The sequence below is a fragment of the Colius striatus genome, chromosome 3, assembly GCF_028858725.1.
Source record: "Colius striatus isolate bColStr4 chromosome 3, bColStr4.1.hap1, whole genome shotgun sequence".
Classification (NCBI taxonomy): Eukaryota; Metazoa; Chordata; class Aves; order Coliiformes; family Coliidae; genus Colius; species Colius striatus.
Genome location: NC_084761.1, coordinates 14,720,570 through 14,788,483, shown reverse-complemented (window position 1 = coordinate 14,788,483; position 67,914 = coordinate 14,720,570). Strand labels below are relative to the sequence as shown.

The following is a 67,914-nucleotide window of genomic DNA, read 5'->3' as shown; positions in this document are numbered from 1 at the left end:
TCCACTCCATTGCCCCTTTCTCCTCCTACCCAGGATAACCTGCAAGTCCTCTCATTTTCAGCTAACTGCTCTCATCAAAGGAATAACAATGCTATGTTCCTACTGACACCATTTTACACTTCGAAAAGGATCTCTCTTTCCCCAGATTCCCCTTCAGTGGTGGAAAATATCCTTTCTTCTACTAGTTCCTGCTATTTCCCTTCTCCTTTGAAAACACTTTATTGAACAGTCTCCATTGCAACATATAGAGCTTATTTCTTACCATCCTGGATCCATCATGCCTGAGCAGGTCACAGGATACCACGGGCTGTTTCAAAGCCTTCCTGGCATCCTCACACACTCCCTCCAATGAAAAGCAAGAAAATTGATGCCAGAAAGGTCTGAATCCCCTCTGCCAGCACAACCCAGAGTGCAGGACTCCTGCAAATAAGAAGGATATGGGCTGATCCTGAGTTCTCTGAAACTAGGAGCCCCATAACATTAGCAAGAACAAAGAGGCACCACACAGGTACTTACGTCTGTCTGTCTGTCTTTCTATCTACCTGTCTCTTGAGAGCTCCTTTCCTGTTGATGCTAAAATGGCATTGCTGGCACCTGGGGAAGGATATCCTCAAGAGATGGGTTGATTGGTGGAATTATTCATGGCCAGTCAATGGATAAATCCTAATTGGTGGAAGAGGCTGAACAGGATAGTGTGTTGTTGGAGCAACTTCTCCAAGGCTGGGGGAGGGTGAAAGAAGCCAAGAACAAAGGATCTGTGCAGTGTCAGGCAGGACCTGGAATGGGAGGAATTTCTATTTCTCGTGTTCTTGGCTTATTTACAAAGATTCTCAAAGCTCCTGTAATGAATGTATGAGCAGATGAGCTTCATTCCCGGCCCCAGAGCGCAGTCCCAGCAGCAGAGAGAGGTTTGTTACAGTCGACAAAACCCAGCAGCATGTAGGAAATGGAGTTTTTCTGCTGCAGCTCCAAACATGAGCCTCCAGCTCTACCTTTGCAGTGACTCAAGCCAGAGTCTCAGCTTGGGGGAGGGTGGTAGTGTGAGGACCATAACTCAAGAACTCTGAATTCCTCTGACCCCTACCACTGGTGAAGCGGAAAAGACAGGCTGTGGTTGTAAGTCAGAGCTCCAGGAAAGAGCAGAGAGGAAAAATGTCCTTTCTACCCAGAAGCTTTTGGGCTCATGCCTGAATCATTTCTCCATCCAACAGAGCATCTCTCTGCTTCAAGACACTTTCAGTATCTCCCTCCGTCTTTTCCTGACTTTCTCAGCTTCCTTGGAGGTTGGAGGGTTCTGAGATGTCCTGGAGGTGAAAGAGGTGGCAGCCCCCACTTGAGATGGTAAGAAATGTTTTCCAGTCTCATCAATAGGCTCGTCCTGAGGAGAGGCTCATGAGCAGAGCAGACACCACGTGTCTGGGAGAGCTGTCAGTAGAATGAGAGGAGGGGAGAGAGGGAAGAGGCACATACTGTACCCACTGGTGCTGACTAAACCCTGAGGCTTTGTTTGCTTGGTCTCTCCAGTCCTCATAAAATTCAAATGAACTTTTTAGCTGAGAGCCTGTGAGGGAATGGAAAGGGCTAGGATAAGTGTGTTAGTGAGGGTCATCGCCTCCTGCCTCTGCCCATCTCAGGGGGCCAGGGAAGCCATTTCAAGTCCTTTGTTCTTACAGGAATCCTGGCCTGGAGTTCCTTCTCCTGCAAGTTTCTCCTTTGAGGAGAAATTGAATTTAAAAAGTGCCCAAAGGTAAATGTCACAAGAGGTTGCAGAGAGTGGCTTGAAGCTGAGCAGGGACCCAGGATGGACAAAGAGAGGAAGGCAGGCTCACCAACTCCTTCATCTCATCCTTTCCTCCCCACTGAGATGTGAGGCAGGACCAAAGGACTCCTCAAAACAAGGAGCATTTTGGAGTGAGGAGACAGAGAACACTAACACTCCCAAACCCATCCCTCCAGCCTGGGAACTTCCATGGCAGCAGCTGAAGCAGCAATTTCTCCTGTCAGCGGGAAGGGAAGGAGTGAGGAGTGCTTAGCGGGGAGGTGTAAAAGGAAATCCTATTTCACAAGGGCCCAGCCAGTCCTGCTTGTACCAAGTGACAGACCTGACAGGAGCATTTAGTGACAAAACAAAAACAGTGTCTGGCGGGTACAAAACAGCAGCAGGGACTCAGGGATCGACTCAGGGATCTCTGCCCCAGCGGGTATTTGGATGCTGAGAGACAGTTCCCAGGTAACACGTGGGGCTTTTTATTTGAAAACTGCTCCTTTTATTATTATCTTTCCTCCCACTGCAAAAGGCAAAGAGAAAAGAGACAGGGAGAGGGAGAGTCGTTTGACAAGCTGAAAACTTTTATGGGGGAAAAAAATGAGTAAGTGGGAAAAAAAAATGAATAAAGGTGGGGGGGAAGAATAAAAGTACAAGTCACTTTGTAAAGAAGGAAAAACAAAGTCAAAAGGCTCAAGGCTGAGTCAGTGTGTGCAGGGTTCGTGAGGCAGGCTCTGCCTTTTGGAAATCAGCAATCCAAAGGGCTCTGCGTGTGTGAGCAAAGCCGTTGACTGCCTGCATTACATCCACTTATCCCCCATTAAGCAGCAGGCTCCGGTTTGATCCCAAAGAGCAAGGAATTAGAGTAACTCTACCCATCGTTTCTCCAAAGGTTTCCATCTCTGAGGAATCCAAAGTGCTTCAGCAGCCCTCTGGGGAACGCGGGACTGACATCTGGCTGCTTCTGGAGGCTGCCAGTGGGACACGCTGCTGTGTACAGCGGGGATGGGAGGGAAGCCCTTGTACTTCTCTCAAAGTCTCTCTTACGCAAGCAGAGTAGAAAAGGGTTGGCTTCCAAGGACACAGAATATAATTAGCCTATCTCAGAACAAGCAGCAATTCCTCCCCTGCTAAGCTTCTCCCAGTTCAGCTACAAACAAACCATCTCTGCTCTGCTGCCTGTCCCAACACACAAGACCCGACAGCTCTGGCTGGGAGGGGTCTCTGGAAGGGACAAGTGGCTATAGGTCTCCTTATAGTTACAGAAGATGTTCACTGGTAGAGCTGACTTTAAAAGTTTTTGTTCCTTTCTGCCCCCACTTCAGTTTTCCACCCCCTCAGCTGTACTGATGCAACTGCTTGTGGATCTGTGGGCAAATCAGACCACAGAAACCATCTATTTCTTTTTTAAAAACCCTTCTTTATGGGTTTTTTTTCAGATGCATTCACTTGCATCACTTCAGCAGATCAGGTTCCTCACAGCTCCCAGTCTCAGAGCAGCACCAGGTTTGGTGAAGAGGTGGAAAGAAGCTCCCAGGGGTGAGAAGGAAAGCGAAGAGTGCCCCAGGGTCCCCCCTCCAGCTCCTGGTGCTGCATTGCCCTAGCGAGCCCCACAGCTCTGCCAAGCCAGCTCCAGCCAAATGTCCCTGCAGCTGGCATGGGCATGGGGGGAAACTTACACGCTCTTGTTTCAAAGATGCTTTGCTTTGTGTCTCTGGCCTCACTGCCCTGCCTCAGCTGACTTCCAGCACAGTAAAAACGCTTTGTAATGGATGCCACTGAGACTGTTGCTTCTCGTGGAGCTAAAGAAGAACTGGGAAGCTCTAAAAGAGGAGGAAACTGCAGCTTCCTCCAGGGGCAACTGAGTCAACCCAAAGTGCAGGGCTTCCAGGTCACCATGGACCTCTAGAGCAGAACTGGGGAAAGACCTTGAAGGAACAGATAAGCATTTAAGCCCTACTGTAATAGCAGCCATGGAAGTTTCAGCACCTGCACACTGTGCCTTAGCTGCCTCCTCTCACAATACAGCTGGGAAGCTTCACTTCTGCCACAGTATAGAGCAGTGGTACTCAACTATGCTGCCTCTGTCCTGTATCAGTCCCCAAGTTCTCCAGAAGAGATTGATGATGTTTGTTGCCTTGAAAATAGTTGGTGTCCCAATGCCAACTAGTCAAACAGGGAGCTGCCAACTTCCCTGTACACCCCTCTGCACTCTCCAGACAGTGCATCTGAGAGGCACCTTGTTTATGGGCTTGATGCTGGGTATGACTTAACCAGCTTTGACAGGGATGATCCTATTTATAGGAGGAAATCCTGATGCCTCTCATTCAATGTCATGTTTGGGGAAAAGTGAAAAATGAAACAGAAATGACCCCTGAGCTTCTACCTTCAGTAATGGAAATTTCAGCTGCTGACCTGGCCAGAATGGGCAGCATTGAGCCAATTTCCTCAAGGTCATCCAGAAGTTCACATCATAGTCCAACTTCCCCTTTTTGAATGTCCTTCTCATCTTGCCTTGGCACTCCTGATGCATTTTGAGTCTGAATCCCTTTTGGAGCCTCCCAGAAATTCAGCCCCAGCTCAGCTCATTCCATAAGTGAGGGTTGAAGGAGAGGTGCTATCATCATAGATGACACAAGAGTTGCACAAACGCCTTGTTAAACACCTCTGAACACAGGTCAAGCAAAGGAACATCCAATCAACTACCTTTATTCCTCCATACACACCAAAGACTCTGGCAGGCATCTGCAAACAAAGCTCTTATTATTTATTCCTTTTCCCTGTGTATTTTCCCAGCATCTCAGAGGATGGCTGATGCCACCCAGCTGGCCACCATGGCTAGCCCCTTCAAAGGCCAACTCCCACCTCACAGGGCAGTCTCCAGAAGCCCCCGAAGGTGCCTTGCTCTGTGCTAAGCCGTGCCAGGAGACAGCACGTGTGCAAGGCATCTTGAGCTCCAGGCGGCTAGGATGAGTCAGAGCCAGTCGCCTTTTTCCCTGCGGTGCAATTGTACCAGGCCCTGACAGCATCAGTTGGCTTTTATCACTGCTCCACATCAGAGCTGTCAGTCCTGAAGACAATGGAAGGTGTGTGGAGGGGGAGGAATTGAGCATCTCTGTGCTCTGTTGGCTTCTCAGAATGATGCCAAAGTGGCGAGCAAAGAGTTTTTGATGAGCAGCCTGCTGCCGCAGGAGGATTAGCGAGGACGTCAGTGACTGTGGCAGCACTGAAATTAAAAAGCAATACTTCTTGAGCTTCCTCCGCTTCTGTTTTGTGGGGAAGAGCTTGACTGACAATGCTGGGAGCTCTGGAGAGCAGGTAGCTGCTGGAAGTTTCACCCGTGCTTGTGGCCCCATGGATGGAGAGCACCTGCCTTCAGCTCACCTGGCTCCAGTGGGGTCTGCAAAGGATCCGAGTCACCTCCTCAGCGCAAACTTGCCTTCCCCTGCACGTAACTGCTCAAACTCAGGTGCTGCTGTGGCAGCGACAATGAAAGAGGAGGAGAAGAGCCTTGAAAAGCAAGGTCCAAGTGGCACACAGCGAACAGACGGAAAACCTCAAGCGAAGAAAAAGATCAAACCTTGCCAACTGAGTTCTCTGCCAAGGAGGGGGGCGTTTGTGCCTCCTGCAGGCATATCACGGAGTCTCCCGTCCCCCAAGCTTGCTGGGAAGAGCACCCACGTGGATTCTCAAGCTGCCCCTTGCGTGCGTGGTCCCGTTGTCCCGTTGTCCCGTGCCTCTCCCTCGCTCGGGGGCAGCTTCCTGCGAACGCTCACGCAGCCGTTGCTTCTCTCCACACAGCCCCAGGAGATGCCGAGGGAAAGGCTGGCAGCAGCCAGCCAGCTGGTGGGCAGTGCCCAGGGTCCCTTTGCCCGTCAGCTCTGCCTGGTTTCATCGCTTCTCAGCAGACTCACACCTGCCTGTTGTCCCTATCTTGCACTGAGGCACTGAAGTCCCTCCAGCACAGAAATCAGCTTCTTATTCTATTTATAAAGCACAGAACAGAAGGACTTTGATGCCATCTAGATACTATGTTTATCCTCCTAAAACCAGAGGTAGGGACTGTGTTATGTTGATCATTTTCCAGATACAGAGGTTAGGTTCAAGGCAGGGTAAGGGATTTGGTAAAGGTCTCTGGAAACCTGTGAACACTGTCAGAACAGGATCCATTTCTCCTGGATCTCAAATCAATACCTGAAGCACAAGTCCACCCTTCCCTCCAGAAAGGACTTAGAACAAGTCTGTTTCCGTAAAATGCTGAGGCATTATGTAAAATAAATTGCCTTGGTCTATGCAGGACCAGGTACAATGGGTTTCTAAATTAAACCCTTCTAAATGGAAATGGTAAGACAGGTGTGAGAGAAGATATCTACAGGCTGGAAAGCTTAATCAGAAATGAAAGTTGCTGAATGGGCCAGACATTTTATGCAAGAATTGTGAGGTATTGCTGAAAAATAGGAACAAAATGGCTGTTGTTTTAACAATCCCATGGAACCTGCTCTGCCCGTGCTACAGAGATACTCAGGCACCGTGTCACAATGTTCCTGAGAGCTGCTGCAGTAACTGAAGTCATCAGTTGTCCTAGGGTCCTGCATGGCCCCAGCCTACAACGTTCCATCCAGCCCCCACAGGTAAAACCCCCTGTGAGGGCCGAGTGGCATTTCGTCTCGACAGTATTCCTCTGGAAGTGACACACCGGGGAAAGAACACATTCAGCATCAGGACAAAAGCTACAAAATAAGCAGAAAGGGAGGAAGTTGAAAAATTAATCAGAGCTTAGAGTGCTGTTGACATGGCCATCACCAAAGATTAAACCTGATTGACTGACCAGGCTGCGGCAGAGCAGAAGTGATAATAACGCAGTTCTGCAGCAACCGGCACAGAGAGAGAAAAACCACAGCCCCCTGTGCTGTGCATATTCCTCACGTGCTGGGCTGGGACCAGGCTAGCTGAATGTAAGCTCTCAGCACAGGACAGTCAGAATACAGGTGTGAATCCCTTTGACAGGGCCACGCAAAGCCAGACCCCACCAGCTTTCAGAGCATGGCCTCAGACTCTCCTAGATGACAATTCTCTTTCTCCACCCTCCTCTCCTCCTCTGTAGCTCGTTCCTGTTCCATTGCTGTGAAAACTTTGGTTGTCTTCTCCTTTTTCTGGCTGAATCTTTCCACGGCAGTTAGCTGCCATGGTGATAGAAGTTACAGAAATTAGTAAGAAGAAGAGTCATAATTAACAATTGACTGACAGTCCCATCTGACCTGAGACAGTAGCTGAAAGCTACCTCCCACTTCAATCTGCTTGCCACAAAACAGCCAGGAACATGCAGATTTGCTAGCCAAGGTGGTTTGGCTATTTGGCTACATTCCTACAGTGGCTGTCCTCAGCTGATTTGGTGCTCAGAGCATCAGTGAGGATGTGTCACCATTGCCCTCTTCTGGATTGGCATCCAAGGCTGCTCCAAAGCTTGGGAGATGTCACCATCTAATGATGGCGACACGTGGGGACTCCAAGGGGACTGTTTGGCAGGTGATCACTGGTACCTCTTGCAGGTGCTTTGTGCTATTTCGTTCAAAGAGCTTCAAGTTCTTCTGCATTTCCCCCTCCAGCATGGTGACTACAGTGCAGTGCAGATCTACAGCAGAGTGTGGATCCAAATAGATGGAGAAAGTACAAAAACTTTACCACTAAATATATGGCTAACTCGAGATCTTTGTGAGTGTGTTCCACTGCTAGCTAAATGGTTGGTGGCTGAAATCCTCCTGGGAACAGAGAGATTTCAGGTTCAAATGAAAGGAGATGCATGGTTAGGCTGAGGAACTCCTTGCCATGGGACGTTGAAGAGTCTAAAATTGTACACGAATTTAAGGGGACTCTGGAAAAGTTTATGGAAGAGAAATCCATGGATGGTTCCTAATTACATAGAACTTCCAACCATTTATGTAAGATTTATTCCCAAATGAAATACATATTTATGGAGGAAAAGCTTTCCAAGTCCTTCTCGTGCACCCTCTTTGGGGCTAGACATAAAGACAGGACACCAAACCAGCCCTTCGCTGACCCAGTGCAAGCACACTTCTGTTGTTATGAATATGGAAAAGCACACAGACCTAACTAGGGGTCAGGTCTTCAGCTTCTGTCTCAAGGATTTATTCAGCTTGAGGCAGGCAGGGACTCGGTAATTGCTTAGAGACACTCTTGGGGCCTGGCCCACCATCAGGCTCTTGAGATCTGGTGCTTTTGTAGTGCACAAAAAATATGCAGAAACTGCACTGTTTTATATGGGGAAGAAAATTAGCTAGGCTCAACAAAGCACATTACTTATGGACTGAGCAAGGCAATTTTTCACACTCAGCTGGAAAGAATTTCTCCACTTGTCTGTCTGCTGGAGTACGTGCAATATGGCAACACAGAGCACCAAACCTAACTGACACTGGAAATTATGAGGCTGCTGTCAGCATCCAAGGACTGAAAATAGGCAGCAAATAGGAAACTGGTGGGGACTTTCAGCAGCTTGATCCAGCTCCATAATGGACTTTAGAGTCAAGAGCAGGTTGATGACAGCTCTTAATCCCTTCCAGCACAATCCAGCCTTCCTCTCAGCTCTGCCTGTGTTCACTACTGTCTGAATAAAGTAACTCCAAAACAGGGAAAAAAATGGGAGTGGGCATCTCCCTTTTCACCCAGTATGAGGAAAAGGAAAGATGAGCGAAAAATAAACCCCTGACAGCAGGGGAGAAAAAGGGAGAATGATGGCTGAGGGAGGCAGAGGGATGCATGAAGTGTCTGGCACATGAGAATGGTGGATCCTGGGTGAATGAAGACTAATGGGGACATAGGGGGGGAGTACTTATATCCTCAAGCCAAGGATAGAGGAGGAAGAAGGGCAAACAGACCTCTCGATTCAAGGCATGGATCAGAGGCATGCAGAGTGTCTCTGATACTGATCTGGCAGACTGGGACCATCCAGAAAAGTAAGAACGGAAAGCAAAGTATCCCTCATGGTCCAATGCAGTCAGTCACAGCCCAGCATGAAGCCCTAAGTCTGAACAGTGGGAGAGAAGGGGCAAACCTACAGCTATATCAACATCATCTCCATGAGGTCTCTGACAAATGAAGACCCAAGCACTGTACTGCACAGGTCTAGAGAAGAACCTGTGAGATGGAGCTTTCTCTGTCGTTTTTCAAGGGTGATAAATGGGACACAGTACAAGCAGTGCACAACATACACGAAAGATTCTCTTTAGGATCTGAATGACAGAGTGCCTGGCAGATAGATCAGGAACTAAAAGCCAGGATTCATGACCCCTGTTTAAACTTTGGCACTTGAAAATTTACACTGGACAAAAGAGACTCTCTGTACCATTTCCCTGCTTTCCGGTGAGAGTAACTGTCATTGCCTGCCCTAGCAAAACAGTCTTCTCCATTCATGTTTGGGAAGCTCCTGGATAGCAGGAACTGTGCAAGTGCAGAGCACTGTCTCCTCAGCACCCTGCAAGAGCATCCCAGCAGCATGTAACCCCCTCTCGAATCCGGTGGCAGGTCACAGCGATTGGCGGGTCTCGCATGTGTGTGACTGTGAGTCACCCAGTATTACTGATCTTCATATTAATCTATTGTTGTAAATGACTTGGAGCTGCCTACAGACGATCCTTCAGAAGACAGAACAATGGAGAACCTGCACATCTGAAGAAAGCCTCCTCTGCATGGCAACTTATTGCCATCGTAACCAGCATAAACAAGAGCAATTAAGACAATTTCAGAGCATCACCTCCTCCCTCTGGGGTCTTAATGAGAGCACGCTCAGAAGGGGGCTGGAGCAGAAGCAGGCAAGGGCTGGGAGTTAACTTGTGTGGGAAAAGAAGGGTAGGAGAGTTACAGATTCAGAGGATCCCTTCCTCTCCACCCCATAGCATAATGCAAAGGACAAGTAGGGGGGGGAGGGATCCATTCAGTGATAGAAAAGGCTTAGAAGAGCAGAGCTTTGCTGCTGTTGAAACCTCACACCAGGTGTCAGGACCCTGCAGGGGTTTTTGCTGACATATACGTGTAACTGGAAGTAGCTGGAATGGGTGAGTGCCACGGGCTCAGAAATATGACAGGGTTCAGAGCCATAGCTCTTGGTAGAAAGGAGGGTTGGATTGGACTGATGGCCTTTTAGAAGCAAGGTGTCAAGGAAGAGGCTCTTCTAAAGATGATGATTATCTATCCTAGAAGATAAAGACAAGGCTCAACACAGTACTGGTGGTTTAGTACATAGGTTGTCTGCGCATGCTCCTTAAAGCTTTGCTATATGCTAGTGATCTACGAGCATCCAGATGACTGAAAGGCTGTTTGTGGGTGGCTTTGCAGTGAGAAGGAAAATTCGGAAGCTTTCCTGTGAGGAAACTGCCGGGAGATGAGAGCTTACGCATTAGAGGGGCTGACCTGTATAAATACTCCAGGGAAGGAAGGGAGACAGCTCCTATCAGCTTGCTGATGACACCTCTTCTTTTGGCAATCTGTCCCTTTGCAACAGAAGCGAAATGGATGGGGCTATGGAGCAGGGCTTTTGATAAGGTTTTAATATGAACTAATACTGCAGGAATTATATGATTTTTCAATTGACTCTTGTCAGATTTAAGGCAGAAGTCAGAACCTAGGTTCCTGCCTTGTCACAGTGTATAAATAGCCCTGGTGGAAGCATAGCAGAAGCTCAGTTAGGTTTTATCCACTACAGCAAATGATATACCATAGATTCAAATATTTTGAGGCCAGACAGGACCACCCACCTGGTTTGATACCCTGTATATAAAAAGCCATAGGATTTTATCCAGCTACTCTTGCAACAAGCTCACTAGCTTCTGTTTCACGTGTGGAGAATGACAGCTACCCATGCCTCAGGTGGATCACAAAACTCACCCTAGGGCCAAAATGATTCTTTCCATTCTCTGCAGAGACAATCTTTTCCTTTTAACTTGAAATTTGCTTTCACAGATTTGATTGTCTGCTTAAAAAAAAAAAAAAACAAACCAGAGGAAAAGTGGCACATTAACTTGCAGAGAGAAGAGAGGAGCTAAATCTGAGACCTCTTATCTGAATCTTCTCGATGCCTAAGTGCTGGATAATTAGAGTTGCTGTCTGAGCCAAGAATGCTGTTTTGCTCAGATGTTGCTAACCTCATATAGTCTTCTCCTTTCTGCTTTTCTAGCACAGCAGAACCCTGGTTCTAGGATCTCAGAAGATACGTGAAATCTGACCTTCTAATGGAGAGAGATCCTACTGAAACGTCCAATAAACCAGCAGGAGATTTGTGCTTTTCCAAATGAGAAACTCACTCTCTCTGGATTCAAGAGCTGTTCAGAAGCAAGGTGTTACTCAGCCAAGCCACGCAGATCAACTCTCCCTTAGCTAAGACTTTTGACAACCATAATTCAAATCCTCCCAGCCAAAGGACTTGCTATAATCAGGTGGATCTTTAGGAGCGATGTGTGAAACAGCCACGTTGTTACTAGCAGTTGAGAGAACCAGGTCTATCTGCTGTGCTTGTCTTGTGCTGGCTCTGTGTACATCAGATTGGAGAGGTGGCAGAGCTGGAGTCCACCTGCAAAAACATATCCGAGTGCATAAAGAATAACTTGCTGATATTCAAGACTAGACAGCTCTCCCCATGGATATCTTGTTTAGGTACTGCCTGGAGGGGAATTAGTGAGGATTCAGCAATTCTGAACATCAGCTTACATATTTAGTAACCTCATGTCAAACACCTAAAAAATAGCAGAAAGGCCATTTGACAGAGAAAAATGGGGAGATGCGACCAGATGAATCTCTTCTCTACCACTGACTCACCAGGGGACAGGGAGAGAGTCGCCTTATTTCTCCATTATTCAAACATTCCCTTGGAAAATGAGGCCAAGAGAAAAGCAGGTTCAGCATTTTCTGTAGCGTCCTGCTTTGTACCTGCTGATGTGTGTGCCTGGGTGGGCTGCATTGTACAAGGGTACAGAAAAGAAGGCCTGTAGAGAGACTTTACTGTTGGTTAATTTCTGCTTAATTGCTTAACGTTCTGACATCTGGAAAGGCAGAGCAGAATCATTATTGTTAGAATGAGGGCCACTGTTCCCCTTATTAAGAGGAAATTAAAAATAGGAAGTGCTTGTAACTATCATTTTGGACACCATTCCAATGGCATCATCCTCAACATGCTGTCGGGATTAGAATGTAATAGCAAAGTGAATATCATCCTACAAGTCCTTTTTTCACTGCAGCACAACTGTGAGACACTAAGATCCCTGCTATCTCCTTCCCTGACACCCAGCCGTGCATTTCCCAATATGGCTGGCTCCCTCTTTCTGAGGTCCATTGTAACACTAACAAAGGCAGCCAAGTGGTATTGTTATCACCCAACCGATGGAAGGGGATGCAGAAAAAAAACCCCAAACAAACATTCAGCTTGCACCCTTCCAGAGGGGAAGAGAAGGATTTCCCAGATATTTATCACCATCCTTGTCTCCTGCTCCAAGGCAAAGCACTGTTGCACCTTCCAGGATCACCAGTTTTATTCTCTGCTCTACACAAGGATGAGAGAACCTGCCTTTGGAAACTGCTAACATTTTCCTGCCTGGAAAACCAAACAAATGCACTTTGTTTGGGAAAGGCTTACGCTGGGATTCATAATAAGCCATCGTTGACATGGCTGACCTTGTTATTGACTTGGAGCCAAATCTTGAGGTCCTTGCCTGAAGGATCAGAAGGATCTGACCCCAGGACTGTTATTAGCCTTGACATCACCAGCTCCTGACATGGGATAGTTTTCCAGTGAACTTGCTTGAGAATGTTTAGAAATGTCAAGTGGCCGAGCCACGAGGACACAAGAACGAGAAGGTGTCAGATTCGCCCAATTGAAGGGGAGAATTTCAGTCCTCCCCCTCGCTCTCGCTGGCGATGGCAGCACTGCTGACAAGGTATGTCAGGGTTACACCACGCTATCAGAACTCCTCTCTGCCCAGGCATCCGTGTGTGAGATTCCTGCTAAGCAAGAGCAATGGGGTCCCTACATGGGCTCAGAAACCCACAAGAGCACTTTTTCAGCATTAATTGCACCATGGTGGATGGAGCATGAACCAAACCTGTTTAAACAAGGGATGAATGCTGTGTAAGCTGCATGAGATCCTACGAGTTCTGGTTGTGGTGTGGCAGCATTTTGCCAAAGGATACCTGGTGTCGCGTCTCACTGACAGCTTTGAGAGTGGGGAAGGAGAAGGGTGGAAGAGACTAGAGAAGCCAGATAGCTGTAGGCACCAACGTACTGCTCTTGAGGTGCAGCAATCTCCATATGTTTACTCTTACTCTGCGTTTAAACTCTGGCAGAGGAAAGGCTGGGTGTTAAAACCTCTGATCAAACTCTTTCTCTATGCTGGGAACAGTTACTGCAATCTTAATACTTGCAGAACAATTCATATCACCATGGTTTAACCAAACTTCCCAACAACCTTTTTCCGTTCTCCATTGTCGTCACTGTGTTCAGTGCTGCCAACTTCCCTCGAGTACACCCACAGCCTGAATTATACAGTAGATCTTACTCCTGTGCTCATAGACTCAAGCCACCATTCTGGATGCTGACACTCATCAAGATCTAACGGGATCTACCACCCAAAAGACTTTTATACCATCACGATGCCACTATTGAGTGATGCTTCATGAAGCTAAAATCAGTTCCACTAACAAAATTGATGTGGGGTCAGGATCCGTATTGATCGTATGGATGGCATTCATCTTGCCATGTCCCCGTAACTTCCCAAATCCTTGAGAGCATCACTCATTAGTGTGCTTCAGGAACTCACCCAAAATGCTTTAAGACCCCTACATTAATCATGGACAATTTACCTTCCCTTCCACCAGGGAAAACAAAAGCTTGAAATTCCAGGGGAGGGCTGAAATGTCGCCAGCTGATTGGCTGGAGGATGCCTTCTCGCCCACAAATCCCACTCAGTAACATTTACAAATATTTTTGAGCAAGCTGAAAACAATTGTGTTGGAGGGGCAGAGAGGGGCTGCTAATACCCTATCGGTTTCACATTCTTAGGAGAGTTCCCAGCCCACCGATCTGCCGTCCTATATCAGGCAGCAAGCCTTCAGCTGGAAACTTTACCCTGGCTCTACCTATTGTCCAATGTTTTCCTTCCTGCCAGATGATTGGAATTGCACCAGTTGTTAATTTTACACCTGCTGTTTGCAAATATCCCTGGGTGACCTTTCCGGCAACAGCCAGCATGGGGGGATTTCTTGGTGGGGAGATGCAGATACATGCATGTGAGAAAGGGAACAGGAAGGGGCCTCCCGATGAATGATGAGGGATTAAAATAGCTCTTGCTGGGGCCACAGTGGGATATTGGACAGCAGGAATGATGAAGCGGATGTTCAAAACGGAGTGAAGTGTCGATCTAAGCATGGAGGGAAAATAGTGTTATCAGATCCCTTCCTCTTTCTAGCTCTCTCCTTGTGGCCAGTTGGCTGAGCAACACCACACTCCGAGCTTCCAAAACAAGAATGTCTCCCTGAGATGCTGAAGCCAAGGTCTGGAAAGTCTGAAAACTTTTTTCATTTGGGAATCCAAAAGGAATATCTGCCCTATGGCCCCGTTCATCTCTTTCTTACTTTGTTGGAACTGACCTTAATGCCATCACTGGAAGGTATTAATCGTCCCAAGGGCTGTGTCAGTACAGCATGAACAGGAAAAGCCGTTGGCTTTGCAGTCCTGAATTCTAGCTAGTCCGAGGAAGTCACAGGTGCTCGGATATCACTGGGACCAGCTTTAATACTCAGATTAAGTTAAACAGATCTAGCCCACGTTGGAAGTCCTACACTAAGCGCACTCTGGTTATTAAAAATTATTTATGGGGCCAGAGATGGATGAGAGGAGAAAGTGTCCATGGGCTGTAGCCAGGCCATCTTGACATTTCCTACTGCAAGCTGGTACTTGGCTGTAGAAAGTGGATCATACGTGCAGGAGTAAAAGATGATACATTTCCCTCTGAGGGAATACTGAATGTTGGATAAATATCTGAACACACTGGTGGATGTCTGCTGAGTGGCAGCAGATGTTTGAGGACAGGCAAGACTGACCCTTGCAGAGGAGAAATCATGGATGTGGATATCAACACGATGGTATGCATATGGTGCTCAGTCACAGGCCTCCATCCTTCCTGGCACAGAAGCCATCAGTGTGCCAAGCAATCTCTCTCCCAGCCACCTCAACTCAGCATAACACATTCTTTCAGTGGAGGATGGCTTTGGCTCAGGAACTGATTCTGTTCAGAGACGATGGGGCAAATCTCACCGTTTGCACAGCTACTTTGCCCTTTAACCTGGCCAAGGACAACTTAAATAGAAAAGCCTTCCCAAATCTGAGCTCCAGGTCCAGACCAACCTGGAAAGGCCTGGGGCAGCAGCCCCCAACTTCTGCAACTTGTCACTATAGGATGAGAGGGTTCTTTCTAGATGCCATCTTACAAGCGAGGCTCTCACCACAGCTAAGCTGATGATCAGTTCCCCTGGACCTTGTGCAAAACAGGAACTCTGAGAGCTGGCTACTTCCAAACTGAAGAGCAACATTCTGACAATCTAAACTCTCAACATGATTTTAACTCCCGAAGACATTGCTCACATCTTCTCCTGATCAAGTGTGGAAGACAGGACTGTTTCTGCAGAAAGCCTGTCTAAAGTGGCAGGTGAATAATCTCAACAGGCACATGACATGCCTCTCAAAAACAAAGGATGTCTCTGAGTAATCATTTTGCTATGGTATTCTTGTGATTCCTTCTTCTGAGACTTTCAGGCCAGCAAGCCACTACTTTCTAAATACTCTCAGCCAGAAACTCATACAAACGCCTGGACAGCTGCAAACAGTATGATGCACTACAGGCAGCATTAGAAGAGATCTCTGTTTCACGTATTTCCAAACCCTTGGAAACTAGGGGAGCCATAGCTGTTATCCCCTCAGCTAAGTGGAATCCATCTTTGAAGATCAGGGCTGGCAGATGAGCTTGTCTCTGCAGCCTCACCAACATGCTAAGAGCCATCTGCATCTCTGGATTCAGTCCTTGTCCTTGGCCAACTCAGTTTGGAAAAGGTTGTGTTTTTCTTGGGCTGGTTTTGTTTACAGCCGCTTGACCGAGGCAGAGAGTTCACCAGCAGCTGAATGCAACCCAGGCTCTCCCAAGTGTAAGTTCTCCAGTGAAACATCTGGCTACAAGGCAAGGTCAAATGGGCCTGAAACAGGAGAGGGCCACAGACTGTCCACAGAGATGCAGCCAGCTGGGAAAAGAACAGGCTTTTCTGGGTATGATTGAGTATTTGGCTGGGAAATGGAAAAAGAAGAAAGAGAGAAAGAGAGAAAGAAACAGATACTGGGGTGGGGGGGATGGGAGGGGGAAGCCAGGGATCGAGAGGCTGGCTCTTTCATTGGTTAAAAATCAAGACCACCCTAGTTGCCACATAAATTGCTAAGTCTTATTTAGCAGGAATTCCGGTTGTTCCCAAATAGAGGGTCTCTTCAAGTCCCTCGTTTGTACCCATTTTCCAGTGTATATGTATGAATTCCTCTATTCCCCACTACCCTGGAATTACCTCTGATACACAGCTCAGGCAGAAGAACACCTTCCCACTTTCTCCTTGACAGTATTTACTTCTCATAATTGCATTAGAGCTGGAAGGATGACGATGGACTTGATCTGGAGCACAAGTTCCTTTGGACAAGGACCACCTAGTTGCTCTGCGTTTGCACAGCACCTTGCACCACTGCTGCCCAAGTCAGCGTCTGGTTGCAATAAGGATACAAATAACAACATTGTTTGTGAACAGCAAGAGATGCTGAGAACCAAAGAAACCATTCATGAAGCCTAAAGAATGAATCCCTCCACACAGCCCCAGGGAGCACTCACAGCAATCTAACATTTACAATTTCCTTGTTTTTCAAAAAAGCCTCATTCCTCAGAGCAAGAATCAGGAAAACCCTCATGTGAACTGAGTGACCAACCAAGCACACAGAACACCTACCAAGACAGAAAGCTTATCACCGAGGCACAGTGGGAACTGCTTGGTGAACTGAGAGCGATTCATAGACTACAAAAAATAGTGAAAAAGACTAAATTCCCATTACATTGTCTCTATGGCATAAGCTGGCCGGTTGTCACAACACTAATTCTTGGTATGTGATTTCAGAGAGAAATGGGTGAAGAATAATTGCCTGAGCATGGGAACAAGCACTCTTTCTAAGCTCTGATGGTTCCTCCTTTAGGGACCTTCAATAAATCTTTCAACCTTTTTGTGCTTGAGCATCCTTCTCTAAAAGGGTAAGGACAACAGCAGCCACTCACCTACTTCACCGGGTAATGAATGATTCAGATAGCTCTCATCGACCTCTTCAAGTCCTACACACAACATCCGATGTGTCATGCAGCAGTTCGCATCAGCCAGGAAGATATTGTCTCTTAATGGGACTGAGTTTCAAGGGTGATGGACAGGGCAAAGCCTGTGGAAGGACTTGGCCACTGAAACTTTTTCCTCTGGCATCTCTGGGACTGGTTTGCAGAAGAATCCGCTGTCCCGTGGAGGGAGGAGGGGACAGCTTGTGCTGGGTGTGTGACTATCACTGCACCAGGTCATGCTGGAATCCGGATGTCAGGGGCAGAAGCATCTTTTGAGGCACAGCACATCAGCTGCTGTCTTCATGCACCAGAAATAAAGGACTCCAAATCCAAACCTGGAAGCCAACCAAAATACCAGGAGATCGTCACGGTTCGCATGTGCCTAATCTGGTGCCTAATTTGCATGCACCACTTGTGTATCTTAATCTCAGCTTTCCAGAGGATGCTGCCCCATCCCTGAGCCCATCAACAGATGGACTACGTCTGCCCAAATAAAAGTCACATTTTCACTCAGATTTTTCTTACCAAATTGCTGGATGCAGCTGTTACCCAGGCCCTTGCCCTATGCAGTCTTTGCTGCAAATGTGGAGATTCTCTCTCGTGAGCTTGTTAACACATCAGTCACCTCCAGGCTGCCTGGACATGAGCAAGCTCTGATCTGGTATCACTGTGCCCCAACAAACACAATCAGCTCACATAGCACTGGCTAGTGTTCGCCTGGCTTGGAGAACAGATCCTGTGCAAAAACCTGCATGGACTTGTGAGTTATTCATAACAGCCTATAAAGGGCGCATCTGAACTGGGACTTTACTCAGACATGCTTGGGAGTCCAAACACAGGCCACTCCTCACCTGGACACAAACCTCACCTTCAAAACCTTCTTTTCAAAAGGTCAATCGTGTGCCTTTGCAAATTTCTTCACCCCTCATCCAGCAGATAGGATCCAATGAAAAGAGATGTTTGCTCTGACCCTCTGGCATCTGTACATAGTATTGGAGGGGTAACTGGTCCCTTGCTTTTCCCAGAAAGTCTGGGGGATAAGCCAAGACACCATCCCCTAAATAACAAGCAATAACAAGAACACAGAAAATCACACCCTTATTCCTGAATTCGTGCCTCCCAAAACTGAGTCAGTGGCATTAGGAAAAGGAGTATTTACAAGTCCACAGACTTAGAAGTGCTAGAAGAAACTGAATAATTTAGGGTAGGTAAACCGAATTTAAAGTGCTAAGTATGCACATGTTGGAACCCACTGTAGAAGCTGGGCTTGAGAAGCAACATAGTAAAATGTTTAATCTCATCCTTTTCTGTCTTTTCACTCACAATGGGGAGAGTCTCTCTAGAAAATCTCATCTTGTGTCTTTCAGTTGTGATAAAATAACCTTCCAGCTGCCTAACCCAAACCTACCTGGGTATGCACTAAGAGCGAAGTTTTGTCATGATGTAACAAGTCAAATAGTTCCCCTCTCCTTTTACAAATACATCCCATGGTAGGTGGATTCAGGTCAGTCCCCATCCTCTCCTGGACAAAAGGACTTTTTTGCTTGTTGAAGTTGTACCAAAGTAGTCAGTAAAGTTTGGTGAAGCGTCCCCTCTATCTGCTGCCAGCGGGGAGTGAACCACACTGACAGAGAAACTTTTTCTACTAAAAACATTTGTCTTCTTCGGCAGTCCTTATTTTTGTTGCTTCTAGCCAGCTTGAAACATCCCCACCTAGGCAGCATTCACTACACCTTGTCTCAGAAGTCAGACCTCCTGCCTCCCTGCACCCAAGCAACAGAAACATTCCTGTGCAGTCAGATCTGCTACCCATCCATCCCCAACCCTCTGCAAAGAGCTTCTGCTGCCCACTGGTCCGGGGAGGCGACATTCTCCAGCACTGCATCCCAGCTGGGAAAGGTTCTGCCTCACTCCCTGTGGCTGTTATTTAAGAAGCACCACCCCTGAGCTGAGAACAGGGAGTCCTGTGGGTACACCTGCATTGTCTCCCCAGAGCAGTGGTTTGAGGGTGCTGACCGAAAGCACCCGCTGTGGCTGGGCACCAATCCAAGCATGCCAAATGCAAGCTCAGTCGCACTTCCATGGGCCAGGATCACACTCCTGGAATACCAACCCTTGGATTGCACTGGGCAAAATCCTGAACCGGAGAAACGCTCCTTAACGCTTGTTCCCTCTCTAGTTACTCACAGCAGGGATAAGTAAGGCCTCATCTATAATCACCTAAAAACATCATGTGATTCATGCTCTCGCAGTACAACAGCTGAGCACGCTGCAGGATACACAGCAACATACATTGGTGATGCACCATTACACACTTTCCCACTGCAAGCCCTGTTGAAATGCTGCCATCAAATTATTTCAACTGATCAAAGTGGGAAAAAAAAATAGAGTATTAAAGCCCCAGATAACAAATTAATAAGAATAAAAGCATGTAGGTGAGAATTAAGAAGGCATTAACATTCTGATGGCATCTGCTGCCTAAATTAAACTACAGGGAAAAAAAATGAGTTCAGCTGACGCTCAGGATCAGGACAAATAGTTCTCAAATGGAAATTACAGTTTTGAAAATTATGCACCAAAAAAGGATCCAATTTAGGACATTTCAGATTTGTGAAGTTCTTTCTCCAGGTGGGGATCTCAGGCTTGACTGGAGGGATGGCAAGATGACTGGCAAGATGCTGGGGTTGCTCAGTTCCTGCATTCCGCAGCAGGACCAGACTGGCCCACAGTACAGCTGGGCCAGTGTCTGGTCACCTCTGCAGTCCCTCTGGGGCTCTGTCCCCCTTTGGAATTGGCCTGTGTGGATATGGTGTGTAAAGTGTGTTTCATTCACGTAGACACCAACATGGGAAAGGAGGAGGAACTAGGCCTGGATTTTCAAAGGATCTCAGTGTTAAATTATGTGGCTAACTGCATCTGTAATTTACATGATCAGTTACTGTGACAATATTGAACGTCATAAGTAGCCAGTTGAGCATGTAATGACCTGACTTATATGCACCATCATGTCTCTTTAGCACACCAAATTAGGTGTGCATACACATTTTGCATGCCCCAAAGGACCTCCACCTCAGCAAAGAGCCTCAATTTCACAGTACAAGCCTGATCTCAGCAGCCTAGCACAGCACTGACAGTTTATGCAATGCAAAGAGCTGGCACAAGCTCCATGGCCCAGGTTGGAATGGATCCTCAGACAGCTAATTAATTTTTACTGCTCCTTTGTGAACTGTAAATTACCCTTCATTTCCTAGATTTCTGTCCCATTTTCAACTGCCTTTCTCTGGTGAAGCAGTAAAAAGGGAAAAGTGCCAATAATGGGATCTTGTGACAAAAGCAGCCACGACTCGCACTTTGAATGCTGCTCTGCTTGAGACCAGGATACAAAGGCAACTGGGATTCAAGAAACTGTCCAGAGATAATGAGTTGTCCTGGAGTAAGAGGGATATGAGGAATATTTTAAAGAAAGAGGGGGTAGGGAGGAGAGTCTGGTTTTGCAGGAGAAACACAACCAAGTTCCCCTCTTTCAAAGGGTTAAAAGTAAGATAAATAATCTTCACTTAGTGACCAAGTTAATCAGTATTGCCTGCACAAGAGCAAAGGGAAAGTGCTTACAAAGGCTGAACTGCTAACAGCCTCCCATTCTCACTCAGACAGGAAAGAAGAGCCTCTCTCTGAGAAAGAGTGACCTTCAGACCACACACACACATCAGTCTTCAGAGAGCAGCCCCCGAGCAAATGGAGCCGGAGCAAGGATGGGCAGCTTTTTTTCAATACTGCTGTGACCCTGCTCAAAGACTAAAGCTGCTGATTCTGTTGAATCCAGATAGAAACACCCTGCCAAGACCTGCCAAGAAATGGTTCAGGTGTATATTCTTTGCTGATGCCACCATTATCCAAACTTGTTACCCTTCAGCCCCACATGTATGAGAGAGAGGCAGAAGGAGCTGAAGGGAAGAGCTGACAACACACCTGAGATGAACTCTGCACAGGCTCTGCTGAAATTCAGAACAGTTTCCAAGCGGTGAGATTCACTTCACCCTTGTGTCAGGACACCAGTATTTGCATTGAATCTGTGAATAACAAAAAGCTATTACTGGAATTTTCATGTGGTTGCATCTACCCAATGCCCCTGGAAAGGCCACGGCTGCAAGAACGTATGGAAGATCTCCAGCCCGTGCAGGAACAGGAACACAGCATCACTGGGGTGCTTCACGGGGCCTTCAGCATGTCAAGTACTTATATTGCAAAACATCACATTCCTCAGCTCTGACGGAGCCTCTTTTATCTCAGCTGCAGATTCCTGAGTCGAAAGCGCTGCCAGATGACTGTGCACAGTGAGTTAATGGCCACAAAACCTGAGCTGCTCTTGCCTCAAGTCACTTACCCATAGCATCAATGACGTTATCATGTTCAGCCCATATTTACTACAGCTACAAACTGATTCAGAGAAACCTGGAGTACAGGATTAATCATTACTCTTGGGATGTTGAAAATGGATACCAGAACGGACTTCCAAATTAGGTATCTAAAAGTCCTGCATCTCCCAGGAGAGCCCCATTACATCTCCCTACTCCTTCTAATGGAATCTATAGTATGTGAGCACGGCTTCGCCTCCCACAAGCCCTCGCTGCATAATTAGCCCCAGCTCAGATTGCTGCTTTCAGTAATGGCTGGAGAACCACTCTGTGCAGGTTACTGAGATGTAAAGAGGAAATGTTTATTGCAAAATGCAAGTCAACCACAGCCAGTGGGTCTGGGCCATGGTGGAGGGATACAGAAATGGCTTCTTCTTCTTTTTTTTGCCTCAGAAATAGAACTCACTAAAAATAGCAGCTCCTCAGGAACAAGACTGCCTGAAAATAGCTGTTTCTCAGGAGCAGGGCTGGCTGCTTCTGAAAGAAGTAGCTATTAATGCATAATTGTCCCTGAGGCTGGTTTCTGTGAAAATGCTGTACATACAGGGGGCTGTAAAGAGATATGTTCACAGACAGGAAACACAGGCGCCCCTCTCTCATCAGAGGTCCTGTAAACTCCACTGGCTCATGTAAGTGCGTTAGGTTCACTCCTAGGTATGGTTAGATCCATCACGGCACTGGGAGGTATTTTCCCCTGTACTGGTTAAAGCAGTGCTCTGGGATGCTCTTATTATCTAGATGGGTAAATGACAAAGCTTCCATCAGCTTGAACCAAACCTACACTACAATTTCTCCCAGGACTGAGAAAGCCTTAAATGGTAGAGTCAGCTTGAAAACTTCATCATTCTCTCTCTCCACAGAAAGTCCAAGAACTTTGTTGAATTGCAGATTGTGCAATCTACTTCTAACTTCCTGCTCTACTCAGCACTTAGACTTTTCTCACACAGATGCTACAGGGCAATAAATCTTCTGAAGAATGGCCCTACATTTTTCCCACTATGGTGTTGCCTTGTAATGAGGAAAGACAAATTGCTTTTGAGATTGGTTGATTGGCTGGTTATTCCCTAAAATGTCTCACTCATCTCCCTCACATCACTGTGGGTTCAACAGCTCGTTTCTTGTGTCTTCTTTTTCCTTTCTGGTATAGCCAACCAATATCTGCACAGAGGCCATTGTCCTCCTCTTCTTCTCCCCTTCAGAAAAACTCCAGCTGCCCAAAAGAAGTGGGGATTATAAAAGAGGTAAATTTTGCAAAGCAGTAGCTTTAAGGGAATGTTGGTGGAGATGAAGTACAGGGGCCCCTGACTAACTGTTCCACCATTTCAGTCCAGAAACTGAAACTTCCACCACTTCACCAGTGCCAGAAACCATAGTAGCCTCCACTGGGAGCATCCTAGGACCCCAAAGGCTGGGAAGGACTGGGCTGTGACATTAGGAGATGGAATTCTATAGAGTGCTAAAGAGTGCTTCTTCCAGTCTCTGCTTTAAGTGCTGCTTCAACTCATATCTCTCCTCTGTTAACTGTTGATCTGATGTTTCAGCATTCTCGTATCGGCAAGAATAGCTTTCTGGAGGAAGTGTAAGGCTGAAGTTCTAGCCACTGAGTAGCCTATGACAGGTCTTTTAACTCAAGAAATTATTCCTTTTTTCCTGTCCAAATACCATCAAAACAAATGGCAGTCTGCTTGCAATTACAGCAGGCTGCAATTTTCGTTACGAAAATTACCTTTAGTTCTGTGAGAAGGTTTACACTGCCATGTGCAACAAAGACAGACATGGCCAGACTTCATTTTAACCTCGTTTCCTTAGGAGCGAGTACCAGAGAAGCTGCAGCCACATGATTTCACATACCCACAGCTGTGGGAAACTTGTAAAACACAAAGTACGTGGTGCCAGAACTCTGGTGCTTGACATGGCCAGGCAAAATTAGAGCAGGTGTACACGCCCCTGCCACACATACCCTGTGACATCTCGCCACAATTTAACTGATCTTTCCCTTCCCTGATGCTAGGTGTATTGTTACATAATCCAAACAGCATACATAAAGGGAAAAATACAGCTGTATGCATATGCTCCTTTCTATTTTGTCAAAGTTTTGAAAAACACCTTGGGACACTGAAATTAAATAGCCCATGAAAGACAGAGTGCTTGGCAACATCTCTGATAGCAGCAGGGAGAGGATGTTTTGCAGCTCAGATCAGTTTGATTAAACAAGCGTTTTGTTGCAGCCGTCATATAGTGCTCATTAAAAAATACTCTACATTTGTGTAGCATTTATCATCCAAGAATCTCATCATGTTTTACAAAATGTAATTAATTAAACTTTACAGCTCCCTCCGGAGAGGGATAAGAAAAATGGAGTGTTGCCTTAATCCATCACTGAACTGCAGCAGACACTGGGTTAGAGGAAAGCAGCTGTTCAACAGCATGCAGCAGCACTAGAAGAGAAGCTCTCCAGGCAAAGCCACCCAGGGAATGTACCGCACTCCTTGTATTTGCCTGAACTGTGCACATCCGCTATAGGTTAAATCCCAGCTCTTGCAGATAAGAGGGTGATTTCCCACTCCTTTCCAGGTTTATATCTGAGATGCTTGGCAGTACAGTATTCCATCTATCCAATCCTCATTGGTGCTAAAGACCAGGAACAGCCCCAATCCTGACCAAAACTGAGGGAGATAGATGATTTAAAGCCATACAGGCACAAATTGCATCTCACAGTACTGGAATGCTGCGCAAGCTGGTGCTTAAAGTGGAGGGAGGGTAAAGTCCCCTTAATCCCTCGCTTACTTCCCTCTCCCTTCTCCATCAGTAAATCCACACCTGTTAAAGGTCACCCTGAAATGAAATACATTTGAATAGTTCCTGCTGCAGCTTGGCTCCCCTGTCCCAGTCCCCTGCGATCCCTCCCAGCACAAGAGGGAAGGGGGGTGCTCATGTGCCCTGCTTGAATGTCAGAGTCCCATGGCTGAAATCCCACCCGACTCTTAGCTGAGGAATCTCTTTCTCACCCTGGCTTTAAGCTCCTTTCTGGGCTAGCATATAGGATAACATGGCCGCTGGGCAAGCCTGCTTAGACAGATCTGTTATGCTGCTTTCACTACCTTGCAAAAAGCTAGAATTTGATCTGGTGCAAGTTGTGGAGGGGGTGCAAAGCATCGCACATTTGTGAGTAAAGTATGACAACAAAAACACAGAGATATGTGTGGGGGGAGAATGATGCAAAGGAACACGTGGGCATCCATGCTGCAGCACTGAGAAGTACTGAGGAAAAGAAAAACAGATGGAGGAGTCGGTATCGTACCAACTCACTCACCAACTGATCAAACACAGCCATGAATCTTGCAACGGTGACTGCATCTATTGATTGGAGAAAGAGGCAGGGTCTAACTCTCTGGGTATGCAATTACCAAACTGGAAGGCCTGGGCTATGTATGGAGTGAGAGACAATTGGCTGGTGAAGGCTGAGATGGGCCTCCCCCATGGCAGCTCTAAAACCCTCCTGAGTCCTTTGTGTCTTCTACAGGTATGTTTAGCTCATCCACTGGTAAAAAAAAAACCAAGAAAGAGGTCTAAATGAAAGAGTAGTGCTTCTTTTCTCCTGAGTACTTACTTCAATCTGATGTCTCCCTGCTATCACAGGTAAAGCAACTGCAGCCATCAAGAAGCAAGAGAAACCCTGGGACATAGACCCTTCCAGAAGTGCTCAATGGGTGGATGCACTAGGCTTGAACTGAAAAGTGCCCATGAGCTGAGATCTGCAGGGATCAACATCAATGGGCACCTCCACAGGGCTGTGGAAGTGATAACATCCCAAACCCGTCAGTGCCTTGGGTCTGAATAAGACGTCAGCGGCTGAGCAGCAGAGGGAGAATAGCCATCGACTGCTTCAGCTGGAAAGGTCAGACAGACAATTTCCACACAAGGGTATGAAAGTGCTGAATGTTTCCATCAGATGTAAATGTAGGAAGAAAAGTACAAGGCTTGTGCTAGAGGAACCGATGGTGGATTCAAAGATGTTAACATGGTGATTTTTTTAAGCCTCTCTCACTATTTAATTGGTCTCCAAATCCTCCCCTGATAATATGAGGCCCATTTGTACAGCCCTCCTGCTGAGCCACTCACACTTTACCAAACAGACACACTGATAAGAGGGGATTCATCACACCAATCTTCCTCACGCTCACGGAAGCAGATCTGCTTGCACAGATGGAAGATGTGTTCAGCCTTTCTGGACTGATATCATCGTGGTTTTCACAGTGGGTACATGTCTTTCCTCTTTTTAGCACAAACAAACTGGATTTTACTGGTCCCTGGTTTTATTTTCATGTTTGCCTATGGGAAGCAGGCAATCTCAGATAAAGCTGTCACTGCAGCAGACTTACCTTAGTGAAAATTCCTACTTTGGTTTTGCAAGTGTTTTGCTTAATGTAAATTATTTTATTACACTTTACTCCTGATAGCATGGAATTATCTCCCCACAGGTTTATATTTAGCTAACCAGCAGGCTGATCAAAGACCTACAAAACACAGTACTTTTGCAAGTGCCACTAGACAGGAGAAAAGGTCAGCAAGAGGGGACCAAAGGAGGAGGAACTTCCCCTCCTCAGTCCTAAACACAGGGCTCAAATTTCTCCACTGGAAAAGGTAATCATAACATTAACTTCCACATTTTATCAGAGGAGCATGAAGATGCATCAATACTCAAGTGCTGTGAAAGAGAAAAGCACTCTGTACCTGCTAAACTATTAATCATTGTTAAGCAATCTCCTTTGAGAAATGTTTGGAGGTTGACTAAGGAAGGTGGCTCTGGAATAAGACAGAGCAAGCAATCCACTTACAATCATAGGTTAATTCTCTCAACTGCTTTTGCCAGGTCAATCCCTAGGTATTACTATCTATCAAAGCAACTCACCATTTTCCTGAGGAAGTCTGGCTATGGAAGAGGTTCCAAACTTCACACCCCTTCCTCATCCTGTTCAACTCTGGCATCTGGTTTCCACTGCAAGCAGAATTTGACATGAAAGAGGTTTGAGGCCTATGCTGCCCTGCTCTCACCACATCCAACTCCTCACACAATCAAAAAATAACAAACTGGATCAAGCTACCTGGGACCATACATTTTCTCCAAATTACTCATTGATTAGGCATGTATCTCTCCATTGAGCTTCTGGTAGCTCGTGATTTCTCTTTCTCCTTGATGGCTGCAGCTGCTTAACCTGTGCTGGTGGGGAGACGTCAGATTGAAACAAGTATTTAGGAGCCAAAAAGCATCCTATGCCAAACCGTGTGTTTCAGAACCGTATCTGTCCACTTGTGGAGGTTTGATCCTTTATTAAAAGCACTGGGTGCTTTGTCATCACTTTCAGTGGGTGCAGGATCAGTGAGGTAAATCCTCGTCCCTTGACCTTCTTGAAGGCCACTCTGTGCTGCTTCACACACCTCTGGACACTGTCTGTGCATATTACTGCAGTACCACTGACCACCTGTCCCAGGAGAGCTCCCGAGTTTTCAAAGGGTGGCATGGACCAGAAAAAAATTAACCCAGCCCCTAAGACATTACAGTCTGAAGGAGGTTGGGTTATGCTTTTTACTTCTCCTTTTCAGCAACTTTAATGAAGGGTGTTACTTAACTTTCCAGGCCACAATTGAATCTTTGGCCTGAAAGCTGCAGTATTATGTGTTACTGTTGCTACTGGAAAAAGGAAACTTCTTTCGTATCTACTGACGTCTTTTGCAAAGTACTCTGGGTTTTTTGAAGGATGTACTCCCTATTATTTCCATGCCATTACTTATAAACTTCACAGCATTTTCTAGAGGGGTCTTCAGTAAGATGAAAACCTCAGGGCAGCACTCCATTAGGCTTTTATTTTTATAGGTTGGGTTAAACCTGCTCGAAACTGGTAGGTTTGACTGAGTTCCTTTATTTAGGGTAGCTGAATGAGACATTAAGTCTATTTCCACCCACAATGCAAAATTGCCCAAGCACCTGAAGGCTCTGGGAGGACAGTTTTGGGTAGGACATTAAAAGGAAAGAAGGTTATGTGCGGATGGACAGTACAGTTCAGGTGGAGGAGGAGACAGAAAGATAGCATATTGAAACAGATGAGGAACGGAAACTTCAAAGAGCCTGAACAATCATTGATATAAATCCTGGGCTGAATAGAAGAAACAGAGGGGTTTGGGGTCACATTGCTGCCTGGAGCAGGTCTGGAGCTATGAGCAAGGAAATGCTCTCAGCTGTGTGGTTTCTGCTGTGCTCAGGAAAGAAGTGCTGTGAGCATTCTTACAAGCAAACAGAAATACATCAGAAACACCTTTTTTCACCACTCCTCCCATCTGGATCAACCCACAGGACCCTGCATTTTGGCCAGCACCACGAGTCCAAGGGAGGAGACGTGTGCTGCAGAACCTCTCACACATTTGCACCGTTCAACTCTTCCCACTTGGTTCAGGATTAAGATGGTGTAAAGACAACAGCACTATTCCCAGGGAGGGTGTGGAATCTCCCTCTGGGGAGATTTCCAAACCCACCTGGACACATGCCTGTGCCCTCTGATGTAGGGGAACCTGCTTTAGCAGGAGATCACGCTGGATGAGCTCTAGAGGTCCCTTCCAACCCTCACCATGCTGGGGTTCTGTGATTTCTTTCTCACCCTACCAGTGTGGGCAGCTCAGGTCAAGGCTTAGGTCACTGCTGACCCTGATTGCATTGGAGATGTATCCTTGTTATGAACTTCCATTCCTACTCTCGCAAACCAAATTTCCCCAGGCCTTGCTGTAAGCAACTCAATGTGCTCTTCTGCTCTGCAGGGAACTTCTTAAAATGAGGCTTTTTTTCCCTGTAGGTGAATTAATCTGCCTTGCATGAGTAATCCTATTTAAAACAATGGGTTGCCTTGCGAGAATGAGGGAGGCAAGTATGAAGCATGCTTTTATGTGAATACTGTAAAAAGGCCACATGGTAGTTCATGAGGGGACACTTCAGCAAGAAAATGATAGCTACCGGTAAAGTCCAATAATAAAATAAAGGATAATCGAATAAGGGGATTTTTAACCCATTTATCTGGGACTAAACTTGGAACCTTTTCTTCAAGTGATCAGGCACACTGTACCTCCCTAATCCTCCTTTCTGATTGTCAGTAAAAGACCAAACCAGGCAGTAATCTATTCCCTTCTGTCATGGGAGAACACTATTCAATGCAAATAAACCCATTACAGGAAATAGTGGCTGAAGCTAGACACATGGACCAGCCTCTGAGTGAGGTGTGTGACAGACTGCCCTATCTCTTGAGACAACCGAGGTGCCATATGAGGTGCCTCAACTCATTCAACACCAGGTAACACAAACCCCACAGGTTTTCATGCAAGAATCCTGCACTGGCAGGAGGAACATCCTTAATTTAGTCTTCATCTTCGCTGATCCATTTTAACAGTCCTCTGTGGGCTGGAGATTTAATATCGAGGCAATCCAGGGTGCTGGCTGACCTGTCAGAAGCAGCGGTGGATGGCTGCTCCCTGTTTACTGCTGTATCACTTGGCTTTTCAGATTCAGCACGATAACCAACGAAAGCCGACACAATTTTTTGAACCTGAACAATTCGATTTAAAACCTCCAGAGGGCAGGCTAGCGGAGAGCACCTTTCCAGCTCGGCGTTCTGCTAAGCGCGGCTGACACCTGCTGGAGTCTTTCCGCATAACCCGCTCTCGTCCCGCCACCACCAGCTCTGCAGGTGTTGTGTCTGCCCAGGGTGGATCTTCTGAGGGCCTGAGTGCACCAAATCCCTGAGAAAGACGCTTAGAACTCGAAATAAATGCGGGAGACTCTTTGTCATCCCACGACGGCGAAAGTTGTCATTATGTGTATGTCACCTCTCCCACCACTGGCTACATAGGTTTCCTTCCACTGCATACTGAGGCCTGGCCTCTCTTTTTTGCCTGTGACATCCTTCCCGTAGAGCTGCAGTAAAACACAGAGTGTTTCCACAAGAAAAAAAGCCTTGATAGGGCAATGAAATGGGGTCACACAATACCTTATCTGTCACCTAATCCCAGTGAAAAATACAGATTGATATTCCTCCTCTCACCTTGGAGCTACCTCAGAACACTGCAGGAGAGGGCAGGTGACCCCAGGAAGAAGGTCTGAGAAACTCTCACCTCTTACAATACACAACAAACTGAGATGTCTGTTGCAGCACATACTGCCTGCAAGTGCAACTTCTTCGGAGCACACAGGAAAAGGTTCATTTGTGGGTCATCAGCAGCCCCCAAAAGACAAGGCTGATGATGTCTCCTGACAATGCTGATGATTTGGGATTTCTCTCATCAGCAGGTTTCAGTATCTACAGGAGTTGGCAGCTCTGCAGCCCTGGCAAATGCTGGCACCTGACCTCGGGTAAAGGCACGGCGGGCATAGTGGCGGCTGCTGGCCTGCCCCTGCAGAAATCATCTCGCGTCGCTCGGCCAGCGCGTCCCGGGAAGGGGCCCGGCCGCGGAGACCCTCCGGAGCGGCACTGGGGAAGGGAGAACCCTTCAGAGTGTCCCCCAGCCCCGGGCACGCCGCCATGCTGCCGGGGCCCCGGACAAGCAGGCCTCGGCGCAGCGCCGGTGACAACTGAGGCAGCGTGCGCAGCCCCGATCGGGAGACCGCTCCCCCCGGCTGTGGGACACGGCGCGGGCAGGACCCGCAGCCCCTGAGCGGGCCCGTGCGGAGGACAGGCCGCGCACCCACCCGCCATAGCGCCCGCCCCCCGCCGCCACGGCCGCGCTCCCGGCAGCCCCCGCGGCCCGCCCTCCCCTCCCGGCAGCCCGCGCGGCGGCGCAGCGCAGCAGCGGCAAGATGGCGCAGCCGCCGGGTGAGTGCGGCGGCCCCGCAAGGTGACCGCGGCCGCCTCCTTCCCTCCCTTCCCCTCTGACCGCGTCGTGTCTCTCTCTCTGTGCCGCAGTTCTGCTCAAGGACACCAAGCTGATGGACGTGAAGCTGGGCCAGCTGCCCACCTGGCTGGCCATGAGGGACTTCACCCCCGGGGGCATCGCGGGCGCCCTGCGGAGAGGTGAGCGGCGGTGCGGGCGGCAGCAGCCCTGCAGCGCCCGGCCCGCGTCAGTCCCTCCTCCTGATACAGCCGGGCTCATCGGCGCCTGGGCGTCTCTGTGAGCTGCGGTGGCCGGTGGCCGGGGCCGGGCGGGATCGAGCGGTTCAGGGGCTGCTCCGGGGCCGGTTTTTGCGTTCCCAGAACGGTGCCTCTTCGGGGGTTTTGTTCTCCCATCCGTAAACTTGTTTCTCGCATGGGCTTGATCCATCGGAGGTTTGCTTTCAGTGTTCCTTCGTGTATAAAGAGGACATGCGGTGACCTTACTCCTGAACCTGTTTACTTAAAATCTTGAGGTGTCTCAAGATTACAGTTCTTTTAAGGTGGCAGTTGAGCCCTAAGGATGATAAGGACACTGGGCTTCTATAGGCCACTTGGCAAAAGTTTCAACCAGTGCCCTTTGCTGTAGGTACAGATATGCCATTCAGGTAGATTTAAACAGAAAATGTCAAATGTCATAATGTATACATATAATGTATATACAATAGCATGAAAGAATGAAATTCAAAAGCAGCCTGAGCTCATTGAAGTCACAAAAGTGCTTAGGGAAAATGATAAATGGCTTCTTTCTCTACTTTTTTAAGGCTTAGCATTAGCACCATTTGAGTTCACTTTTACTAACAAACAGGTGGCCTTCTCTCAGACTAAATCTGAGACCCTCGGATGTTCCATAGAAACCATTTCCTCTAGTTGTGTGACAGCAGGTTGCTTCTTTCTGACCCAGAACTGGCTGTTGTGAAAACTTTTCTCCTACACAGGTTATGACAGATACTACAATAAATACATCAACGTCAAGAAAGGGGGCCTGGGTGGCATCTCCATGGTGCTTGCGGGTTACGTTGTCATCAGCTACATCTGGAGCTACAGTCACCTCAGTAAGTAAAAGCTGAGTGTGTGTAGGGCAGCTCAGGGCAACAAAACCAATTAATCTGTAGCTGCTTTTGGAAATAAAAGGAAAGGCTGTGTTAGCCACTGCTGCTTCAGTCTGAGACTGTGGGCAAGGAAACTTCTTCCAGCCGTAAAAAACGTGAGCGCTCACTCAGTAAATGATCACGTGGCCAGTGTTTTTGTGGTGGTGAAGAAAGCTTAGATGTCTGTGCCTGTCTGACCTGACAGTACTTAGAAACCACGTACTCAGATTTTTTTTGAGAGCCTTGTAATTTCAGGGGTTGCCTTTTCTTTCTCGTGACGTCAGTAAAACTTAACTTGCTCTTCTCTGAATGGTGCAGAGCACGAGCGCCTCAGGAAGTACCACTGAAGCAGGGATGTCAGAAAGAGAAGGCACAGCTTCTGGAACAGCCTTGGCTACTGGAACCCTTTTCCTGACAGAAGACATTAGAACTATTCCTATGAACATCTGTACCGTTATGACCAATAATAAAGTGCACACACTTGCAGAGCTCACGCTCTTGTTACTGACTTCACTGTGGAGTGAGTTTTGTCTTCTTAAGAGCTTCCTCCCCAATGAGAAGCTTGGAGAGGGCTAGGAAAGCATCTGCTGCTTGAGTCGCAACATGAACTGGGGGAAATGTTAGAATTTATTCCTATTTAAGTGACTGATAAAAGTGAAAAGCATTGGGTTGATTGTTAATGGCCTTTGTGGAGAGCTGAAAGGCTGTGTTTTGATGTGAAAGAACAAAATATGGGCTTGTTGGTGTGGCCACGTGTTTGTGATTCTCTGTCAGGCTTGCAGCCAGGGACTGGAGATATTTGGGCAGTTTCCCATCACTGCAGAATGCTGTCTGAGATGAGGTCAGTTTAGCTTTAAGTCCACAACTCAAATTCTGCCATAGGGATTCTAATGCTTCTTACCTCTGATAAACCATTTCTATCAAAACTTTACCTAGTTAGTAACTCTGGATGGGGATAAGCTTAAAAACAAAAAAAGACTTTCAATGTAAGAAAGGAAAACTTTGAGAAGGAAAACCTCTTCCTAAGGGATAAGAATCATCTCTCAGGAGCTTCAGTGGTGGCAGGAAGGCTTTTAGTTTCAGAAAATCTGTTCAGGTAGTGAAGACCCCTGAACTAGCCAGGGAAGGCAGCCAGACACCACAGTTCCATGTGCCTGGCCACCATTCAGCCTCTGGGACCATAATGTGTTACGAGAAGTCTGTTACACCATGGTCACTTAGACTTGAAACTTCTGACTGATTCCACGGTGAAACAACCAGAGTCATCAGACCACCATAAGCTCTGGGCCACTTCTCTTCATCTAGTTATGTTGGCACATTCTTGAAAAACAAATTCACAGCCAGCTTTTTCCATCGGTACATTTCAATAAAAACAAAGTACAAAAGCAGGCAGCAAACAAGAGAGAGGGGTTAGAATCAATAAGGCTCACATAGTAGGTGCAATTTTTTTGTTTTTAATTCACATTTTATCATTGGCCCTTTTGAAACAGTCTTCTCATATAATGAATGAGTTTTGGCTTGCACAAAACTTGTTCTCAGAAGAATGCTCTACCACCTTTAAAAGCAGTGTTCCATAAGAATAGACATCTGCACTTCTAGGTCTTCTCTAGGCTATGGGAAACCCGCTGGGCGACGGGGGGGTGGGGCTGAGACAAGGCTCTGTTATTCCTACTTTTCAAGCCATGTTCATTTCCTTTCTTGCTTTTTGCAAACAGAAAATGAGCACAGACCTGGCTTTCCTACAATCATTGTTCCTCATTGCTTGGCTAAACAGAGAGGGGCAAATTTATCCTCCCCTTGATCAGTTCTCACCCAGAAGATTCATTTCTAACCTTCAGTACAGCAAGAAGCAAGGAAACAAAGCAAGTGGATGAGAATTTTACAGCCTGATGTACATGATGGGCGAAGTCAGCCACCAGGTCAAGCTACTGACTACAAACAGGCTGGGCCTGGGAGCACGACTTTCCTTTTCAAGAGCTACAGGACAGCAGAATCCCTGCTTCCTCACTGAAGGGAAGGCATTTCAAGTACTAGTTTTCCCAGTCAGTCTTCCTGCTTCCACAGGGAGGGCTGAAACGCAGCAGGTTCTCCACAGAGAAGTGGCAGAAGGAAAACACTTTAAAGAAACACTGTTGTGAGACGCGTTTATGGGGAGCGCTGCGCTGGCGAAGGGTTTGCATATCTATTGGCTTTTAGATCTACCTTTCAGCAGGGCTCAATGAAAATAGATGGAGGCCAAAATCTATTTTAAAAAGGTTAAAACATAAAAAAAAGTTGTGGACAATTACAAAAATGTTGCTTAGCAGCAGCCAGCCTCTCACCAGTTCTTTCAGTAATGGCATTAAAAAACAACCTGATTAATAGTTCAAGACGTAGTGCTAGGCAGAAACCTTTTCTCAGTGTTAATGGCTCCCTTGCACTCTTCCTTCTGCTCTCTCACTGTCCACTGAGAAAGGCCAGATGTCCTTTGGTGCATCTGTTGGCATAATGACCTTTTTCACCACACTAAAAGAGAAAGAGAGAGGAATTATTACACAGTTACAGCTTTTTCCACCCCCTACTCTAGCTGCCTTTGTTGATGCAGCACCAACCACTCCGATTTGGAAGCTTTTCTGTGTATGGAAGGTTTAGCAGGTGAAGGGAAACATGGTGTCACATGGGACACGATTTATGGGCTGTTTCCACTCATGGAAGCAAAAGCTGCTTCTGTGCTGGGAGCAACCTGACATGATGTTATTACAACACACTACGAGGGGAGAGTCCACAGCACACTGCTACGAAAACACAAGAATTTCAACATTTGAAGCTGCCAAGACTCCTCCATCTGACAGGCAATGTAACAGAGAGCTGCGGGGACTCTCCTGATCAGCTGCTCTGAATTAAACAGAGAAAAGGGCATCTGACGACAGAGTCATGACTTTGCACCTTGAAGCTATTCAAACCCAGAGGGAAATGCCAATATCAGATGCAACAGCATTCTCCAGACACATCATTTGCTTGCTGCTAAAATAATAAGCAGCTGTTGAAGGTTTTCAGTGAAATGGATTCAGGTACTTAATATCCCTGTCCAATCACAGTGATTTTTACCCACACAAGCAGCTGTTGTTTTTTTTACCCCAACAAGCACTTAAGGCACGGAAGCTGGCAGGTACACAGATGCAACAAAGTGGATGGGACAGGAAGATTCTTTGCCCTTTTCTAGTGGGAAGGGTCATGGCTTTTGTGGAAAAATACAGAGAGATGGAAATTTGTCATCTCACAAGTCTCACTGTGCTCCTCAATGAGCACCCAAGGTAAAAGGCTTATTCCTTGGTTTGACAGCAATGGGGGGCATTTACAGCTGAAATACTGGACACTCTTTGCATATTCAATTTCTGTTCCTCACAAGGACCTTTCAGGGAGGAAGAAAATCTTTTCAGAGTCATCAAGGGCAAGCAAATTAATATTAAGTCTGTTTTTGAAATGTACAGTTACTTGGTGTCCTTTAACTGCCATTGTGGTGGTGTTCCCTGTTCAGTAGTGATGAGCAAAGTCTGTCCTACAGCAGCCTTAACTGTCACAGCAAGGCCCTGAGCTGGCAAACCAGCCATCAAGAGGCCTCAGAACTCAGGGCTAATTCCCACAGCTGTGTCCACACACCAAACCCTAACACCTACCAGTCAGGGCACACCAAGAACCTCTTCACACTGTGAAAAAACCCTTTGCAAGACCACCACCACCATCCTAACAGTCTGATCCTTCACCTGTGGCAAGCAACCAGCAGCATGAAATAGCCTAGGTGACTGGACTTCTTAAAGCTAGCACCCTCTGCTTTACCTCCTCATCCCCCTCCTCCAAATTACCTTGTAGCAGGTGACCTGCTCCAACGGCCGGGGTCCTCTGTTGCCAGTGTTGTTATTTTGAGACTGCATGACTCCAATGACTTGGGGTGTTCTCTGTTGGTAGGGAGAAGAGTTCTGACTCAGTAAGTGCATTGAGGCTAAAGACCTTGGCAGTTGCCATTTTGTTAAGAAGGGGGGGAAAAAAAAAGCACCCCATATATCAAATGATCCATTTCCCTCCAAATCTGTGTATGGGTGCTACCAGAGCGAAGAAATCGAGCACTGAGGCTCACAAAGCCCAGTGATCCTGCTTTTCTCAGGAAAGCAAATCTAGAGAGTAGGTTTAAGCTGCTAAAATATCATTGCCATCACCAAGAGACATCACACAGGTTACAAAAACTGGCAGACTGATGCACAACCATGTATGATGTGCTTCTGTGTAACGTGGCACTGCTCTGCAGCTAGACTTCCTGCAGAGTCAGAGCAATTGCAGGGCTTTTATTACCACAATGGCACTCAGAGGTGATCACTGCTTAATTTTGGCATGACACCCTCTGCTTTCCAGGCAGTGCCCTGAACAGAACTGCCATTGCTGGCCTCTGCACTGGAGGACAGTGCTAAGGACAAAAAAGGTTAACCAAGGCAAAGGGGGAAACTGAACAAAGCCAAACACCGGGGTCCCAGGATGAAGGCAGCAGCAGTCTGTTACAATCAGATGGTGGACACTAGAAGGCTGGGAGAAGGGGAGAGAAGGGACAGTGCTTTGTGGTTTACTGGGATTTGTTCTTAAGTTCTTAACTACAAAAGAGTATCACACCCTGTTGTAAAATAGGAAAGGTGTTCTCTCATTGAATATTTCTCCAGTGTTCCAGCAAGCCAGATTCAAGAGCTCAGGTGTCCAGTTTTGACTGCCAGCCAATATACTCTCTCCTAAAGCAGCGTGGGAAATCCTGTGTAGGGGAGGCAGGGGAACTGTGTACCTTTTGCTGTGTTTGTGTTGGTTGAGGCAGTGGTGGTTGCTCTGTGGTTCCCATTGGCAGTTCAAATCGAGGGCTGGTTTAGAGAGAAACAAGAAAATTGATTCTCAAATCATATGGCAACAGTTTACCATCAGCTCAGTCAAGTAACTCCAAATGACAAAACAAACATTCAGCCAATTAGATTAATCTCGCAGGAAATAAACCTCCCCCTCCCCATTTCTCTTTGCATTCTGATACTCAGCAATTAATATGCAAAAGTGAGAATTCCCTACCTAGTATAACCCTCTACCTGTAAAGTCTCTGGAATATAAACCCACGTGATCCTGCTGTACTGATGGCATCTGGTCACCACTTGAGAGCCTTACTGGTAACTCCCTAAAGAGGCCCTACCCCATATCCTCCAATCCACACAACAAACTCAACGTTGGCTGGATCTCCAAAGCCATTGTGAAGCACTGGAGGACCCTCATTCGACATACACCAGCTGACAAGGGAAACACCAGATTCCAGGGCGAGCCTGGGAGCATACTCACTGCATGAATTTACAGGTTGGCCCTTCTGGACAGAATCCTACAAGGTAATTCACACAAATGACTCTTCGGGTGTGTCGGTGTCTGCAGAGGGGACCTGTAAGACAAAGCTCAGTAGTTCACTTTCAACATCCAGGTACCCCAGCACTCAGCAGCAGCAGCAAGTACACGAGCAGATCATGCAAAGGAAGAACGGCAACACCCTACCCTTGGTTTATAGCCAAAGAAGCAGCACCTATGTGACATACATACCATGTTTACAGAAGCCTCTGTCATACCAGGGACAGTCTTTGATCTTAGACTCCGGGTCAATGTGCAAGAATGGACATTCTTTGTTACTGCATTCCCCTGTACCAAAGGCAAACACACTCCTTAATCAACAGTGCCAGTTCAAGACCAAGTGACTCTCAAAACATTACCTGGATCACGTAGCTCCCACAAAGCTGTTACCAGCATTGATAAGTTCAGGCACAACAGTCTTACTGCTTGCCTTAACCTAGATGGAGGACACCAAGGACTCACTCCCGGTGAGTAAAGTTCTACTGGACTGGATTATTTATGTGTGCTTTTAAAAACAATGTAGAAACTAAATCTGAAAGAGCAGTCATGAGAACAAAAACCAAACATTTAGTGCACCAGAAGTGTGGAGAAACTACAAATTGCACACTAACCTCAATCCAAGGAAACCTACAAGACTGTAAGTTTCTGACAGCAAGTTGCCTCATTATGTCCAGATCTCCAGAGCTGGAAAGCAAGTGCATAAAAGTTTTGCACCCCCATGCCCTCTGCTACTCATCAACTCCCCAAAATAAGAGTCATGCAAAGACCAACTGCTCGGCCTATTCATCTCGTACCCAAAACAGAACGTAAGGCATAAAACCCGATACAAATGGGAACTTCCCCCCTCTGCCCCTAAGCGACAAGCTCTTGAGAGAGATGACATCTACAGTACGCCACACATTGAGGGGGATAAGAAGATGAAGGACTAAGTAGATCTAAAAAAAAAATACTACAATCTAAGAACATCATCAGATGCAGCAGAAGAACTGTAACGCTCTGAAGATGGATGAGAGGGATGTACCAGGATGCTCTTCACCAGCCTCCCACTCCAGCAAGGAACGCTAAGTAGGAGCTACAACACCCCTTACCAAATTTGGAGTAGAAGTAACACTCAGGCATCTTGGTCATGTCATACTCATGCAGAAACTCGCACTGGTCTCCCTTTTTGCACAGTCCTCGTAGCCAATGTTTGCAAACAACTGTCTTTTCCCCACTGATGTGTCGAAACGGGCACATGCCTCCTGTGGAAGAATGGGGCAAGGAAGAAGGTAAAAGGAACAGTCAACATCTGCAGTGCAAGAAGGTACAGGTACTTTGGTTTCCTTCTGCAAGAGGGGTTTAAAAGACATCACTTTTTCTTACAAATTTAGCCTTTAGTGGCAAAAGCAAAACAGAGAGGCTCACACAAGTGTTATGTCACCCTCTAACAAACTAAGCAACGTAGGCTCCAACTCTTAATCCTGGCAACCACAAATGACAGCAACTAACGCAGGCACATCCACAGCAGTCCAAGCCCTTCTTTCCAGGTAGCTTTGCTCATTTACCTCCCAAGCTGGGTTTTTTTAGATGCTGTTATTTCACCACTGCTGCAGTTATCCCACTATCATTCAGTTTCATCCCCCATCTAGTTTATCCCCTCACCTTTACAAAACACTAAAGCACCCTAGACAGTGCTAGCCAATCTAGCTTCCTCCCCTTCCACGCCCATGAGTACAATGGTGTTGGAAATACCACTTGCCTTTTCCACAGGCCGCTTTTAAAAAAAATTCACAGACAGCTGCGCCTGATTCTGTGGAGAGAACAAAGAAACAAAATTCATTTCAACAAGGTGTCACGGCAACTTTTAAAATACTTCCTTCCCCAGAAACACAATCTGGTCCTCAGCATCAAAAGCAAAGCAGTGGTTTGGTGTGGGAAATTTGCTCTCCTGAGTAAGTTCTTTATTCAGGCCTGGCCCTTGGGGGTATCTGTATTCTCCTTGAGGAACACCAAGGGGAATATGCAGAGATTTGGCAGCACTCGTTTTGTTTTTCAGATATTTAGGTTTTGTCGACTGGGCTTTGCTCTGCTGTTCAATCAATCACATCAGCGAACACTGCATTTACAGCCCTGGCAACAGCAGTCTCATGTTTATTGACAGAACAGCCTGACACAACCATTAGTGCTTTACCATTCTATGATCCCTTGCTGATCCTGACTGACAGGAATCACAATTTGTGAGTTAACGCACAGGTTTAGTAGCCTGGCCAGAAAATTTCAGCAAACTAGAAGGCTCCTGAGACAACCTGTATCGGATTATTAGACAGGAGGAAAGTGCTGTCAGCCAGAGATGTAACTAAAGGTGCTGTTATCCTGCCATCAAAATGCCTCATCTATCAAAAGGGAATGAAAAAACATAATAAAGTACTGTTCAGGAAAGTGATGTTTATTCATGAAAATGCCTCAACTTCCACCTTCCAGCCTGGCTGGGTACTAACTGCAGCATCCGTTAAGCAGGAAAGAAGAGCATCTATGTTAAGACAGAAACCTCACGAGGAAGACCAAAGCCGGGTGAATCTAGGCATAAAACCTGAGCAAGGGTCTCAGACCTCCGGCATCCCCCCGCCCCTCTCCCCCTGCCCCCAGCCGAGGAGGAAGACGCGCAGCGCCCGGCGCCCGCACGCACTGTCCATGCCGGGGAAGGGCAGCGGCTGCGCCCCCAGCTGCTGCTCCACGGCCACCTCCAGGTCGAACTTGATGTGGTCCACGCTGGCGATGAGCTCCTGCATGGTGGCGGCTGGGGGGCGGCGGCAGCGGGAAGGTAGGGGGGGGATGGTGGAAGGGGGGGGGGGCGGCGGGCGGCCGGGCCCGGCCCGGCCCGGCCCGGCCCGCTCCGCTTCGCGCCGGCAGCGCCTGAGGAGAGGGGAGGCGGCGGCGGCAGCACCTCGCCGCCCCGCGCCGCCCGCCCGCGGAATGCCGGGAGCCACCCCCGACCCCGCGGCCCAGCGCGCCCCGCGCGCGCCTCCGCCAACCGCCGCGCGCCGCTCGCGCTCGCTCCCGCCCCTTCCGGCCGCGCAGGCGCCGCGGGGCAGGCGGCCGGGTCCCGCACCGCCCCGGCCCCGCCCCGGCTCCGCACCGCCCCGGCCCCGCCCCGCCCCGCCGCCCGCGCCCGCGGCATGAGGGCCGCGCGCCTCCTCGCCCCGCTGTGGCTCTTCGCCGCGCCGTGCCGCTGCGCCTCCTCCCTTCTGCCGCGGGAGCGGCGGCCAGTCCCCGCGCCGCGCCCGGAGCGGCTGCCGAGCCGGAGGCCGCTCTGCTCCTCACGGGCGCCCGGCACGCTGCCCGGTACCGACCCGAGGGAGAGTGGCGCTGGCAGCTGCGCCGAGAAGGATAAGGAGGAGGAGGAGGATGATGATGAAGGCATAGAGTTCGGGACACTGTCTAATAAATTTTCCTCTCGAAAATATTATCACAAAGCCACACCGCGCTTTCGGGATTTGAAGCTGCGAGAAGAGGGAGAGGAAGAACCGGAAAGAAAACCGCGCCGCGGCCCTAAGAACACCCCGTACTGGTACTTCTTAAAATGCAAAGCGCTCATCAGGGACGACAAGGTTTGCGCCCAGCTCTTCCCTTGCCTGCTTTGCAGTGGCCTCCACGAGAGGTGCAGCTCTGTTCTGCCTGTGCTTACTTAGTACGTTTACAAGAAGAAGTAAAATAAGGGTTTGTGTGAGGACTTCAGCCATAGCTGCGTGTGTTAATATCCACTGCCACTGATTCTCTTGCTGCTGCCTCATCATGGCTTTTCCTCTTCCCTGTAGCTGGCAGAGGCCCTGGAGCTGTTTGAGGTGCAGATGTTGAAGGAAGAGCGCGTGCAGCCAGAAGAATACAACTACACTGTTCTAATCGGCGGCTGCGGCAGGGTTGGCTACCTGAAAAAGGCATTCAGGCTCTACAATGATGTACGTTAACTTCTCTCTCAAACTTTCGTTACCTTATTTAAGCTAAAACCATGCCAAGCGTTTGGTCATGTTTCTTTCTTTCCAAAATACCTTTGAAGTAGTGTTGGCATCTTTTTAACTGAAACGTTTTAAAACCAAGCAATGAAATTCTGCAAGTCTTTTCCTAAAAAGCCAGTTCTAATTCTTCTTCTCTTCCCTTAGATGAAAAAGCGAGGCCTGACTCCCTCAGAGGCCACATACACAGCCCTGTTCAACTCCTGTGCGGAGTCGCCGTGGAAGGACTCGGGGCTGCAGAGTGCCCTGCACCTGCGGCAGCAGCTCAAGAGCAAAAACAAGGAGCTGAACCTACTGACGTACCACGCGCTGCTGAAGGCCTGTGCTCTCTGCTCTGACCTCAGGATGTGCTGTGATGTGCTGAAGGTAAAGGCACGACTTTGCTCGTGTTAGGCGTAGTCCACTCTGGTTGAAGCTCCTGGAAGCTGCCGTATTGCACAGACTCTTAGGCTCATTTAAAAAAGGAGGAGGTTCTCCTTGCCCTCTATGTCGCTCTGGTGAGGCCTCATCTGGAGTCTCGTGTTCAGTTCTGAGTTCCACAGCTCAAGAGGGACAGAGGACTTCGGGAGAGAGTCCAACGCAGGGCCACCAAGATGATCAGGGGACTGGAGCATCTTTCTTATGAGGAAAGGCTGTGAGAACTGGGGCTATTAAGTCTGGAGAAGACTAAGGGGGGACCGCATTAACACTTATCCACCTAAAGGATGGATGTCAGGACAATGGGGCGACACTTTTTTCTATAGCACCCATTGTCAGGACAAAGGGCAACAGGCACAAGCTGGAACACAAGAAGTTCCCCTTAAAAACAAGAAAAAATTTATTTGGTGTTGAGGTGAGGGAGCCCTGGCACAGGCTCCCCAGGGAGAGTGTGGAGGCTCCTTCTCTGGAGGTTTCCAAACCCACCTGGACACGTTCCTGTGCTCCATGATAGAGGGGAACCTGCTTTAGCAGGGGGTTGGACTGGATGATCTCTAGAGATCCCTTCCAACCCCTACTATTCTATGATTTCCAGCAGAGGTAACTGCAGATCACTGTTCATATTTCATTGTTCTTTGATGTCATACAATGGATCTGTCTTGGTACATACCAAACATTGAGCTTAAGTTTGTAAAAGGGGACAGCTGCAGAAGTTGGCTTTAAAACTGTAATCAGGCATGTCAAAAACTTACCAACATTTTTGTGCAGTTTGCAGCTACTCTCTTTGTCTCCATTTCTTATTTTGAAGACCTAGATATTGATACCTAGCTCCTTTTAAAGCTCTTACAGCAGCCTTTTTCAGAAGGGCTAGTCTGGGCTCCCTTTTCTCCTAGTGTGATCAGTCTGCTCCCAGCGCTGGGAGTTTACCCTGTGCTTTGGTGCTGCTCAGCAGTATTTGAGCTTCACAGCCAGTTACAACAGACTTGTTTAAATAACTGGAAAGTTTAGTGCTCTCTTTGCTCTTTTAGGAAATTGTGCACAAGGGGCATGTTCCCACAGCTGAGACCTTCAGCTTCCTTCTCATGAGCTGCATCAAGGACAAGGAAAATGGCTTCCGATACGCCTTACAGGTTTGTCTTCATATTCTCAGTGGGGAGAAGAATGTGCTTCTGTATTGTAACTCCTCACTTGAACATGGGGAAAGCAGCAGGTTGCTCAGAGCTGATGAAACAGAAGGAGTTCAGCTCCTCCTGGGACAAGTTCTGTAAACGAGACTTCCCTCAGGATGTCTGGTACACTGGTAATGCCCCTGGGTTGATCTGACAGGACTGTGCTAGCTCGAGGTGGCTGTTCCCTGTTCAGTGGCATCTCACCCGCTCACGCCGTAAACGCGCGCCCTTTCTGCAAGCAGGTGACCGTTGGTTTAATACTGTGTACTTCTGCTGTTCATCTTCCCCTCCTCAGGTTTGGAAACAAATGACTAAACTTGGAATCAAGGCTAACAGCTACAGCTACAATCTGATGCTGCGTGCTGCCAAGGACTGCGGAATAGGTGATCCTGTGGTGGCTTCTGAACTCCTGCTTAGAGCCACCGGTGAGAACTCGCCCCAGCTAAGGCTGGCACCTGGGAAGCAGCAGGAAAAGGTGAAAACTCAGAGGAAGAAGGGAGCAGAGAGTGCAGCTGCTATCCAGCTGGATGTGGAAGCCCTGGAAAAGCAATTATTTCATGAGAGTTCCGTGCAGCCTGAAGAACTGATCGGGAAACAAAACAAAGATGTGACTCAGGCTGAAACAAAACCAGCTCTCAACAGCCCCAGCATAGCTCACAGCACAACTCCAGAATTGCTGAAGAAAGGCCAGAAGATGGAGCAGGAGCAAGCACACCTAAGCCAGAAGCCACATTTCTGCCAGCTGCCCAATTTGCTGGATTCCAGGGTGCCTGGTGCTGGCGTAGTTTCCTTGGGAACAGTAGCTACACCATCTGATCGACTGGCTTTGATGGGGGACATGGAGGGCTTCTTGAATAAAATGAAAGAGGACAATGCAGAACCCACCATTAAAACATTTACATTACTGGCTGAGCTGGTGGAACCCGGAAGCCCCTCAGAGTCCTCTTTACTGGCACTCCTGGATGAGCATAAAGTGAAAGTAGATGTGAACTTCTTTAACACTTTAATAAGGAAGAGAAGTAAACAGGGAGACCTGGAAGGAGCCAAGGTGAGAAAAACCTCAGATCCAACCCGGTCACAATTTCCTTGCCTCGGGCCTTCCCTTTTAGCTGTGTTTTGCTGGAAGACTTTTCTCTGGCCACAGTAGAAACACGGGATCTTGTGCTGTTTCCCGCAAACCAGCACTCAGGTTAATTTCTGTGTGGTTATGAATTCTGTTGTGGAAACTGATGTCAACAGTTCTATCTTGCAGAGTGTGCTGCCCACCCTCGTGAAGAGGGGACTCTCGCCTAACCACCAGACCTTCTGTCACTTGGCAATCGCTTGCCACCAAGAGAAGGATGGACTGCAGTTACTCTCGGATTTGAAGGTAATCAAAACCCCTCTGGTGCTTGGGGTTTGAGCTGTAGGAAGAGGTGAAGTGCTTCTAAAACAACCTGCTGAGGTTTTTGTGGTGAGTGGTGGTGTTCAGCTCATGTGGTCTGTCCCATACCTGTACTGAGACAGGAGAGGGCTCATGGGAAGGGGGATCGCTGGCACTGTAGAAGCTGCTATGCAGGTCCTGAATGTTAGAGATGTGTTTCTCATGTAAAAGCCACCTGTGCACCTTCTCACACCAGTCAGCAGATAAATGAGTTTAACTGTTAGCATTTGTTGTTTCCAGAGATCTGGAGTGACTCCCAACAAGTACATCTACAGCACCCTCATTGATGCTGCTGTGAAGAAGCTGAATTACAGTTATCTGACTGAGATCCTGCGAGACATGAGGAACAACCAAGTGCCTCCCAATGAAGTCATCATCCGGCAGCTGGAGTTCGCAGCACAGTACCCTCCGAAATTTGACAGGGTAAGTAGCCATGGCCAGTCACAGGGTGAAGGCATCATGAAGGACACCACTAAGGGAGGGAAAACATAGATGTCTGCCAAGTCTTTTTCCTTTGGGTTTGTCTGATCTGTCTGACAGTTACTTGACAGCTGTTTCTTGAGTAGCTGCTTGTAGCGGTTGAAAGCTGGTATTGATGTGAGCTCTCTTCTAATAGAAACTCATTTTGTTGGCTTTCTGTTTGCAGTATAAGGAAAAGAACCCCTACCTGGAGAAAATCGATGGCTTCCGTGGGTACTACTATCGGTGGTTAAAAATAATGGCAGGAGAGGAGACTCCCCACCCCTGGGCAAAGTACAGAACAGCAAAACATGAAGTAGGTGACTCTGAGGCAGAGGCTGTGCAGGAGCAGCCAGGGCAGAAGGCGCAGTGAGCAGGAGGCCAGAGTTATGCATCTTCCTTCCGCTGCAGAACTTGCAACTTGCTCCCTTGAATTGTCTTATTTAGTAAAGCTGCTCTGTTATTTCCATGCACCCAAGTTCCTGTGGTAGCTACATAATAAAATACTTGTCCTTTGTGTTAAGGACAAGCAAATAGATTTTCGAGGTAATTTCCTTCAACTGCAGAGGAGTAGATAGGCTGTACTTCACCAAACCCTGGGCTAAATAAGGGAGAAGAAGAATCTAACTTGACCGTGGTTTAGCTCAATGCTAGTTTTGTCTCTTTCCTGCATTCTGGATCTGGGCACATAACATGTGAGCTCTAAGTCTCTCCAGATTGCCAGCATTCCTGAATGGATCTGTAACCTCCAGGTTACAAACCTTAGCTGGGAATTCCAGGGAAATTTAACTTCCCTCAGACAACATCATGTTGTTGATCAGCTTGAATCAGGCTGGACATTTGAGAACTGTGTTACTTCCTTTCCTTTAAGTTCAGACAGTCAGTTAAGAAAAAAGGCTAAGAGCTGGTTAAAAACCAGCCCCCATTTAGAACATCTCACAGGAGGCAGAGCAACCTTCAAACCAACCAACCACCCAAACCCTATCCAAAAGGAGAAGAGAGGCACAGAGGTGTTTCACCAAGAAGATCACACCACTCTCAGGGGAGGGCAGACTTTATTTTAACAGAAATAGCTATACAAAAACCTACTCCCACACACCACCATCGTATATATGATCCAGATGCTGCTTCAATTGTAATAGAGAAATATCCAATCACACAGGAAGTGGCTGTAACTGCAATTAATAGTCCGTGATGTAGGATGATATTCCTTAAGAGTTCAAAAAGCGGTCTTACAGCTAAAGGCTTCACCCAGAACAGCCTCTGCATCCGCAGTGAGTGCATTCAATGATTCTCCCCTGGAAGAGAAACGGGAGGAGGGTATTTCAGCCAAGCTCTGTGAGCAGACAGACCAGCAGGCTCAGGCCTTGGAGCAGAGAACATGTTGGTATGGGAGAACTGTCACAGTTCTCTGTTGTTTCCATACTCTGACTTAAACAATTGCATGCCAGAGCTGATGGTAACTTTAGAACCAACTTGATACCAGCTCTACCAGCAAAGACAGAAAACGTTACAACTAGAAGGAAGTACCAGGAAGAACAGCATTACATCCTCTGCTGTCCCTGATGTGAGAGAAGTTAGACCAGGTACAGACAAGTAGAAAAGCTGAAACCTCTTACCACTTCCAGCTTGCTTTTGGGGACCCTGCAGATGCAGTTGGTTCCAAAGTTGGTGTCCCGTGTCTGGATACACCGCAGGCAGCAGAGGTTCTCATAACCCTGTTTCTTCCACTTCGCAATCAGGTTTTTGTCAGCGTATCCTTCCTTGATGCAGTACTCGTAGAGCTCTGGAGAGGTGCAGACACACCATTGCAAGGAGCCCTCAGGACGCATTAGACTTGCTATCAGGAATTACTAGCTGCAGTAACTAGCAGTGAAAGCCAGGCAGCTGCCAGCCTTCCCTCCATCTTCCCACCCCAAAACCCGCTCCTTCCGAATGCCCCTGTTCAGGTGCAGCTGCAGGCAGACATTCTGTCTTCTCCTGCCCCAGGTAAAGTCTTTCCCTTTCTCACCTCTGCTGATGGCTTTTCTTTTATAGAAGAGATCAAAGATGTAACGTGTTTTCTGGTGATGAATCCTGAAGATAGGCCAAAGGGATTCCACTTTCCTCTTCCCTTCATGAGGCTCAGTCTCCGCTGGGAGGGAACACAAACACCAGGTTTCAGATGACCCTTTTAAGCAGCCAACTTGTTTCCTTACCCACTCTGCAATAAGCCGTTGCATGTTCATAACTATCATACATTACAGAGATAAGACTGAGCTTAATGGGAGAAGATTCAAACAACAGGGACCTGACTCAGAACAGCTCCTTTATGAAATAAACCCAGAATGACAGTGGGGATGAATCACATTGGGATGGTGGGTAACTTCAGGGCTGCTCTGCCTCACCAGACCACAGCAACAGCATGGACAAGTACTACCAGTCCCTCCACATACCCTAGAGACCTTCAGCCAGGGCTTGGACCTGATGTGCCCTAAAACAACTGTACATAAAACCTCTGTGCTCTGTAACTGCTATACTCTTACAGAAAAAAAGCAAGCAGCACTGGCCCAGTCTGAAGCATCCCTGTGAGGCACAGATATCAAAAAGGTCACTCTGTATTCATAGAATGGTGGAGGTTGGGAGGGACCTTTCAAGATCATCCAGTCCAACCCCCCTGCCAAAGCAGGCCCACCTAGATCAGGTCACACAGGAACATGTCCAGGTGGGTTTTGAAGACCTCCAGAGAAGGAGACTCCACACCCTCCCTGGGCAGCCTGTGCCAGGGCTCCCTGAACTCAACAGTAAAATAGTTTTTTCTTATATTTAAATGGAACTTTTTGTGTTCCAGCTTCATCCCATTACCCCTTGTCCCGTTGATAGATATAAAAGAAAGAAGGGATGCCCCAACCTCCTGACATCCACCATTTATATATTTTTAAATATTAATGAGATTCCCCCCTCAGTCTCCTCCAGACTAAACAGCCCCAGTTCCTGCAGCCTTTCCTCATAAGGAAGATGTTCCAGTCCCCTGATCATCTTGATGGCCCTGTGCTGGACTCTCCAGCACTTCCCTGTCTCTCCTGAGCTGAGGAGCCCAGAAATGGACACAGGATTCCAGATGGTGCTGTACTTCACAAAGCACGTCAGAATTAGCTTGTTTTGGGGATAACAACGCTCATCTCTGCTGCTTACCTTCTCTCATCTTCTGATCCAGCTCATCCAAGGTTGGCTCGATCAGCTCCCAGCCATCTGGGGGAGGCTTCCTGCTCCTCTTCACTTTGGGCATTTCCTCAGCAAGGAAGAAGGTGAAGGGTGAGGCAACAAGGGTTTGCCTGCACTCAAACGTGTGGCTGCTTCAAAGTCCTGAGGATCACCGGAAAAAAATAACGAAAGAAAAGCAGTTGGTACAAACATTTGTCCCAAGATTTGTGTGCCCTTTGGCATTTTGAACTTCGAGGATAAAAATGAGCTTTATCGGGCTCGCGAGGCAGATAAAACGTCACCCAGCGCTGCCCTGGAGACCCAGCATTCGCCCCACCACAGTAAATCGGGTTTTCCTCCTCAGCAAAACAAAACAGCAGCCGTCCCTTCCCCCCTCTCCCCGGGCTACCCTGAAGCAACAACTCCCGTCAGCTGCTGCTGAAAACCCGTCCGAGGCCGCCGGGCCCGCCCCGCTCCGCCAGCCCCACCGCAGCGGCGGGGCCGTGCAGGGCCGTGCTGGCGGGGCAGGGAGGGGCCCCGGGCCGCCGCGCCCCTCACCTCCCGCAGGCCGCGGCTCGCGCGCCGCCGGTACCGTCACCGCGGGGCCTCTCGCGCCAGGGCCGCCGCTGGCCCCGCCTGCTCTGCGGCGTCCACCGCAGTGCCTGAAGGGAAACTCCCCGCCGTGCGCGCCGCCGCCTCGGCCGGGGCAGGGTGCGGAGCGGGGCTCACCGGGAAGGAGCAGCGGCCCCCGCTCCTGCTGCCGCAGGAGCGAGCCGGCGGGGCGGCGGCGCCGAGGACAGCCCCGCGGCGGGGGCCTCGCGCGTGCGGCGGTGACTGGGGCGGGCTCCTGGGGGCCGCGCGCCGCGCCGCGCGCGGGGGTGGGGCGGTTTCCGCTTCCGGGTCGGCGGTCGGGGCCGGGGGGGCTCGCTGCAGCTGCCGCAGCCGCCATCGCCGCCGCGATGCCGAAAGGAGGTGCGGGACGCGCCGAGACGGGACGCGGAGCGGGGGGAGGAGTGCGGGCCCCTCAGGTCCCGGCAGGAGAGAGGGGGCATGGGGGGAAGCCGCGGCTGTGCAGGCTCGCGGGGGGCGGGCAGGGCCCGTCCTCTCTCTGCGTCGCGGCTGCGGAGCGGCTGAGGGGGCAGACAGGGCTCCTTCCCCGCCCTGGGGTCTGAGGGAGGTCTCGCTGCCCGGCCATGGGGAGCTTGGCGGGAGGAGTCTCCTCATTCTCGGCCGCGAAAGGTTCCGATGGGGCCCTTTTGCCGCACGCGCCCTCCGGCCGTGGGAGGCTTCGAGGGGAGGGTCGGTCTTCTGGAGGGCTTCGTGAGGAGCCTCGCTCCTCATCCGCTCCCCTCCTCCCTGAAGAGATAGCAGATTCTCCACGCTTCTCTCAGACCTGCGGCTCCTATTCTGTGTCCTCCTAGCACGTGCTGTGGGTTCGCAGCAGCCCCAGGGAGTGCCTGAGACGCGGGGTGCTGGGTTCCCCCGTGGGGCCGGGAGCGTGCTGGGCCCCATGCGCTCCCCCCTGGGCTGGGAGATGCAGCCGGTGCTCCCCGTACAGAGTCTGGGGCACATGGGCGTCGTTTACACCGGTTATACTGGGGGAGCACGGGTGGAGTGTGGTGCCTGGAGGCCTTCTTGTCCCCGTGGCTCAATGGGGGCTGGGGCCGGGGCATCGGAGCGGCAGGGCAGGGGGTCCCGAGGGTGGCAGGGGCCAGCACGGGGGGGCATGCAGAGGTGGGCTGCAGTTCAGAGGCTCTGAACGTGGCTCCTTTCATGTGGCCGCGGCAGCTCCGCGTTTGAGTGTTAAGGAGCGGGTACCGACTTGCTGGTGTGATTAAGGAGAAGTAATGAGAGACTGACAGACTGTCAGGGCTGAGCTGGATCCACCCAGAACCTTCTCCAGATGCACCATCTGCATAATTGGCTCTCGTTGCCGAGCGTCTGTGAAACCCCAGTCATACACACCAACGTAAACCAGCCCTCCTCAGTCATCTGCTTTGGAGTTTGCTCCAGTTTATTTCATCAGCGCTTCCCAAGCTGTAGTATCAAATCTCCTTCCCAGTTCAGCATTTTCTTTACTTTGTGTCCGTTTGCAGAATGTCAGTAGACAGGGCTGAAGGATGAAGGCAGGGCACTGTGGTGGGTTGTAACCCTGTCTGCTCTATTTACCTGCCCTGTAACTCATGGTTTCCTGCTCTGTATTTCATTGTGCTGTTCTAAATGTTTGTTTTGAACACTTTCCTTCTTGGAAAAGGTGAGATCTTTGCTCACCTGACCCCCAGTGAGTGGGAGTTACTGTTATTGTCAGCAGCAGCAGAGTGGATTTTCTCTCACACTATTTGATATAAAACAGGGGCAGAGGTTAAGCAGCCAGCAGTACATTTTGATAAAGGTTTATTTCTGATTATTTTGTTCATTTCTTTGGATACTTTGATTTAAAACAGAAGTGATCCTGCAATATCCTTCCATTCACTTGGTTTAAATTCCTTAATTACGCTGATTAAAGCTGCAGAGAAACATATTTGAGGATGGCTGCTGTGGGCACCAGTGCTCTGTACTGCAGGGGGAATCTGCAGGTGATTCTATTTTAAAAGTGCTTCACAAAGGAGAGGAAGAATCAGTACCTTGGTTTTCCAGCCAGGGAAGCTGAGGCAGGGAGCTGAGGTGGGCAGTGCAGCGTGGTGTGGTGGGCCAGTGGCAGGGCCAGCACTCTGCCCGTGTGAGGTGCAGTTAGGTTTCCCTGCGAGGAGCAGAGCCTTGGCCCTGCCTCGTGCTGAGCTCCTCACACACAGTCCCTTCAGCTGCTCCCCTCAGAGAGTCCTGACTCCTCTGCACAAGCTCAGCTATCAGTGAGACTGATCCACTCTTCCTTTTGCTTCTTTCTCAGCATTTAATGTAAGATAATTCCTGTTGATTTGCTTTCCTGTCCCTATTACTGTTGTTTATTTGCAATCCTGAGGCTTTTCTGTTAGTCAGTTGTGAGCTCAGCTGAACAAAGGCTGCCTGCCCTTGGCCAAGCTCACAGCACAGGGATGTTGTGGTTTCTTTAGGTTTTCTTGGTGTTAAGTGTGTTAAAGATAATAATGTTGGTCCATGTGGAGCGATGTCATTCACTGGGCAGTGAGGTAATGTCTCCTGGGCTGGAGCACTCTCCTGCCCAGAGGGGGTCAGCAATGCTACGTGGGATGGTTGGGAACAGATAAACAGCAAACACACATCTCGAGGAGCAGCAAAGCTGTTGATTGTGCTTGTGGTTTGAGTGTCCAGAGCTCAGAGGGGAGAATCTGGTCTCTGCACTTCCCCATTTCACCTGAGACAAACATCTCCAGAGTCTCTGCAAGGCTTCACAGTGGGGTTTGGAGATTGTTTATTCCACAGCTCAGCTTTTACTGAGCTAAAACATGTGAGAGTTTATCTCTGCTGAGGCAGGAGGACTGTCAGAAAACGTTGTAGTGCAGAGGATGTGACCTGAAGGTGCAGTGGTGAGACCTCTTCTGTGTGCTCTAAGCCCTCCCTGCCTCCATAAGGTCTCCAGTCTCAGCAGGTGGAGCAGGAGGGTGAGAGAGACCATGAGGATTCCTGCTCCTTCCCTCGGACATGATGGGCTCCCACAGGAGCCAGGAGCTCCCTTGCCTGTGCTGTTGGCTTGTTGCAGGTCCCACACACCTGCTGTACCTTGTGCTGCTAAGCTCATGCCTAGAGACTGACTCTATTCAACCTGCTTCCCAGCAGCTCTTTGTGCTGTAAGAACACAAAAGGAGTAGTCATTCACAGGAATCATGGAATGACAGGGACCTCTAGAGATCACCCAGCCCAACCTCCTGCTAAAGCAGGTTTCCCTCCGTCAGGGGGCACAGGAATGTGTCCAGGCAGGTTTGGAAACCTCCAGAGCAGGAGACCCCACACCCTGCCTGGGCAGCCTGTGCCAGGGCTCCCTCACCTCAACAGCAAAGAAGTTTTTCCTTGTGTTTAAGTGGAACTTTTTGTGCTCCAGCCTCTTTCCATTAGCCCTTGTCTTGTCACTGGACACTACAGAAAAAAAGTCTCACCCCATCCTCCTGACCCTTTAGGTACTTGTGTTAATGAGGTTCCCACCTCGGTCTTCTCCAGACTAAACAGCCCCAGGTCCCACAGCCTTTCTTCATAAGAAAGATGCTCCAGCCCCCACATCCTCTTGATGGCCCTGCACTGGACTCTCTCCATCACTTCCCTGTCCCTGTTGAGCTGGGGAGCCCAGAACTGGACACAGTTCTCCAGATGAGGCCTCACCATGGCAGAGCAGAACGTGAGGAGAGCCTCCCTCCACCTGCCGGCCACCCTTTTTAATGCCCTCTGGAATGCCATTGGCCTTCTTGGCCATGAGGACACATTGCTGGCTCGTGTTTAGTTTGTCATCAGCCAGAACTCCCTGGTCAGCATTCTTGGCTTCAGCAATTCATTAATCCAGAGAATTGGGAAGGTGAGAGCAGACCTTAGTCCAGCGGTGCAGCCACTGAGTTGACTCCCCTTCTCAGTTCCTACGGCTCAGGTTTTTCCTCAGAGAGCAGTAAAACATGGAGGCTCCTGTTAGTAGTTCTTCAGCTCTCATTACAATTCCCAAAGCTTTTGGCCAATTAGCTGCCTGATTTTCCCTGGCACAGCCTCAGTGTGTGGGGAGGGGTTAAGGAGAGGAACCTGACAGAGAATAGGTTGTGCCCTGGGCTGCTGCAGGAACAGCTGTGATTCCTCCAGGAAGCGGGGAGGGGCTGTGGGACTGAGCCCCTGTTACCAGCCAAGGAAGTGAGCAGAGAGGCCACCAGCGAGCTTGGGCATGGCTGAGCAAGGAAGGCTGGCAGCACTGAGAGCTGAGGGGGCACTGGGGAGCTTGTTGCCCCATAACTGGTGTCCTGGCTGTGCAATGGCTGAGCATCAGGGATCCTGCCTTTGCTCTCTGTGGGACAGCCCTGTGCTTCATTTAGAAAGCTCTGCTGCTCTCAGTTCTGCTGTCTCCAAGAACAGACCAAGGGGACAGAAAGAGCTGCCTCTCTGAGAGTCTTTCGGTGCATCAGTGACCTCAATTCTCTGGACAACTTACCCAAAAACCTTTTTTCACCAAGGCTGGCAAGTCGAACCCATCCTGGTTTTGTTGCTGTTTAGATTCTCTCAGAGGGTCTATTTTGGTTTATCTTCTGCACTGAAAATCCAGAGAGGGTGCTGCAGGAGGAACGGACTTTTCTGGAGGCTTATCGCTAAACCATCAACTTTATTGTTTTTGTACAGGTAGAAAAGGAGGCCACAAAGGCCGAGCCAGACAGTACACGAGTCCTGAAGAGATTGATGCCCAGCTCCAAGCAGAAAAGCAGAAGGCAAAGGTATGTTTTTGCCTGCGTTACGTGCTGTCTGTCATGAGTGGCTTGCACAGCGTGTTTAACGGCAGCCCAGGAGGAATGGCAGCCTGGCCAAGTGTTGTAGGTCATTCTGCCAGGGATCACAATAGGATCTGAGTGTATCCATGTGGGGAGACTGCAAGGTGTGCTCCAGTCTGATTCCTCACAGAAGTGAGGCCAAGTAGACCATCGAGCTCGCGTTTTGAAGGTTAAAGGACAGAGAAGGAGATGAAGCCACAGCTCGCAGTGTCTTTTCCCTCCCTTATTTCATCACCACTCAGGTCTCCAGCATCAGCTCTTTTGTTTTAATGCATGCTCTGCAGGTTGGCTGTGGAGAAAAGGGCTTCACATCTTCATCTCTTACTGTATATTGAAATCATGCTATTTGCCCTCTTTCTCTTTAAAAGACCCAACTCCTTTGACTTCTTCCTGTACACACGATTTTCTTGTTTGCCTCTGGCTCGTAGGGAGAGATAACAGTTTTCTGGCACAGGTCCCTTTGTGAGCATTTCTCCGTGCCCCAGCACAGCATTGTGACAGCTGCCTTCTCTTCCCTAGCTGCCCAGCCTCTCTTACCACAGGCACTGCTCCCTTGTGCAGCACTTGCCCTGTTGCATTCCCGGGTCGTTGTGGCACACGCTGCCATTTTCCCATCGCTTTCTGAAAGTGCTGCCTGAGCCCAACACACTATTCCAGCTGAAGCCTCACAGCCCTGACTGCAGGAGGATAATCATACCCCATACAGCAAATACTGATCAACACTTCCTGGAAGGAGATTCCTCCCTCAAGCAGTTATAAGCCATCTCCTTGACTCCTCTTTGAAGTTTGACCAGCTGTGGCTCAAGATGACTGTGTGGTTTCCTGCTTAGCCACACGTTCTGACTTTGTCTTGGATCTTCTGATTCCACCTTCTGTGTTCCATGCCATCTTTCCAAATTCTGAAACCATTTCTGTGTCTGATCCTGTTTTCCAGAATGATTCCAGCTCCTCCTCCCAGTGTGCTGTCATTCACACACTTTCTGAGTGTTCTCTGCTTCCAAGCTGTTAATAAAAATACCGACTGCAACTGGAACAGAACAAGCAGGATGCCACTTGAAACCCCTGTCTTCTTTCAAAGCAAACCAGAGAGCTGCTCTTGGAGGAGGATTTGTACCTTTTTGTGGTGATCCTTGCCACATAGTGATGCTAACATCTGATGCTATTTTCCTAGGGAAAGCTTAGAAAAGAAGAATTAACACACTCCTCTTACTGCCCGTTGGCAGTCGCTGTGAGTCGCTATTTGCACTGGTAAAGCAAGCTATTCACACCCATGTTGCTCTTCAAATCTTGGCTTTTAAAGACTTACAAATTATTTCCTAGGCTTCTGACTAGTAAGGCAGTAATTTCTTGGTCTGGTTAGTGGTTCAATTACTCCTTCTCTAGGTTTTTATCTAGATCCAGGATGGGATCCAGCTCTGTGCTACATCCGTGAAGTTTCCAGTCCCTGAGATACTGTGCTCTGGAAATCTGGGCTACAATGTCTCCTGGAGATCTTTCATTTTGAGGCAGTAAAGTGCCAGTTTTCTCTTTTACAATCATTTTCCTGGCCTTTTGTGCAGTGAGAATGGCAGAGTTGCTCAGAGCTGATCTCCTGGGGCAGGTGATGCATCTCTGCATTGGGAATGAGCTCGTTTTGTAACAGCCCTTGGTGTGGCGAGGGCCATGGTGGGAACACAAACACTCCCAGAACTCTGTCATCCCTCCAAAATGATCTCACTTAGGAGTCACTGTTGGATTGGGGATTTTTATTGACATACAATTCCTCTAAATTCCTGTGATTTTATAGGAAGAAGAAGAGCAAGAGGAAGGAGGTGAAGGAGCAACAGGGGACCCCAAAAAGGAGAAGAAGTCTTTAGATTCAGATGAGAGTGACGAAGATGATGAGGACTATCAGGTACTGTCATTCTCAGGGCACTTCATGCATTTGCAACAGCCAGGTTCATGGGGCAGGAGAGATGCACACTCTCCACTCTGTGTTCTCTTTGATATCTATCTGGAATAAATTTTTAATGGAAGAACTATTTTTAGGACCCCCAAAATCCTTACTTGACAGCATTTTGTCCTCAGAATGAAAACTTGTGCATTTTCATAAGTGAAATAGAAAGGCAAGATGACTTTTTAAGAAAGGTAAAGATGCCTGGGGCTGTACATTTTGGTTTATAAATGGTTTTGCTGTCTGGTAGTAAAAACCTCTTGAATTCTGCTTTTGGGGCGTGTTGCAATGATTTGATGAGCTCTGATACAACACAATGTTGGGTGTGAGAGTGCTCAGTAACCTTCCTCTTGTTCTTGAACCTTAGCAAAAGCGCAAAGGAGTGGAAGGGTTGATAGACATAGAGAATCCCAACCGTGTCATTCAGACAACCAAAAAAGTCACTCAGCTGGACCTGGATGGGCCCAAGGAGCTGTCCCGGCGGGAGCGGTGAGTCTTTGGGCTGCCTCTGCAGGAGCCACCAGCAAGGATGGTGGCAGAGATGTTTCCCCTCTCTGTCTGGTGGTGTTTCAGGGAAGCCCTTTAGAAACACAGAATCATTATGATTGGAAAAGACCTTTAAGCTCATTGAGTCCAACCCCTCCCCTCACCCTGCCAAGCCCAGCACTAACCCACGTCCCTCAGCACCTCAGGTACGCGGCTTTGCAACGTCTCCAGGGATGGGGACTCCACCACCTCCCTGGGCAGCCTGGGACAGGGTCCAACAACCCTCTCAGGGAAAAAGTTCTTTCTAATCTCCAATCTAAACCTCCCCTGGTACAACTTGAGCCCATTTCCTCATGTCCTGTCATTCATTACTGGAGAGAAGAGATCAACCCCCACCCTTACTACAACTTCCTTTCAGATAGCTGCAGAGAGTGATCATGTCTGCCCTCAGCCTCCTCTTCTCCAAGCTGAACATCCCTAAGCTCCCTCAACTGCTCCTCAACAGGCTTGTTTTCTAGACCCTTCACCAGTGCCTATCTCTGGACACAGTCTCCAGCACCTCCATGTCCTCCTTGTAGAGGCCTAGCACTGAGCACAGTCTCAAGCAGACACTGAAGAGCAGCAAACTCTCAAGCAGGGCTCACTGTGGTTCAATACATCTTAATCCTTACAAACTTGACACAAGTTGCCTGTCCTCTGGGAGTAGCTGTGACCATTCTGGAGCCAGGCTGCTCAGTCAGGTGCACCAAGAGTGAGGTTTGATGCTGTGAAGTGTACGTAGGCTGTTCCTTTCCTGAAGTTTATGTAAAAAAATCAGATGTAACCGAAATCCATGCTCAGAGCTCACACCAGGGTCCCTGTTAATTTGCCCTTGTCACAGGTAGCAGTTCCCCACATGCTGAGCATCACGGGACATTTTTAGCTGAGCAGATGAACAGGATGAGAACCAAAGTATAACACTGTAGTTTTATTTAGCAGTGGAGTGTTTCAGAGTGAAAGATTTCAGCTTGCTTATTTGGGATAGATTGCTTCAGCAGAAGCACAACTTGGAGGGTAAGGCTGGGAAAAACATATGGGGCTCTGCAGTCTGGTGCTAGTTCATTTGACCTCACTGTGTGTTGGTGTCCTTTAGCTAAATGAAGGCAGAAATAATCTCCTTCATCACCCCTCTTCAAACCCTGCAGTAGAAATAAACTGTGCTTGAAAAGTGGTGACAGGGCCCCCCGTTCACTACAGGCAGTCCTTCTGTCTCTGTCCTTGCATCCTTACAAGGCAGAACGCCTACCCCACTCTGCCCAGGCCCACGTGCTTGCTGGGGTGCTCTGGTGACTGGTGTGTTTTTCTCAAACAGAGAGGAAATAGAGAAACAAAAGGCAAAAGAAAGATACATGAAAATGCACCTAGCTGGCAAAACAGAGCAAGCAAAGGCAGACCTCGCCCGACTAGCCATCATTCGGAAGCAAAGGGAAGAAGCTGCCAGAAAGAAAGAAGAAGAAAGAAAAGGTTAGAGAGTAATTTAATCCTATTCTCATACTTCTGTCAGCAATGGCTGTGCTGCCAAGAGGCATGATTTCCACATCACACCTAGTAACCTCTCAGCTCCTGAGCCCACATGGTGTTGCTGTTACAGTTCCTCTCACTGAAACCAGGCTCAGCTGTTTCATTCTTAGGAAGCTCTTCCTTTATAAAGCTCTGGGGCTCCGAACACAGCATGGGGCTGGGGGGAAAAGAGGATTGCCCTTGATAACCGTGCTCTGCTCCAGCATGGAGGTTTAGCAGCTTCCTTGGGCTGGATGTGATTTTTGGATGCTGGGGACCCCGACTGCCCCAGGCATCAGCAGCTCTCCCCCTGCCTGGATGTTCCCTTCAGCTCTGATGGCTGTGAGCCAGCTGTCCAACCAGCAGAGCTGCTCAGTGCCTCCGTTGCCAAAGCTATACCTCAGGGTGCTTTGTGGACACCAAGGACAGAAGGGAAGATGCAAGGGGAGCTGATTCCCTTAAGTCCAGAGGGGATCTACCAGGGATTGTCAGGGAGAGTTGATTTATTGTTTTCCCCTTACGTGCCACTGCTGTGCAATGACAAACCTCTGTTGTTTTTCCTCCCCCAGCAAAAGACGAAGCGGCCATGGCAGGTAAAAGACTGCAGTCACTATCCCTTAACAAGTAAGCACAGGACACACAAGAGGAGGAACCACCAGGGAACTGTGCCTGGTGCCTGCCAGGAGCTCTGTCGTGTTGCATACCACAGGTGCCACGTCGGGTGTACTGCAGCATCGAAGTCACTTCACCTCCAAGAGACACTGACGATGTGTTTGTCCTCATCCTGGCACAGATATCCATTTGGGGTTAGGGGCAGCTGCTGTCTTTGGGGCAGAACTGTGCTGAACAGCAATTCTCTGTAACAGTTTGGAAACCTGAATGGGGTTTTTTTGTTGACTGGTTTTAGGATTAAAAACTTATAGACCGGGGCAGGGCGGGAGGGAGCTGTGTGGGAGGGGAGATGCTTCAAATATTAGATTGCAAGAAACTAGATTGTGGGGTCGAGGTGGGGGGGGTGGCATGGGGTGGGGAACTTTGACTTGCTAGTGAAAGCCCAAAGGATGGTGTATCTGAGGAATCCTTGTGGGCAAACTGCCCATCACACTTTGCTGCAGGGCGTTGCAGTGTGAGCTGGGAGCCTGACTTCATGGACATCTGGAGTGCTGTTCCCAGTTTCATCCCTCCTTTCTTGCAGCCAGTCTCCCCTTTCCCTCCTCTTCATTTTTATTTTGTTTTTCTTCTCCTTGTTAGGGATAGTGCCAGTTTTTAACCACATCATCCTTTGTTTAAAGGAAAGAAACCCACAACATTAATTGTATCAGAACCAGGTGGAAAAAAAATACCCCAAACTTGATAAAGTTTGAAAACCAACAACAGCAGAACTTGTATATTTGGCTGATTAAAATGTAAGTTATCATAACTGTCCTGGGCTGTGTGTGTGTGTGAATGAGCACAAGTGTGCAGGCTGGTGCTTTGATGTTTGTAGTGTGAGGTTTAGCTCCAGCCTCTGGAGCTCCATCAGCAGATGCAGCCTGAAGGTAAAAAGCTTTTCCTGCACTCTCTAATGGACATTGCACACAATCTGGTTACCACAGCGGAGAAAACAATGACCCTTAGGCTGCTGTCTGACCTAGTCACACTGTATCAGAGGCCAATCCCCAAGGTGTCTCCCCTGTCAGCATGAGCTGGGGTCACTGTGGAGCTTGGCTGACACCAGCACTGCCCAAAGGCTGAGGAGGTTTGGCCCTGGAGCTGAGATGTGAGTGCTTGGGAGTGACTAGCAGGGGTGATAAACGTGGTGTGTTCTGTGTGCTCCTGGCTGTGCCTAGGGGCAGGGACTTGGGTGTGAGGGGCTGTCAGAGAGCTTTGCTGTCAGCTGCCTGCTCAGAGTGTGGTAGGAGCTTGCTGTCCTCATTTGGGAGTTCAAGTGCAGACCTGAGCCCTAGGGCTGGGTGCCCCCCAGCTTTTGCTTTTTTTGTCCTGAGGCATGATTTGAGATGAGGAAATAATGGGGCTACACAAGGTGTCAGGAGATGTGCCCTTGCTGTCAGCTCCAAAGGGAAGGGAAGGGAAGCACTGGTGTGGTGGGGACAGACGGATGGTTTGGGTGGTCCTTGGGGCCAGGGGATGGGAGGCTGTGAGTGGGTGCCTGGGGTGGAGCAGAGCAGGAGCCCCAGATGGGGGAAAAGCCATGAGGCCCATTCACATGGGGTGCACACACAGAAATGGGTGGAAAAACCCTTTCTCAGTAGAATACACCTCTCACAAGTTAGTGTCTGGACCAGAAGCCAAGCGTCACTGTCCCTGTGCCAGCCCCTCCCGGGCAGTGCTCGGTGTCAGGGCTGCTTTGGGGGGCTCAACCTGAGGGCTGATCCCAGGAGCAGTAACCCCATAGCACTGCACAGGTTCCTTTCCTTCTGGTGACAAATGCAGGAGTTTCCCTGCAGGGACAGCCAGTTTGTCACGTGGCAGCACTGCAGGAGAGACTGGGCATCTTGCCTGCCCCAGTGCTGGTGGTTCTGCCTTTGCCAAAGCCATTACCAACCCTTTCATCATGGTTTCATACCCCCTATGAAGTGTGTGACCCTGCCTATTGTTTGCCACACGGAATTAAACCCTGCTCTGAAACAGAGAGACATACCCACTCTTGCAGCTGCTGCAGAGGCTCCTCAGCACTCCAAGGAGCAGCTTTGTCCTCCCAACTGGGAGCTGGGGCTGCTCGTGCCCCGGGTGAGAGATGAGGAAGGTGGAAGTTGGGGGTGATCTGATCAAAATTGCCTGGTAGCCCACAATAAGGGGCTGGAAAGGGGCAGAATTAGTTCATCAGCCTGAGGGCTCCGGGCTGGCTCCTGGGGTGTGAAATTAAACAGCAGCGGGAACTTGGCCAGTGTCCAGGAGGAGCTGAGTGCTGGGAGCAACGTGGCAAACCTGCGCTGCCCCTGCCCTCCTCCCCCTGCCTCTTCTCCAGTGTCAACCCAGACACCCTGACACTCCTAGTCCCCACAGTCCTGCTTCATCTCAGAGCTGTCAGCAGAAAGGCCGTGAACACGGGTGGTGAGCTGTGGCACAGCTGCTGTGACGTCCCCTCGCCCCACACGCCTTTGTGTTGAGCTGGGGGGCGCTTTAAGAAGCCAAAATAACCCCCCAAACTGGATTTATACAGGAAAATCCTTACTTCATTTTTTATTGTTGAAGCTATGTATGACCAGCACTGGGTGGGATGGTAACAAAAATAGAACAGAACGCTTGGTTTCTTCCTGTGAGAGCAGCCGCCGGGGCTGGGTGGCAGCCGGGGAAGCGCCGGTGGCATCGCGGCCGGCTCGTGTGGCACAGGGGGAGCGGCAGGCGCGGCAAAGCAGGGGCGGGCTGGCAGCACGGCTCCTTCACTTGATCCTGAGATCCTTCAGCGCTGACTCCAGGCTCTAAAATGAAACAGGACGTTGTTCGTGGTCAACTGTTTGCTTTCCACGGTGAGCTGGAGGTGGTTGGGGGATTGGAGGGGGCACAGCTTGGGGAGGAAGCTGTTGCCTGGCGTGCCAAGCCCTCCCTGTATGGAGGAGAACCCAACTCCAGCTCATTTGGGCTCATTTTTCAAGCCATATGGGCAAAGCCAGTATAAGGTGCTGGGTCCCTGCAGAGGCCCCCCCTCTGATGTGATGTGTGAAAGTGCCACCCGGGGGCGTCCCCACCCCAGCCCTGGGCAGAAGGAGATTCCACCCAGGATCACTGGGGGCCCCCGATGGGTAGGATGGGTCCCACCACCACAGCAACAAGTGGCAGGGTAAGGGGTTGCAATTAGAGTTGTGACTAATGAGGATTCAATGCTGGATGCTCCAAAGCTGGGGGGACCGCGGGGCTGCCTTACCTTGACGTCCCAGATGCTCATGCCCCCGTCCATCCCCGTGGTGCAGAACTGAGAGCAGTTGGCCTTCCCTCCCACCAGCACTGAGATCTGGCTGTAGGGCACAAAGGGGCACCAGGGAGTCACCCCTAGGGCCCTGCCGAGCCCATGGGGCTGCCTGGGGGTAGGGCTGGATCCCTCCATCTCCCCCATCTGTGTGTCAGGATGCTCAGGGACATCCAGGGAAGCTCCAGGGTTGTCTCAAGTCCTGGGGATAGACCTCTTCATCTCCCCCAACCACGTGCCCAGGGATGCTCATGGATACCCAGGGATGCTCAGGGACATACAGGGATGCTTGAGAGCAGTCCCAGGGCTGGATCCTCCATCTCCCTCACCTACATGTCCAGGGGTCCTTATGGATACCCAGAGATGCTCAGGTATGCCCAGGGATGTTCCAGGGCTGTCCTAGCTCCCAGTGTTAGATCCTTCCATCTCTCACATCCACTTGCCCAGGGATGCTCAGGGATACCCAGGGGTGCTCTGGGGATGCTCCAGGGCTGTCCCAGCTCCTGGGCCATACAACAACAGAGCCAGGGGATGCTTGGGAGCCAGCACCACTAAGCAGCCCCGGGGTGACCCTGCTGAGGTGCCCTTCCACCCCCTCGCCCCCGCAGCCCGTGCCTGATGCTGTTCTTGTGCAGGGTGTCCAGCGTGGCGTTGGCAGTGTCTGAGCTCGCTTTCTTGTCCAGGTTCTGGAAGCGCTCGCGGGCGGTGAGGCCACGCTGGGAGCTCTGCTTGGGGACATCCAGCTTCCCCCCGAAGGTCAGCGTGCCCTGGCCCTCCTCATAGGTGAACAGCATCGGGTAGCAGTCGTGGCCCTGGGGCAGCAGACACTCAGGCCCTGCTCAGCACCCTCCCGCTGGCTCCCAGTGCTCAGCCCGCCTCACGCCCCCAGCCCGCACTCACCGCAGCAACCAGGCTGTTCTCAGTGATGAAGGTGACAGCCAGGAGGGGCAATGTCTCGGTGCACAGGGAGGCAACACTACGAGGGTGAGACAGCAGTGAGCTGAGCTCCAGCACTGAGACTGGCACAGCTCATCACATGATGAAAGCCACACGTCAAGGAGAGGACGCGCCGCCTCCTCCAGCCATGTCTGCTTGGCCCTACCCAAATCTGGGCAGGTTTTGGGATCAACCTCCCACCACCACCCCCAGCACAGCCGTCCCCACTCTCCCCCAGCCCCCTCTTCTCCCCATCCCTCCTTACGCCATCTTCTTGTTGGCGTCGGCGAGGCAGAGGGTGCTGTCGTGGCTCACCCAGGCCACGCGGGTGCCGCTGGCCGAGAAGCAGATGCTGTGCACCCACCCGCAGCTGCTGCTCGATTCAAACATCAGCTCCCCAAAGGGCATCTTGGAGCCCCACGGCGTGGGGCTGGGACGCTCCTCCACCTCCTTGATGTAGGCTGAGAAGATCCTGGGGTGGGGAGTGGAGAGTCTTGTCATCTGTCCCTGGACACAGCACACAGGCTGTCTCCATCCCTGCATCCTGCCTGTGCTGTTTCTTTGCCAGACCCTGTGGGGTGTCTTTCTGCCTCCCATGCCCCACTGGCTGTTGGTTCCCAGGGCATCTCCCAACCCTCCCTGCATCTCCCCTGTACCCCATCCCTGGCTCCCAGCAGCATCCAGAGGGGTGAAGCCTGTCTCACTGGTGAGCCAAAGCACTGGGCTGCCTCATACACCTCTGTGCTGTGTCAGGGTGGGACCCCAACCCCTCCTTGGGAGGTCCCCAACCTCAGACCCCTGGTTGTCCATCCTCCCTGCTCCTCACCGGCACTTGAAGTCACAGGAGCCGGCGGCCAGGAGGACATTGTTGGGGTGCCAGTCCAGGCTGAGCACTGTCGAGCGGATGGGCTTCTTGATGTGCTTGCAGACCCACCTGAGAGGGGAGCGATTGGTGTCAGTGGGAGGGCAACACCAGCCCCAGGAACCCCCCTGGGCTTTTAGGGGGCTGCCTGAGGGTGGTCAGGGTTCCAAGTCCCAGGAGCCACCCTAGGCCTCCATCCTTCAGTAACACCTCAGGCGTGAGTCCCTCCCTCCCTCCATCCCCCCAGGGACAGACCCAGCCATGCCGTGGCAGGGCCTCACCAGTCATTCTCCTGCTCGAAGTAGCAGATGGAGATGAGCCGGGAGCCGCTGCCCACAGCGAACTTGTTCTCCTTGGGGGACCACTTGACACAGCGCGCAGCGCGGTTGATCCGCAGGATCACCAGGGTGGGTTTCCAGACGTTGCCCTTCAGGGTCCAGACGTAGGCGTTGCGGTCAGTCCCGCACGTCACCAGGCGGTTGCTCTCGGGGGCCCAGTCGATGCCTGCAAGGCAGAGTGGGGAGATGGTGGCCCAGGGAGTTGTGGGGATGGGAATGAGCCACTCGTGGCTGGAGGCAATTTGAGGGCAGAGCTGTCCTGGGAGGTTTCTGCTCCCAAGTCATTCTTTACCCTACTCCCACATTCATCCCAAATCATCTCACCCCATTCCTTCCCCTCCTTCCCATCTCAAACCATTCCCATCCCAACCCATACCATCCATCCAGTTATCTCATCCTACCTCATCTCCTCCCATCCCTCCAACCTCATCTAATTCCATGCCAACCTATTTTACTCCATCTCTTTCATGTGTCCTTCCCATCCACCCATCCATCCATCCATCCACCCATCTATTCCACTTAACCCAGCCTCACCCCATCCCATCCCATCCCACCTCATCCCTCTTCATCTTTCCTATCCATTCATCCCACTCAACCCAATCTCACCCCATCCCATCCCCTCCTCATCTCTCCCATCCCATCCATCCCACTCCCAGTGCCTTCTGATCAGAGCCAGGAGCAGTAGACACAACCTGCTCCCTCTCCTCTCCCCGCTGCACAACTGCCATCCTGCAGCTGCCAGTGCCACCAAGCGGAGTTGGGACCAGCTTTGGGGCAGGGCCACTCGTCATTTGTGTCCCTGACCCCTGCATCAACCAGGACTCACCTGTCACCTGCCCATTGTGCTCCTTCAGCTCGTGGACTTTGTTCCACTTGGCCCCATCCTTGCGGTAGATGTGGACCTCGTGGTTGTTGGGGCAGAGGGCGATCTCTGTGGGACGAGAGCAGCCAGGGCAGAGCCCTCCCGTGGGGCAGGGGCTCTGTGGGGCAGCGACCTGCCCTGCTTCTGCTCCTGGCTCAGCAGGGCACAGTGGGACATCTGCATGGTGGGATCCCACCAATCCCCACACCCCGTGCTACCTCAAAGCTGGTTCTGCTCCTGCAAACTGTCCCTATGGGTGGGGAAGGAAGAACCTCACCCAGACCCAACAGCCCAACGCTCTCCCTTCCCCAGCACGTGGTCCCATGGGGCTGGTGGGGTGGGATGCGATGGGATGGGGCAGGATGTGATGGGATGGTGCTAAAGGATGGGATGTGACAAGACAGGGTGGCTGCAGGGGCTCAGCTCCCAGCCAGCCCCGTCTTGCCCTGCCTGCCCGGCAGGATGGCTGCAGCAGAGAAAGCCCTTTTTGTTCTCTCCCACATCCCCTGCGCCGCGGCCGGGAAATGCCATCGGTCATGAATCACTTGGCTCTCCCTCTCCCTCTCCTCTCCTCTCCTCATCCCTCCCCATGCTGCCTGCTGCAGTGCCTCAAGGGCCAGACGCTGTGCTGGTACCTCCTGCCTCAGGCTCTGTCCTGGGCTCTGCCCTGGCAGTGGGACAAGAGGGAGGCCCAAAACCTGCCTGTGGTAGGACCCGCTGCCTAAACCCATCTCTGCCCTATCCCAGGGAGCATTACCCTCTGGGGGGCTGTGCAGCCGGGGCGGTTGGAGCTTTGAGACATCCCTGTGCATTTGGGGGTGGGGTGCCCCAGCCATACTTACGGGTCCGGTCCTTGTTCCAGGCATGGCAGCTGATGGGCTCCAGCAGGAAGCTGTGGTAGGCCATGGCTGGTGAGCTGGGGACAGGGCGAGACCCCCACAGCCATCAGGAGATGCTGCTCTGGCCACAGGGACAAGCGCCCAGCAGCAGTCCTGGCCCCCAGCTTCACTGAGAGCTCCCTCTCGCCAGGATCAGCCCCAGTTCAAGCCCACTTCCTCCTCCGTCTCTGGGGAAGGGATTTCCCTGAGGATTTCCAAGCTCAGAGGCTGCCCAAGCTGGGGAGGGCACAAGGGATGTGGAGCTGGAGGAGATATTCCCCATGGTACTGCCCCATGGCAACTGTGTCCCATAGCTGGGTTCCACATGGGTGTCCCACGGCCAGATGGGAAGGAAAGACCACTTCCAGGGACTTCCAAACTGCACCATCATCCTGCCCCTGATGGCTGGGCGTTGGTGGTAAGGAGCCATCCAGGCACATGGGGACCCCAGTACTAGCACCACTAGCCTCACACTTCCTGGGGGTCCTGCCATGAACAGCACCTTCTCCTGCCAGCCCTGTGGGGCCAGATCTGCTTGCACCTTCCTCACCTCTCATTTAGGAAGAGCCAAAGCCCCTTGGAGGCACCCCCATCCCATCCCATCCCATCCCATCCCATCCCATCCCATCCCATCCCATCCCACCCCATGTGCTCAGCCCTGACAAGCCAGTGACTAATCCCTTCCCTTGGCCGAGCTCCCACCGGCTGCTCCGGTGTCACGGGAAGGAGCAGCTTCCCACAAGCCCCCTCCGGGCGCTGCGGGCTGGGAAGGGCCTGGAGCAGCGGCGAGGCCCTGCAAGGATGGAGGGAAACACCTCGCCAGGGTGTGACAGCCAGGGATTACTCACAGCTTGCCTCTTGGCTATTTTGGGAACTCCCTGAACGCTGCCCGTTTTCTTTGGCAGCTCAAAACGGTACAGGGGAAGGAAAAAAAGTCCCTCCCTGCAAACCTCTTTCCCTGGGTTGGTGAAAAGAAAATCTGTGGAGCTCCATCACCTGCCTTTTGCCTGTGGAGAAATCCCAGTGCCGATGCACAGCCCAGCCCCTGCTGTCACATGCCCCATGGCCGAGTCCATCCCCTTTGGCCAAGGACAAAGTTAGGGTGAGCAGGGAGCTGCCCAAACCCGTCCCCACCGGGGTTAAGCATGGGGTGACCCACAGGAGGCTACGAAGCTGTTGCCACCACGTGCCTCTGCCCTGAGCCCTTCGGCCGGAGCAGCACTGCGAGCGCCAAACCAAACCCCCAGCAAGCAAGGACGCTGCTGGTGGCGTTGCAAAAGAACAGGAGCACAAAAGCGTCTGAAATGTGGACCTGGTTGAAATGGGGACCTGGCTGAAGCAGCTCCTGGGGTGGCGGGATGCAGGCAGGGTGTGCCGCAGCGCTTTGCGGCTTCAGCGTTTGCTAAGAACACAGTGAAGCCGTTTTGTTTTTCAGGTGGTTGGGATGCTCAGAGGCCTGGACCCTCCTCCCCGGATGTCTTGCTGTTCACCCGTTGAACGGCAGCCCCGAAGGGACGGGCTCAGCCCTCGCTCCGGGGAGCAGAAGCCATCCTCCGGTGCTGCGGTGAGGAGTGAGGGCTGCTCAGCCGCTGGAGCTCCGATCGCTCCCTGCAGCTGTTTACGTCTCATTTCCCCCGCAGCCGGTTTACCACCAGCTCCCTGCTAACGCCCTGTGACCCACAGGGAGCTCAGCAGCCCATTTGCCAGCAGAGAAGAGCATCAGAGGAGCTGTGGCTATACCCCTGCTCAACACAGAGCCTCTTGTGGGAGGAAAATGGGCAGACAGGGCGGGATTGGGACCCGTTATCTCCCCGGCCAGCCCCAAGGCACCGAGCAGTTCGGAAACATCCTTGGAGGAGATAACCAAACCTTGGCAGGAGCCGAGCACTGGGGGCTCCTCCCGGCCCCAGGGAGGAAGCTGTACACTAGAGAGGGTGTTTCAGTTCTGCTGAGCCTGGCGGGAGGTGGATCTGCAGCCACTCTGCAGGGACATGGTGAGGGTCCTGCCTGGAGCCCCCATGAAGCTGTCCCCAGCCACCGTGTTGGCCTGGTCCTCCTGCACTGCCATACCCAAAGCACCGGCCCCTGGGAGCCCCTCTACACCCAGCAGCAGTTGCAGAGTGTCACACTCCTGTTCTCCTGACAGCCAGGTTGGAGACACCCATCCTCTGCTCCCAAAGTTGGTGTGGGGTACCTCAGGGGCTAGCCTGGCCCTGGGGGGACATCACAGCCCCGGGGCAAATGGAGGGCAGCTCTGACCCCCCTCTTCCTCATGCTGGGCAAAGCCTGAGGCAGTCGATACCCGAGGAGGAGGGGGGGGCAAATTACAGGCAGCTCCAGTTCTGCCAGCACCAACCCCCACAGGATCCAACACCCCCCAGCTGCCAGACCCCCAGCAAGAAAATCAAACTCAAACTTGCTGCCAAAGCTGGGGGAAAAAAAGCCCCAAAACACAGCGACAACAAAACCCGTGAGCAGCGAGTGAGGCACTGCCTGCACCCCTCAGACCCCCAGAGCAGCTCCGGCTGGGGGGTCCCCACCTCCCCTCGAGGGAGAGGCGATGGCCACAGCCCCCACGGGACAGCCCCAGCTCTACACCCGCGTGGCAGAGCTGCCCTCCCGCTCCTTACCTTGCTGAGCAGCGCGGGCGAGGGCGGGCAGGGCTAGTTCATGGACTCTGGGCAGTCGACACGAACGGCAGCCCGCAGCGAGCGGTGGGAGCTGCTGGCTGCCCCGCCGAGGCAGCCCGACTTCCCTTTTCCTCTTTGAGAAATGCAACCACTTCCTTACGTGGGCGTTGGGGGAGTGCAAAGCAGCTCGGCAGCCGCCCTGCCCCTGCCTGCCCGCCTGCCTGCGAGCCAGGCCTCTCCGCCACCGCCGCACGCGGATGGGCCACCAGCCCCGGGACGCTCCTGGCAGCCCCCGCTGCCGCTCAGCGGGACGTGGGCAACGTGCCCCGGGGCAGGACGCAGCCGGCAGAGCAGAGGGAAGGAGCCTCGTCCTCTCCGTCTGGCAGCGGGAGGGCTGCTCACACCCCGATGTCTGAGGCGTTTCTGGGGGACGGAGGCAGCGGGGAGGCCCTGCCTGCTGGTGCTGGCTGATGGCTGTGCTCAGAGCCCACTCGGGGTGAGGTGTGGCGGCATCGCCTCCCACGGC

General features: G+C 50.2%; 6 protein-coding genes across 7 annotated transcripts; 3 read left to right on the top strand and 3 right to left on the bottom strand.

Moving 5' to 3' along the window:
- Positions 1-30,372: 30,372 nt before the first annotated feature.
- Positions 30,373-32,089, top strand: ATP5MF (ATP synthase membrane subunit f). The gene is made up of 4 exons (XM_061994351.1): positions 30,373-30,436; positions 30,527-30,634; positions 31,429-31,545; positions 31,900-32,089. Exons 1-4 carry the CDS (start codon positions 30,421-30,423, stop codon positions 31,926-31,928), a joined length of 270 nt encoding a protein of 89 aa, XP_061850335.1. The 5' UTR covers positions 30,373-30,420; the 3' UTR covers positions 31,929-32,089.
- Positions 32,090-33,019: 930 nt separating this feature from the next.
- CPSF4 (cleavage and polyadenylation specific factor 4) lies at positions 33,020-39,869 on the bottom strand. Its single transcript, XM_061994347.1, has 8 exons — positions 39,638-39,869; positions 38,711-38,761; positions 38,061-38,213; positions 37,165-37,260; positions 36,916-37,009; positions 36,383-36,455; positions 35,424-35,516; positions 33,020-34,086 (listed from the first exon to the last, which is right to left on the bottom strand). Exons 1-8 carry the CDS (start codon positions 39,738-39,740, stop codon positions 34,018-34,020), a joined length of 732 nt encoding a protein of 243 aa, XP_061850331.1. The 5' UTR covers positions 39,741-39,869; the 3' UTR covers positions 33,020-34,017.
- A 258-nt stretch (positions 39,870-40,127) lies between these two features.
- On the top strand, positions 40,128-44,802 carry PTCD1 (pentatricopeptide repeat domain 1). The gene is made up of 8 exons (XM_010200107.2): positions 40,128-40,559; positions 40,767-40,907; positions 41,109-41,327; positions 42,407-42,508; positions 42,843-43,595; positions 43,800-43,916; positions 44,211-44,393; positions 44,617-44,802. The coding sequence occupies exons 1-8, from the start codon at positions 40,128-40,130 to the stop codon at positions 44,800-44,802; spliced, it is 2,133 nt and encodes a 710-aa protein (XP_010198409.2).
- Positions 44,803-45,467: 665 nt separating this feature from the next.
- On the bottom strand, positions 45,468-48,308 carry BUD31 (BUD31 homolog). 2 transcript variants are annotated; one of them, XM_061994349.1, is made up of 5 exons: positions 48,171-48,308; positions 47,604-47,774; positions 46,441-46,563; positions 46,049-46,215; positions 45,468-45,727 (listed from the first exon to the last, which is right to left on the bottom strand). In XM_061994349.1, the coding sequence occupies exons 2-5, from the start codon at positions 47,695-47,697 to the stop codon at positions 45,677-45,679; spliced, it is 435 nt and encodes a 144-aa protein (XP_061850333.1). In that variant the 5' UTR covers positions 47,698-47,774; positions 48,171-48,308; the 3' UTR covers positions 45,468-45,676. The 2 variants fall into 2 exon arrangements, with proteins under 2 accessions (XP_061850333.1, XP_061850334.1); XM_061994350.1 differs by lacking the exon at positions 48,171-48,308 and adding an exon at positions 48,022-48,150.
- A 170-nt stretch (positions 48,309-48,478) lies between these two features.
- Positions 48,479-58,395, top strand: PDAP1 (PDGFA associated protein 1). The gene is made up of 6 exons (XM_061994348.1): positions 48,479-48,584; positions 52,872-52,963; positions 54,804-54,911; positions 55,318-55,439; positions 56,788-56,939; positions 57,545-58,395. Exons 1-6 carry the CDS (start codon positions 48,572-48,574, stop codon positions 57,601-57,603), a joined length of 546 nt encoding a protein of 181 aa, XP_061850332.1. The 5' UTR covers positions 48,479-48,571; the 3' UTR covers positions 57,604-58,395.
- A 1,734-nt stretch (positions 58,396-60,129) lies between these two features.
- ARPC1B (actin related protein 2/3 complex subunit 1B) lies at positions 60,130-67,516 on the bottom strand. Its single transcript, XM_061993474.1, has 10 exons — positions 67,389-67,516; positions 64,723-64,796; positions 63,845-63,949; positions 62,962-63,184; positions 62,645-62,752; positions 62,084-62,290; positions 61,783-61,858; positions 61,498-61,694; positions 60,841-60,931; positions 60,130-60,397 (listed from the first exon to the last, which is right to left on the bottom strand). The coding sequence occupies exons 2-10, from the start codon at positions 64,784-64,786 to the stop codon at positions 60,359-60,361; spliced, it is 1,110 nt and encodes a 369-aa protein (XP_061849458.1). The 5' UTR covers positions 64,787-64,796; positions 67,389-67,516; the 3' UTR covers positions 60,130-60,358.
- Between the last annotated feature and the right edge of the window lie 398 nt (positions 67,517-67,914).

Coding starts and splice junctions, on each gene's coding strand:
- ARPC1B (XM_061993474.1), bottom strand. CDS start 64,786: ATGGCCTACCACAGCTTCCTGCTGGAGCCCATCAGCTGCCATGCCTGG. Junction 61,859..62,083: donor GACGCCAACAAGAAGATGGC/GTAAGGAGGGAT, acceptor TCACCCTCGTAG/TGTTGCCTCCCTGTGCACCG. Junction 61,695..61,782: donor AGAACAGCCTGGTTGCTGCG/GTGAGTGCGGGC, acceptor CTGCTGCCCCAG/GGCCACGACTGCTACCCGAT.
- ATP5MF (XM_061994351.1), top strand. Junction 30,635..31,428: donor CGCGGGCGCCCTGCGGAGAG/GTGAGCGGCGGT, acceptor TCTCCTACACAG/GTTATGACAGATACTACAAT. Junction 31,546..31,899: donor CTGGAGCTACAGTCACCTCA/GTAAGTAAAAGC, acceptor TGAATGGTGCAG/AGCACGAGCGCCTCAGGAAG.
- PDAP1 (XM_061994348.1), top strand. Junction 52,964..54,803: donor CAGAAAAGCAGAAGGCAAAG/GTATGTTTTTGC, acceptor GTGATTTTATAG/GAAGAAGAAGAGCAAGAGGA. Junction 56,940..57,544: donor GAAAGAAGAAGAAAGAAAAG/GTTAGAGAGTAA, acceptor TTCCTCCCCCAG/CAAAAGACGAAGCGGCCATG.
- PTCD1 (XM_010200107.2), top strand. CDS start 40,128: ATGAGGGCCGCGCGCCTCCTCGCCCCGCTGTGGCTCTTCGCCGCGCCG. Junction 40,560..40,766: donor CGCTCATCAGGGACGACAAG/GTTTGCGCCCAG, acceptor TCTTCCCTGTAG/CTGGCAGAGGCCCTGGAGCT. Junction 40,908..41,108: donor CATTCAGGCTCTACAATGAT/GTACGTTAACTT, acceptor CTCTTCCCTTAG/ATGAAAAAGCGAGGCCTGAC.
- BUD31 (XM_061994349.1), bottom strand. CDS start 47,697: ATGCCCAAAGTGAAGAGGAGCAGGAAGCCTCCCCCAGATGGCTGGGAG. Junction 46,564..47,603: donor GGATCAGAAGATGAGAGAAG/GTAAGCAGCAGA, acceptor GTTCCCTCCCAG/CGGAGACTGAGCCTCATGAA. Junction 45,728..46,048: donor CCAAAAGCAAGCTGGAAGTG/GTAAGAGGTTTC, acceptor TTTCTCTTCCAG/GGGAGAATCATTGAATGCAC.
- CPSF4 (XM_061994347.1), bottom strand. CDS start 39,740: ATGCAGGAGCTCATCGCCAGCGTGGACCACATCAAGTTCGACCTGGAG. Junction 37,010..37,164: donor CAGAGGCTTCTGTAAACATG/GTATGTATGTCA, acceptor TTTGTCTTACAG/GTCCCCTCTGCAGACACCGA. Junction 35,517..36,382: donor CAACACAAACACAGCAAAAG/GTACACAGTTCC, acceptor CCCTACCAACAG/AGAACACCCCAAGTCATTGG.